This window comes from Chenopodium quinoa, unplaced genomic scaffold (genome assembly GCF_001683475.1).
Source record: "Chenopodium quinoa cultivar QQ74 unplaced genomic scaffold, ASM168347v1, whole genome shotgun sequence".
NCBI classification, from domain to species: Eukaryota; Viridiplantae; Streptophyta; class Magnoliopsida; order Caryophyllales; family Amaranthaceae; genus Chenopodium; species Chenopodium quinoa.
In genome coordinates this window covers 1938575-2002130 of record NW_018744143.1, presented here as the reverse complement: position 1 = coordinate 2002130, position 63556 = coordinate 1938575, and the positions used below count along the sequence as shown (strand labels likewise).

General features: G+C 31.8%; 4 protein-coding genes across 8 annotated transcripts; 2 read left to right on the top strand and 2 right to left on the bottom strand.

Annotated features, from left to right (window-relative positions):
* Positions 1–4942: 4942 nt before the first annotated feature.
* LOC110693235 lies at positions 4943–11619 on the bottom strand. Of its 4 annotated transcripts, none has more exons than XM_021870380.1 (10): positions 10772–11619; positions 10396–10578; positions 10147–10289; positions 9565–9596; positions 9423–9475; positions 9180–9332; positions 8787–9037; positions 6588–8269; positions 5466–6314; positions 4943–5279 (listed from the first exon to the last, which is right to left on the bottom strand). In XM_021870380.1, the coding sequence occupies exons 1-10, from the start codon at positions 10828–10830 to the stop codon at positions 5235–5237; spliced, it is 3450 nt and encodes a 1149-aa protein (XP_021726072.1). In that variant the 5' UTR covers positions 10831–11619; the 3' UTR covers positions 4943–5234. The 4 variants fall into 4 exon arrangements, with proteins under 4 accessions (XP_021726072.1, XP_021726073.1, XP_021726071.1 ...); XM_021870381.1 differs by having other exon boundaries at positions 5748–6314; positions 10772–11617; XM_021870383.1 differs by lacking the exon at positions 4943–5279 and having other exon boundaries at positions 5473–5614; positions 5748–6314; positions 10772–11616.
* Positions 11620–26053: 14434 nt separating this feature from the next.
* Positions 26054–31184, bottom strand: LOC110693304 (beta-glucosidase 16-like). Its single transcript, XM_021870460.1, has 10 exons — positions 31083–31184; positions 30881–30956; positions 30636–30710; positions 29508–29595; positions 29025–29277; positions 28717–28832; positions 28361–28616; positions 27269–27371; positions 26523–26625; positions 26054–26368 (listed from the first exon to the last, which is right to left on the bottom strand). Exons 1-10 carry the CDS (start codon positions 31182–31184, stop codon positions 26173–26175), a joined length of 1368 nt encoding a protein of 455 aa, XP_021726152.1. The 3' UTR covers positions 26054–26172.
* A 4123-nt stretch (positions 31185–35307) lies between these two features.
* On the top strand, positions 35308–39794 carry LOC110693233 (ABC transporter G family member 9-like). 2 transcript variants are annotated; one of them, XM_021870378.1, is made up of 5 exons: positions 35308–35471; positions 35650–35801; positions 37582–38383; positions 38512–38837; positions 38927–39794. In XM_021870378.1, exons 2-5 carry the CDS (start codon positions 35673–35675, stop codon positions 39593–39595), a joined length of 1926 nt encoding a protein of 641 aa, XP_021726070.1. In that variant the 5' UTR covers positions 35308–35471; positions 35650–35672; the 3' UTR covers positions 39596–39794. The 2 variants fall into 2 exon arrangements, with proteins under 2 accessions (XP_021726070.1, XP_021726069.1); XM_021870377.1 differs by having other exon boundaries at positions 35642–35801.
* A 19190-nt stretch (positions 39795–58984) lies between these two features.
* Positions 58985–60864, top strand: LOC110693232 (NAC domain-containing protein 72-like). The gene is made up of 3 exons (XM_021870376.1): positions 58985–59304; positions 59425–59693; positions 59797–60864. Exons 1-3 carry the CDS (start codon positions 59124–59126, stop codon positions 60436–60438), a joined length of 1092 nt encoding a protein of 363 aa, XP_021726068.1. The 5' UTR covers positions 58985–59123; the 3' UTR covers positions 60439–60864.
* Positions 60865–63556: the final 2692 nt, after the last annotated feature.

The window sequence follows — 63556 nt, the reverse complement described above, 5'->3', positions numbered from 1 at the left end:
CCTCTCCTTACTACTAACAATGTGATGGAGGAATTGCATTCAACGCAAGAACCTCCTATCGTCCCACTCAAATCAAATTCGTGCGAAAATTCTCAAATAGTTGAGAAGAACATTTCTCCTGTTGCTCAGCCCGTACGTAGATCTAGTAGACCAACAAAACCACATAAGAGGTTTGTTGAGCTTCTGTTAACGGAAAACTCTGAAATTATGATTTTGGACCGAGAAGAACCTACTAGTTATAAACAAGCCTTGACAAGTCCAGACTCCGAAAAATGGCTGGGAGCCATGAAATCCGAAATGGAATCCATGTCAGAGAACCAAGTATGGAATTTGGTTGATTTGCCAAATGGGGTAACACCTATTGGATGTAAATGGGTTTTCAAATTGAAAACTGACAAGGACGGAAATGTAACCGTTTTCAAAGCACGACTGGTTGCTAAAGGTTTCAAGAAAATCCATGGTATTGACTATGATGAAACCTTTTCACCGGTAGCGATGCTTAAATCCATTCGGATACTTCTAGCGATTGCTGCATTTTATGACTATGAAATTTGGCAAATGGATGTGAAAACCGCCTTCTTGAATGGTTTCTTGGAGGAGGATGTGTACATGACACAACCAGAAGGTTTTGTAGATCCAGAAAATCCTACGAAGGTATGCAAGCTTAAGAAGTCCATTTATGGACTTAAGCAAGCATCTAGGAGTTGGAATCTTCGATTTGATGAGGCAATCAAAAAGTTTGATTTTCTCAGAAGCGAAGAAGAATCTTGTGTTTACAAGAAAGAAAGTGGGAGCAGCATAGTCTTCTTGGTGTTGTATGTGGATGACATACTTCTTATAGGAAATAACATACCAATGCTTGAATCTGTCAAGGAGTGGTTGAAAAGTTGTTTCTCTATGAAAGACCTAGGAGAGGCCGAATACATTCTGGGAATCAAAATCCATAGAGACAGGTCTCGAAGGATGATTGGACTAAGTCAAGAAACTTATATAGATAAGGTTCTTGCAAAGTTCAATACGGAAAACTCTAAAAGAGGATTCATTCCCATGCAACATGGCATATCGCTAAACAAGACTCAGTGTCCAAAGACGCCTGATGAGACTAAGCGAATGAAGAATGTTCCTTATGCATCTGCTATAGGATCAATTATGTATGCTATGATTTGTACAAGGCCAGATGTCTCATATGCCTTGAGCGTATGTAGCAGATTCCAATCAAATCCGGGCGATGCGCACTGGAGTGCAGCTAAGAACATCCTTAAGTACTTAAGAAGGACTAAGGACGGTTTCTTAGTATATGGAGGTGAGAGTGACTTAGTTGTTAAAGGTTACACAGATGCAAGTTTCCAAACCGACAAAGATGATTTCCGATCACAATCTGGTTTCATTTTTTGTCTAAATGGAGGTGCAGTTAGCTGGAAAAGTTCAAAGCAGAGCACTGTAGCAGATTCTACAACAGAAGCTGAATATTTAGCAGCAGTTGAAGCGGCCAAAGAAGCCGTTTGGATTAAGAAATTTCTCATTGAGTTGGGAGTTGTCCCTACCATTGTGAATGGAATTGATTTGTATTGTGATAATAATGGTGCAATTGCTCAGGCAAAAGAACCAAGATCACATCACAAATCTAAGCATGTGGAAAGGAAGTTTCATTTAATCCGAGAAATTGTTGCTAGGAAAGATGTCAGAGTTTGCAAAGTTCATACGGATGAGAATGTTGCTGATCCATTGACTAAACCCCTACCACAGCCAAAGCATGAAAGTCACACTAGAGCTATAGGAATCAAGCATGTTAGTGAATGGCTTTAGATTATGTAATTGATTTTCATAATTATAAAGACATTGAATCATGTAATATTTATGTTTATCAATAAATTATTCTTATTTAATTGTGGTTTAGAATTAAATAAAATGTTCAAAGTAATTGTAATTTTTATAGGTTGTCAAATGCGTGATTTGACAAATGAAACCCTATTAGGAGAACATAAAATTACAACTTACTAGTGTTCCTAGTCTGAGACATTAATGGACATAAATGGCTCAATCAAAAGACTAGTATGTGGATCGATTGATAGCTCAGTTTCATGAGCTATAGGGACATAGAGATGTCTAGTCGATTACATAGATATGCATTGTGATGTGTATGGAACAGACCTAAAATTGAAATAAGATTTCAAACTTATATTTAGTGGATTCCTCATACATGAGAACAACAATCTTCCACGAAATAATTAGTATATCCTTGATGATGTCAAACGCCGTGCCGTAAAAGGAGGTAATAAAGGCAACAATCAGGAATGCTGAAAGTTTAGTGGGAGTATTGGTTGGACAAGAGTGGATAAGTCCTCCTATTTTAAATAGGATTGGTGTCTTGGCCTCTTGAAGAGTTAGAACTGAAAATGCATGGCCGTGCTCAAGTGGATTAAAAGGTTTAATCACTTGTTTCTATAGTTCTTAACTCAGATTTCAAGAAATAATTTGAATCTTAATATGGATGACATAAGATGTTATCATATTATCAAATTGGACATTAAGAGACTTAAGAGAATTCAAGATTGCTCCACTTGTTCTCGGACAAGTGGGAGATTGAAGGAGTGTCCTCGATCAAGTATAGCAATTACTAAATATAATATAGGATTAATTAAGGAGATTATTAATTCGGTTATTTTAGGAATCGTAATGTTTTGCTAGAAACCAACTACGATTTGCAGGCCTATTATTTAGTGGGCTTGCTGCTAATTTAAATCGGATCCTATAAGGTCACGCATAAAAGCACGAGATGAAAAGTACACTAAGCCCAATAAAGGTTAAGTGGACGGTTTTATGAGGAGTCATTAATCAGTTAGGTTTTCTGCTCTAGTAACCTAATAATCTCTATATATTGGGGTTATTATTGTGTATGAGATACACAGATATACAGAGTGAAAAACAACCTAAAATATTTCATATAGAACTGCTTCCCTAAAAGTGAGAAGAGTGAAAAGTATCTTCCTCCTTCTTCCGTACTAACATACGTGGGATTCATCTCGGGTTTTGTGAACCAAGTAGAGAAATCACAATTGAGGTTTTGGATCTTCGAAGGAGGGTAATCTAGGTTTAACGAGGAGTACACGCATCAAAGGTATATCTAACTACTTTATGTGACTCGTATTATTATATGCATGAGATCCTGTTTAAGATGCTAAGAAATTGTTTCTTGAAATTCCGCTAAGTGCATTTATTATAATCCTACACTATACAGGGAAAAATGCAGAGCAACTGCTTACATACTGATCACTGAAGCCAGTGAATGCATCTCCCACAACTTCACCAGCATTACCAGAAACAGGCATTACCTCTGTTTTTGAGTATTTTGTACTCTTGATTGTGATGTTTTTACTCTCATAGTTGTCTCTCCCTCTCCTCCCCCCTTCTCACAGCCTCACTCACTGGCTCTCTTGTTTTCATTCATCAAGGACATGACAACCATGACAGTGGATTTAAAAGAAGCTATTTGGAGTCTGATTTTCGCTGCCTCAAGGTGTGGTGAATTGCCGGAGCTTATCAAACTGAGAAGCCTATTCCAAAATTTGTACGGTAATGAGTTTGATGATAATAATGTAAATTTTTTGCCAACAAACTTTGTGAAGTCAGAGCTGAAGAATGCATTGTCCACTGGTTCAATATCTAATGAAGTGAAGCTTGAATTAATCAAAAAAATTATCAAAGACTATGCTGATATTTATTGTCGTTCGATGAACTGCCAGCAGGTGAGACCGAACTGACACTGAGTTTAATCAATCTGTTGTTCCCTTTCATTTCTTATTCTGTTTCCTGTTGTTACAGGTTTGTGATGTTGTAGATGGAAAACACAACTTTAAGGATAAACAAGCTCTGAATATTGGAAAATCACAAGAGAAGCCCAAGCATACTGAAAGCATGCAAAGTTTACCAGATAGGATGATTCTAGATTCTTTAAAGCCCGACTTGTTAAATGAAAATGACAGGGATTCTGCACTTCAGAAACTCTGTCTCAACGACAAAGAGGTTAGTTTTTGCCCCAAATATCGCTCCTTAACTGCCCTTAATACCCAAAAATAGAAGGAAAAAAAAAATGAAAGAACTATTTTCTACTTCATTAGATGCCATAGAAATTCCATATCATACCAATTTTAATGTTTATTTTTAATCTTGTTCCAGATTTATGATATCCATGAAGAACAGTATGAAGATTTTCGAGAACAGGGTCTGAAAAATGTAAAGGGGTTGTCGAAACTCCCAAAGAAGTCTAATCCTGGTTATATTCCAAAGAAAGCCAGCAATGGAATCCATGAAATGAACTACATTGAGGATGCATCCTCGGGGGGATTATTAGAGAGTACACCCCAAATCCAAGAGAAAGACATTGTCTATTTGGATGATATCAAAGAAAAGACATTGCCTCAGAGTTATTACGACTATGAAGCTGCTAATCTATCTCCAAATCTAAATGGTGTAGGAAAAAGAACAGTTCTTTGCTGTGACATAAATGCTTCTCAGCCACTTCCTCAGGAACCTTCAAAGAAGGAAAGCATCAAGCATAACCTGAAGAAGTCTGCGGGGGATGATAACAAATCAAGAGTACGAACTCAAGCATCGCTACACCAAAGCTATGATGGTAGGATGAAACAAGATATGCAGCAAAGCAAGAAAAGAACAATAAACGGTTTCTTGGAAAAGGAGGGAGGAGATGGAAACAACTTTTTATTAGGTTATGTCCATCCTAGGCTTCCTCACTATGAAGAGCTAGAAGCTAAGTTCAAGCACCAAGAAGCTGGAGTAGGAAAGGGTAGTAAAACTAATTAGCTCAAAAAGTGGTTTTCTTATTAATCTATGGCTTAATATATACTTCACTATATTCATTTCATCCAAGCAATGCTTTCTTAGCCTAGAATAGCATAAAGATAGCAAGGGGAAAAAAGTAGGGGGCGAGAAAACAGGACCATGTATATTCAAAAAAATTGCATTACAGGGGTATATAACCAAGTACATACAGAGATATTAACCCAAAGAATACAAGCCATAAACAAAATTATAAAAAAAATCAAGTTGAATAATGTACTGGATCAAGGAATGATATGCACACACTATAGCCTAAAGGACTTTAAATGGATAACTCACAGCTAGATATAATTCACATGCTCTTGAAACTAAGCAGCAGGCATCAAAAGTTGATTTGTGGAACTGGTGATCCTTGTGCCATATGTATATCGTAGTGGTTAAAATTTGTGCAGCAAGGGACCCTCGCTCCCTTCCGTTATTATCTGCAGTATAAAATGAGAGAACCATCAAAACCGATGTATAAAAATTCTGTGTTTTCTCTACAACTTATTGTGACGCTTTCAGTCTTTCTTTCGACCAAACATGAGAAGCTTCCTGAATCCTTTAGTAGATTTAGGAGAGTTTTCAGCACCATCCCATTTCTTCCTCTGGATGGGATCTATACTCACTTCATTAGTCGGTGGAGGAGTTGATTCTTCAATCTCAGAAATTTCTGTAAAGCCTAAATTAATCCCAGTTTTAGTAGTTTGGTCCTCATCGATCAACGCAGAACCCAGCTGTTTGGGAGGCGACTCTGGCAATGGGTGGATGCTCAATTCTGGACCAGATTTATAATGATCATCAGAAACTTTTTCCTCTTTCGGAAAAGATAGAGATTCTTTAAATATTTTATCATTTTTTTCCTCAAGTAAATCCAAATTTGTGGGATGATCTTCAACAAGGTTGCCTACCTTTTCATCTGAAGTATTGATCTGTTCTACTACATTAACATCCTTATTGATGATTGAAGATGTAACGTGCAGCTCTTTAATGTCTTTTGGATCCTCGGCCTGTACTCCTTGCATAGTTGGCAACTCCATTGTTGGCGTTGAAGCACCAACCTTTTTAGTACCCTTTTCCTCCTTATTGTCTGCAACTGATGAACTTACCCCATTTACATTTTTAATGACAGCTTTCTTCTCCGAAGGCTTGTTCTTTTCTGCATTCACTTTCTTGGCATCTACACTGGCAGTCTTCTGTGATCCAATGTTCACATTAGCACCTTTTACCTTAGCAGCTTCTTTCTTCGGTTGAGTACTTGGGGCTATTGGAGATGTCTTTGCAGCTGCGAGTCGTTCAATGGTAGAACTCCTGAGGATGGGCTTAGGTTTTGACTTATCAGAGCTAACGGTAGATGGAACTGCTTTACTTCCTGTTTGAGGTTTTCTAGATGTTGCAGGGTTACCACCACTTCTTTCAGCAATTCGTTTTTGCCTTCGAATAACTAATTCTTCCATTCTCTTTCTTCTTTCTTCATCCTGTCAAGAGTGATTGTAGAGAAAATAAATCAATGCAAATGGAAATGAATCAACGATGGAAATAAAACGACTTGACAGATAGCTTATACATATGTACCCTAGTTCTGCATTCCCACCCCCCCCCCCCCCACCCCCCCCAAAAAAAAAAAAAAAAAGAAAAAAAGTATCAGGTAGTAACAATGCTCTTTTTAGCAATCAAAGAAATTAGATATTAATATAATTTATAAAATTAAGCTGCCTACTATGAAAGCTCCTTTTAGAAATGATAAATACCTTCTCAAGTTGGGTTTTGGGAATAGATGTTTTACTTCCAAATGTTGACCTTTTAGGCCCTGGTGTAGTATCAGATTTAGTTTTCCTCAACGATCCACCCAAGGTTCTTGATCTAGGGTCCTTCGTGGAAGCTTTCCCACTCTTTTTGTTGTCAGGACCTTTCTCATTAGAAGTCAAGTTTGAGTCTACACACGCATCAACATCTGATTTCTTAGCAGGATCATTCACGGACATGTAATTTTCAAAATCAAGTTCAGGACTCCAAGATGGTTTTATTTGTTCCACCACGGCATCATGATCACGAACCATGTAAATAGCATCCGGTTCATAGAAATTATGTGTTTCAGACTTTTGCTGAGGAGCTGTTGTTCCATTTTTAAAGAGAGTAGTCTCAACAATATCAGAAACAAAGATAATATCAGTCTTCACTTGGGATTCACGGTGGTCATCAGTTAGTCGCCCCTGAATCATGAGAGAATCATCAATAACATCTTTATTTTTCTTCTCGTCCTGATCAGCTGAAGATCTCACATAATCTCCTTCAATAAACCTCGGATGGTTGTTTCCACCCTGATATGCTGCTTCATCTGATTGTTTCCCAACAAACCAATCATCACTAGTTTTGACTATGGAAGAATGGGAAAGATCATCAGACAGTGGCACTCGTGCATAACTTTCTGGGTTTTCACTTCTTTGCGAAAATAGGAATTCCTCAGGTGCGCTACCCCTTTTCATTATTGGGAGGGTACTCTCACTGGGGTCAAAGCCTTGAGCAGAGAATTTACCTGTGTCAGCATCATGTCCTGTACCCTTTCCAGTAACTAGAAAAGCATCAGTAGCAATTGGTTTCTGCTTTGATCTCTCTTCTGCTTCTGGCTTGAATGCAGATGAATTTAGCTCATGGGACCTCTCTGTGGTAAAATATTTCTCTTCAACCAACTCCGAATGTGGCTGAGGATCGTTAGAGTCTGACTCCTCCTCCCTCATTAACAGCTGCTGCAAAGCATCCCAATTTTCATTTCCTTTTTTCCCATTCTTCACTGAAACATCTTCATCTTCCTGGCCAGCGGAACCATTAACAGAGCTAAGGTGCTTGGAACCATTTCGTTTTTTGTGATGGCGAGAGGTTGACTTCTTATGCTTCTCAAAGGACCCAACTGCTTCCTCCAGCTGCTGCTTGAGGGAATCACCATTTATATATTCATCCTCATCAGATGAATTGGTCTCAGAAGATCCATCCTGTTCTCCATCTCTTTTGTTAGTAATATAATTAATATTGCGTATAACAACCTTTCTTGAACCTTTTTTCCCATGCTTTTTCCTATGAGAATGCTCTGACGAAGAGTCTGTCTCAGAACCAGATCCACTGGACTCGGAGTATTCCTCACGATCTTCCTTCTCTGATCCCCGTGCATTAGAGGCTTTTCCCTTCTTTCTGGATGATGATTTGCGATCACGGCGATCATATGATTCATGATTAGCTGAATTATTAACATCAGAAGGCCATGGCATATTTGCAGGGTAATATTGTGGGGGAACCTGCATGCCTGAGTAACCATAGCCTTGATAGGGGGGCATCTGCTGATACATGGGACCCTGAAAGTTACGAAGGTATGGCGGAAATTGTTGTGCCCATGGATGTGGAATTTGTGCTTTTGCATCAGTTGGTTGAGTCTGAGAATCTACATTGTATCATAAGAAAGAATTCAGGAAATAATCCAGAAGATGTTTACATTTTCACAGTGATAACTAAATATTGACGGATTTATCTATGGTCAACCCAATACAAAGGTATGGACCAAGGATAAAACCAAGTATGGAAGACTAATAAAAATGAAAACTGACATCTGACTTGGTATGGAAATCTTTCTAAAATGGCCTATGTGTCTAGCAACATGATTGGAATGGGGAATAAGCTATATATAACCAGTTTTTATATCCATAATATAATTTGCAGCATAAACCACATTAATTAAAATGGTACAGAAAGACCATAAAAAGGTAGTAGAAGAAAGATAAGTGAACCCGGAGATTGATGCAAGCAACAATTTATATGTTCTCATCCGTACTTTTGTCTGTGTTTGTGGAAATTTACTACGTTGGGTATGCAAGTATCAGGTGGGGTGCTATATATGCATATTAAACCGGAGAATATAACATGGAACGTTAGTAGGAGATCGGAAAGTATTTCATACGCACCTTGGTTTGCATCCAAACTTCCATGACTAGTCATAGAATCAGACAGTGACACATCTGTGCTTCCATTCTGCTTCCCCGCAGTCATGAGACCTTGGGAAGGATCATTTTCTTCACCAGCAAGAATAATTCCAGATGTTCCCAAGAATGCCAATTCGGGTTGCACCATAGCCTGCATTGCAGCAATCTCATCCACCCAAAGTCTATCTTCATTTTTCTTCTTACACAGATCCTTGAAATTTATGCAAGCTTCCCTAAATGTGATAACAATGCAGATGTCAGACTTCAGTAAAGCCAAATAGAATACCAAGTTTGTGAGACTAAAATTGAAGTCCGGCTTTTTAGAGGTACGGAAGTTGTGACATTATTTACAGTCCACAGTTTACTTGTAGGTACCTCAAACGTGAAGCTCCAAAAGCATCAGCAAACAAAATGAGGTCATGCAAATTATTTATTTCAAAGCCAGCCGCCAGAGCTCGAGCATAAACCATAGCTTGTTCTTTCCGGAGAACTGCTTTACGAGTTTCCACCACACGCTGCAAACGGGCCCTATAAATTGAAATGCAAAAACAACCAATGACTATCAATGAATTTGTTGACTTCATAAGTTTCATATGACAACACTTGACAATTCCTTACTTGGAATTTTCTTCCTGTCCAAGATCGCTGCTTTCATCCAATTCCCCTTTTGTCTGAAACAGCAATTAAACAAAGAAGCTATCAATAACATTGCAATGAAAATGACAAACAACAGATTAATCTTGCTTTAAGGAATTCCTACCTTAAACGAAGCACCTGAAGCAATAGCATTTCCTGCATGTCAAAATCCAGATTCAAACATTCATCAAACAACTAACAAATTTCTGGTCTTACATTTATAAGATTAAATCTGATATGCTTACGAAATAAAAATCAAGAATTTCAGTTTCCCGGTTTATAAGTTGATCAAAAGATCAAATCAAACATCGTACTTACCATTTCCAACATAATTAATTACAGACATCCGTAGTTGTTAAATATACAATATAAGTACATTACACCAAAGTAGACAAAAGCAAGAAAAGAAAAAGATCCCAAAAATATACAAATAGTACTATAACTACTATACTATTACCAAAAGAAGGAAATCATTACAATCAATCAAATACCATTAACAAAAAAATTAATGGTTTAATTGAAATGATGATTACTCTCCACTTTACCCACCTCACCCAATACATATAATAAAGTTCATTGCATCATAAATCTAGATTAACAAAATCCAGTCAAACTAATCTCCAACACAAATAATTACCAAATCAAAAAAACAATTCAATAATCCAACAAATCCAATCAAAGAACAAAACAATTCTCCCTCCATTACCATCATTATCAGTTACAACACCACCATCAACAACCGCATTCGACGCCTCGTATGATTTAATCGAATTCTCCAACTGCGAAATCTCTCTCTCAATCGTCACAAACCGTTCTAGAACCTCCGGCGTACTTACAAATCTCACAAACCTAATTTAACCAAATCAAATCAAATCATTACACATAATCATCAATTAAACAACTAAAAAATTACATAATATTCCTAAATTCAATAATTAAAAATAAAATCAAGTACCTGAGTACAGTTCCTTTAGTAAACCAGTGAGAATTGACTGAAGAAGAAGGCGGACGAAGTGTAACAGAATAACCACCTTTAGAAATCTGATCTTTAGCAGATCGTAAATGCGCAATGAACGGCGCTAGTAGTCCGTACGCTAGCTTTTCATTCGATTTCCCAGCAAAAATTACCAGTTCACACCTATGTCAAGTCAAATATGATTAAAATTCTCACATATTAACTACCTTTGTTTCAAACTATTCAAATTATTTGCAACGATTTGACATAAAGCGGAGTAGAAAATCAAATCGTTACAAATAATATGAAACGGAGGTAGTATAAATAGTTTGATTATGAATTTTTATTTTTTTTGTGTGTGTGCTGTGATTCAAACCTGGTACGAGTAGGAGTGAGCTGGAACAAGACGTAATCGAGACGAGTAGTAGACTCCATTGATGATGAACGAAGAAGTTAGAGGAAGTACAAGTAATTGTGATGAATAAAAGTATAGAGAAGAAGAAGGGTGGAGGTTGGTTAATGGTGTAACAGAGACATTCTTGAGAAAGTACAGAGAAGAGAGAAAAATAAATGCTAGTGTATAATGGTAAAATTTGTTGAATTTTGCTTGATTTTAATTTTTATTTGTTTATGTTCACATGGAGTGATCAGAGAAGGGGAGGAGAGAGAAAATGGACAGCAAGAGGTGATGAAGAAGAGCACATGGATTGAGGGGGAAGAAGGATGTATTCCAAAAAGATAGACATTTCTTTTTCAGGATTTTTTTATTTTTTATTTTTACGGGGAAAAATGTGGGGCCCGAGTTTTTTTTAGCTTGGTAAATTGGAAATAAATGCCGACAGCCGGCGGACGTCCCGGTAGTTAAGTGCCGTTGTTGTATCGAATTACTACGTACTTCGTATTACAATTTTACAGATGAGGTGAATTTACTGAATTGTATGACAGAGATTCGAGGAGGAACAAATTTAGTATGCAATATTTTCTTGTTTTTATTTGAAAAATAAATAAATATAAATAAATGGGTAGAATTTGTTTGGGAAATAATTATTTCTTGGGTAATCAACTCCATAAGCCTAATTCTTATGTTTAATTTCTTTTTTTTTTTTAATCCGTAGATAGATTATTTACTAGGTTAATATAATAAGCAACGTTTGGACTAGTGGTTAAAATCTTTGTGAAAGGCTTTGATCGGCAAAGTTGGATAATTTAACTGTTTACGTAGAGTCGTTATTTTGTTTGCCTGAAAGCATAATATCATTATGCTTTTGATTGGTTTTTTCATTGTACATTTATTATACTCACTTTGTATAGTTACACGTACTTAGTACATTATAGGTCCATATATGTTTCTTCTTTTTATGGATGATTTACAAAAATATAGCTTTTAAAAAACTTATTTACGATTTTGCGTTGGAATGAAACTTATTTACGAAAATACAGTCCACGTAGGCTCGGTAATACATTTGGAGTAATTTTTTCTTTAAAGACAAACCGCTACCTTAAGTAGCGGTTACAGACTGTAACCGCTACTTAAGGTAGCGGTTTGTCTTTAGTACTCCAAATAAAGATACGAAGTAGCAATTTATAAAGGGTAAAACCGCTACCTCAAGTAGCGATTTTAGTACATAAACCGCTACTTGAGATAGCGGTTTTACTCTGAAAAATAAAAAAATAAAAATAAAAAACTTATCCGAGCCTACGTGGACAGTAGTTCCGTAACTAATTTTCATTACGACGCAAAAGTGTAAATAAGTTTTAAAGTATATAGTCTTTCATTCTTTTAAGAGTATGATGTATATCATATTTTACGTATGCATAACTATAATCTTAATGAATGTTTTAAATAAGTTCGGGATTCTCGGGTATTTTTTGTGTGTATAAATTTGAGTTATAATTTGAAGGAAGCTTAATCATATGAATTTTAGGGAGGCCAAAAAAATGTGATTGGACAATAGCAATCCTAATTTAAATCGTTTTGGCAACTTGTACTTATTAATTTTGTCAAAGAGTCCATTCAACAGAAAGTTTAACCTGATGGTTGAACCCACGATCGATTTATATACTCTATCACGCCCCCTTAGATGAGAGTCCTTTAGGCTTAAAATGTAGATGCAACATGGGCCCTCGCATATGGTCATACCCAGCACGAAATATTGAAAGTGGAGGGTGGATGAGATTTGAACGCGCAACATTTGTGTCACATTGTACTGGCTCCTAGGGGTGTTTGCGACTTCGCGGTGCGGTTTGAATCCTAAACCGCAAAAAATTTGCGGTTTGTATTTTTTTCAAATCGCACCTCAAAATGCGGTTGGCGCGGTGCGGTTTACGGTTTAACCGTATTTTTAAAAAATTATAATTATTTTTTGTTAATTAAACAAAACTTTTATTTTATTTTGAGATTATTAATTTATAATTCAAATATTAAACTCTTATTTTAACCTTTAATTAGCTAATAGTCAAAGATTAGCTCATATATTTTACTTCTTTTATATATTTTTTTAATAAAAATATAGTATAAAAATTGCAAAATACATTAAAATGCGGTTTGCGGTGCGGTTTGGTCTAAATTATTTTAGAAACCGCACCGCAATTTTCAAACCGCAAAATTGTGGTTTGGTTTGTGGTGTAGTGCGGTCTAACCCGCACTCTGAACAGCCCTACTGGCTCCTAATATTGTGTAATGTTAAAGGATCAATTCAACCAAAAACTTAAGTTGATGTTAAATTTCAGGAATATGTTTTATACTTTATCACATCCCCTCACACGAGAGTCTGTTGGGCGTAAAACATGGATACATGGGCCCTCTTCATACCCAACGCTTAATATTCCACTTAAAAATGGAGGGTACGTGGATGAGATTTGAAGCCATGATAATTATGTTACGTTAGCTCCGATACTATGTTATAGGACCAATTTAACCAAAAGTTTAAGTTGTTGATTGAAGCCTAAGATCGATTTATATACTCTATCAAAATTTTCCGCTATAATAAGTAGTATTATAATTCCAATGCATTATGTGTCGATTTAAAGGAGTCGGTAACTAAAGTCTAGTTTACGGTATAATAGCAATTGGTATCTTACAATTCCAATGAAAATTTACAAAATTCAACAAATTTTAATGAGCGATCAGATGAAGTAGCTTTAGTCTTGATTTTTAAGTATTATTAAGTATTAATTTGTATGAGTATTATATACTAAGTACAATATTTTTTACACAATTTTATACTTAGGTCCCATTTGTTTTTGTAATATATTTTTATAAAAAATGATTTTCTCGTTTGTCTGTGGAAAACAATTTTTTGAATGGTGAGAAACATTTTTCTTTTTAGTTTCTTCTCATCCATGCTCATATTTTTACTCTTATTTTAAATTTCTTTATAACTTTTCTTGTAAGGAATCAAATAAAAGAAAACTGATTTGCAATTGTGGTTTCCTTGAAAATATGTTTTCCATGAAACTTAATTTTTCATTGAAAATGTTTTACATCAAAAACAAACGAGGTCTTAGCTTATACAAGTTTTTCTTGGATCACAAAAACTAATATATATACTTTATATAAATTTTTATTATTCGTAATTTTTTTTACTTAACTTATTGATTGTATGATATGCGGTATGACCATATGACAAAAGAATTAAATTTGTGGACCATCGGGAATAACATAATAAGATAAATTGAGTAGTGAGAATACACTAATAATGAAATTAAGTAAAGGATTAGGTGAGTTGAGAAGTCTTATCGATTTTAAGTAGCACCAATAATACTAATTACTAATTTAATCAAAATTAAAGGGAGGCTTATAGTTGAAGAGAATATGAAGAAAAAAAATGGAGGGTGGCCTTCTTTCCACTCTATCTTAGAATTCAGCTGGAGAGTGATGTTGTTGGGTGTGGGGTTTAGAGTGAGCAGAAGGGCAAAGAATATGACGCCTAAAAAAGGTGCCTTTAAAGTTGAATATATCTCACAATTTGACAATCTCTCACATTATTAGATACTTCTTAACATGTATATATAGTTTTTCTACTTTTTTTTTTATTTCCTTTTTCATATTATTATTATATGACCTTGTTGTTGTTTATAAGGAACTAGTACAATGATTGTTTAACAAACAACTCTTACTATTTGATTGTATTTAACTAATTGTTGGTGTTAGATGATTCAATTACTTGATTGTACTAACAAACTAAATTGTTTGTTTGGTTCGGGTTTTGAGTTCAATTGATTGAAGTTATATCTGATCAATTAAGGATATATATATCTCTTTTGTTTTTAATGTACGTAGTTTGGTTCATTCAAATTATTTCAAGTTTTTATTGTCAATTTTTATAATATCCTTTCAAAATTAATCATATTAGTTATTGACTCTATGCAATTATCAAATAATATTTAATTTATAGTTGACGAAATGGTTGGTCATTGAATGTTAAGCTAGAGAAATTCTCTATCTCTAGCTTGAGTTATTGATGACTCTAATTAATAATATTTGTTAGTGTTTTATTGTGCCTAGATGATATTATACTTAATATGTACTAACAAAGAATTCGATCAATTCTTACCAACAAAACGGTTGGTATTGATGAAGAAGTATATTAAAGAGAAATTTTTTATATTTTTAAATTATGAAATTAAAGATAGTGATAAGTAAACACAAATGATCTTTATCTAATCTAATACTAATTTCCTTAAAAAAAAAAGGAAATATAAGCTTAAAATAATTGAATTGAACAGTCTTAATCTTGCTAAAATAGTATTTACACTTTACATAGAGTAGTTACTTATATTAATTATTATTATTATTATTATTATTATTATTATTATTATTATTATTATTACTACTACTACTACTACTACTACTACTACTACCACCACCTCCGTTCCTGAAAGTTTGAGTCATTTACTATTCATCTGGTCAAAATAAAATAACTTTGACCACATATTATGATTTATACAATAGAAATAAATTAGTATGAGGGGTCTTATTAGATTCCCCTTATTATAAAATTTTCAAATATCAAATTTTTATAATTTTCACTAATACATAGCCGAAGATATTCATGGTAAAAAATGTTCATTGGAGACCGTACAAATGCAAAGTGAGTCGAACTTTCAGGAACGAAGGGAGTATTATTATTATTATTATTATTATTATTATTATTATTATTATTATTATTATTATTATTATTATATGAAACTTATGCTATGCACGGTTTGTTTGTATTTTTTTAAATAAATATTTTTTGTATTTACGTGATAAAATTTGTTAATTTATTTGTTGTATGTAGTATATCATTTAATATTTTTATTTTAAAATAAAGTGTGAATTTCTTCTCATTCGTTATATATTTAGATAAAATTCTTAATTTCAAAATATAATATTTTATATTTAATTAATTTAAACTTTAAAATTTTATTTGCCAATTTTGCTTATGTGGCATTTGAATTATTTAATTCTAAAGGAAATTACAAATCTCTTATATAATTAGTTATAACTAAATTTATTATCTTACACGGTGCGTTCAGAAATTTTAATTCTACGTTGATAAATTTTGGGTTTGGCTTGAATGTTAAATACGACCCATAATTCCTTTGATAATGCAGAATATTAAGACATATGATATCATATTGCTTATTTATATAATAGTGTGTTTTTTGTAATCCAGTTTTATTTGTAAATAAATATCTATATTATTATTATTGACTTGGAATTCTTTTTATTGAATTTAAATTACTTTTACTGAACTGAAAGCATTTTTACCATTATTCACTATTATTTTTTAAAATAAATAAATAAATTAATTATATATATATATAAAGGGGAGTTTTTTCCCGAGATTTTAGAGCGCCACGTAGGATTTTAATTTTAAAAAAATTATTAGAGCGCTACATAGAATTAGTATTTTTAAAACGTTACAATAGAATTATGCCACGTAAGATAAGTTTTTTTTAAAAGCGCTACGTAGGATTTTAATAAAAAAAAGCGCCACGTAGGATTAATATTTTAAAACGCTACAATACGATTATGCCACGTAAGACAAGTTTTTTTTAAAACGCTACGTAGGATTATAATAATAAATTAAAAATTTATCAGAGCGACACATAAGATTATTATTATTATTAAAAAATTATCATGAATAAAATTAAATAATTTATTTGGGTGATTAGTGGAACCATTATGATAAAATTTTACAAAAATTAAATAAAGGAGAGTTTTTCAAGATATTTTAGAGCATCGCATAGAAATATATTATATTTTAACCAATGAAAAAAAATTGCAATTTATTTTAGATCTAAAATTTACATAAATCTAATATATAAAAATAAAGTAGGCATTTTTCGAGAGCATTCGGAGCGCCACGTAAGAAATATACTTATTTCGACCAATAAGAAGAAAGATTGTATTTTATTTTTGAATTAAAAAATTATGTCACCACCTAGATAAAAGTAACGAATTAGATTTGATATATCTAAAATTTTAATGCCACATAGATTATAATCCACGAATTAAATTATTTTAATGAAAAAAATAAAGTAAAAATATAGGAAAAGATAAATTTATTAATTCAATATTACGAGTATAAGAAATCCAAAAAAAAAATATACTAAGAAATATTTAAATGATAAACGCTTATAATAAAGTTTGATATCTATCATTATAAGATAAATTTTGATAGTATTTATGATTTGAAATACAAATTGTTCGTTAATTATAATTAAATTAAAATTTGTGATACCTACCATTATAAATTTGACACATCATACGACACGAACAAAATTTCGTATCATTAAAAAACCCCATCAAGCGAATTTTGTGTTAATAATTTTGTGTTAATTTTTGGTCATCAATGGCCGGGTAATTTTTAGCTTAATTTTTAAAATCCTATGTTTAAATTAGTATTTCTAATTATTACTTACATTGTATTAATTTGGGATACTCAACGATTATATGTTTATGTTTTATTTACTAAATGTTTTTTTACATGCAGAGCTACACACATCATACGATACAAATAAAATTTCGTATCAATACAAAACCCCATCAAGTTAATTTTGTGTTAGTAATTTTGTGTTAGTTTTAGGTTATTAATGTCTAGGTAATTTTTAAAATCTTATGTTTAAATTTATATTTGTAATTATTAGTTACATTGTATTTATTTAGGATACTTAACGTTTATTTGTTTATGTAATGGCATACAATTAGATGTTGTATAATTAATGTATGGATGGCTTTGGTTATTTTTGGAGATGATGAAAAAATTCCAATGCATAGATTTGATTTTATATCGCAACAATTTTTCATTTATTGGTAAATATATTGATTTATTTTATATAAATGTAAAGATTTAGTTTATATCAATTTCAGTTTGGCTAACATTTCACGGTTCAATTTATCCATTGATGTAGTGGGTTGGTCGTGGACGAGGTTGGGGATTCTATCGAAATAAAAGATATGGTAAAACAATGAATAATGATTTAGGATTTAAATTATTAAAAATTTATCATTTCACATTAAAGATTTTATATAACGGAAATAATATCATATTTACAATTTATTTATATTTAATAAATTCATTATAAATTATAGTAAAAAAAAAAATTAAACTTTTGTAATTTTGTCTGAAATTATTAAATACAATAAACCAAATAATTAAAAATCTTAGATGAAAAACCCGTGCATCGCACACGGGCTTCCATCTACTTATAACAATAAAATAAGCACATTTTCCGTGTGGCTGGTCATATCGTGTGGCCGGTTGAGATATACCAAAACATTAACCGGGTAACCCTTCACTATCCGAGTAACCCCTGATCAATTGAATATCCCTTGACCAACTGAGTAACCCCTGACCAAATAATCTTGAGCACACGATGTGACCAGGTACATATGAAACTTTGTGAAATAAAATAAAAAATTCAAGTATTATGAAAACGAATATCATAAAGTTTAGGAGATAAATATATATTTAGTAGAATATTTTATTTGAAAAAATTCAAACAAACCGTGCATCGCACGGGCTTCATCTAGTATCTTATAAATGGATCTTATTTTAAAAAAACTTTTTAAAACGAATTTTATGATGGAAAAAGAACCAAGTTATAGGATATTTATTAAAAGTTATGGTTAATTTTGTATACATGAAATATTAGAAGTATATCGACAATAAAACTCTATACAACAATTTTATCTTAAAAAATCTATCTAAAATTTGTTTACTTAGCATTATAATATGTGTCACAATAATACATATCGATATTAAACCTCTATACAACTTTTTTTTTTTTATCTTTTAATATATTTATCTAAACTTAATACCTATTTATCTCTTACGTGGCACGACACTTGGCGAAGAACTGAAATGTCAAGTGTTCAATATCTCGTAACGTGCCTGCGAGACCGGCTTTATATATTAGTGATATAATATAATATGATCAGGGGCAGACCCACCTTTAGTCATAGTGGGTCCGGTGACACAATATTTTTTTTTAAAAATAAAATATCAAAGAGACCCCTTATTATAGATAGGCGGTCTCTTTGATGCTGCTATTGGTAACAACAAACAACATCAAAGAGACCTCTTATTAAGGTAGGCGATCTCTTTAATGCTGCTATTGCTACTTAAATATTAAAGAGACCTGTTATTTATATAAGAGGTCTCTTTGATGCTGCTATTGCATTTCGCAATTTTTTTGCGCTACTTTCTTATTTCATTAAAGCGACCAGTTATATTTAATAACTGGTCTCTTAAGTTATCTCACTTTTTTTGTATAATTTTTTAATAATTTTTTTCCCTTTTTATATCTTATATTTGTACAACCGATTTTAATATTTCTCCATAAAGCTTATCAATTAACTAAAAAATCATAAAGTTAATTCAACATAATAATTTTATTATACCATTTGTTTATAACATGTTATTTGTAGTATTTTCGACTTGTAAAATTGAATTCTTAAGTATTGTATTTGGTTGTGGTATGTATTTTTGTGTCCTATTTTTGGATTGAAATCAATTTGGTGAAATATATATATATATATATATATATATATATATATATATATATATATATATATATATATATACATAAATATAATTTTTGGATTGAAATTAATTATGAACAAGACATGGAAAAAAAAAATTGTACTTTCACAAATGATCAATAATTGATGGTGACACACTATCTCGGAAATCTTGGATCCGCCACTAGGGGTGTACACCGGTCCAAAACTGGACCGGACCTGTTTGGACCGGGGACCTGAATTGGGTAATTATGAGGACCGGGGACCGGACCTGTTTGGTTCCGGGCCAGACCTGAAAAATCAGGTCCGGTCCGGGTTTGGACCTGAATGGACCTGTTTTGTGTCTTTTTCGTTTTTTTTTTAATACAAAACCTGTTGGACCTGCATATGGACCTGCATATGGACCTGTTTTGTGATTTTTAGACCTGTTGCATAATTTAATAATTACATACAAACCAAAATTATCAATTACAAAACTACATAAAGTCTATAAAGTCCCGATTCTCAAACACCAAAAATACAAATGAGTCCACCGAAAATACAAATAAGTCCACGAAAACTCAGTTTCAATTTTTCAGAGTTTGGTTTTCTTTTTTTTTTTTTTTTTTTTTTAATTACGATTTTCCCGGGTTTCAGGTCCGGACCTGAAAACCCCGGGTTTGGACCGGGTCCGGACCGGGACCGGGAACCTGGATTTTTAAGAACCGGGACCGGACCTGAATCAACAGGTCCGGGTCAGGTCCGGTCCGGTTCAGGTCGGTTCAGGTTCGGTTTCAGGTCCGGGCCAATTTTTGTACACCCCTATCCGCCACTGAATATGATGATTACTAACGTAGATTTAAACCAATGATCCAAAGAGTTTTACAACAAAAAGGGCGGATATTATCAAACTCTAAAAGTCCAACTTATGGTGGTAACCAGATTTTATCACAGATCACAATTACAATGGTTGACGAGCAATGTTTGATTGAGTCATTTTAGATTTATTTAAAAAAATACAAAAATAGAAAGAATATCCTAGGAATGTAAATCATTTTCCACCTTCAAACATGTGAGAATGTGGGACTATTAAATTAATATGTACCACATGGGTGCAGGAATTTATATGAGACGTTTTTGAGTAATTTTTAGCCTACTTCATACTCCTACTTTAAGATTCAATATTTGGATCGATCATTGGATGCATACCAACGAGGGTCCATATTCTTAATAGGGTGATTGTTTTAATTTTCTTCTAAACTTTATTAATTTTCCTTATTAGGTACTCCGGTAGTACGTATTAATTTCAAAACTTGGATGTAAGGATTTATTAAGGAATTAACTCAATGAAGCTATCAGAAGAGCATCATAACAATAATGTAGGAATTCTTCTATATCATCAGTAGAGATTATAAGATCACGACTGATCCTGTCAAAACAATTACTTACAAGACCAAGAACATCATAACAACGATGTAATCGAAGTGTCATTTTCCCGTACGCCTTTACTAAAGAGCCTAGAATTGGTTTCACCTCTTGAACTCTATGTAGAAATTTGACTTTTTTGAAATTATGGAAAAAATATTTCCATATATACTGTTCCCTCTGTTTTTAAATACTTGTTCTATTTCTCCATGCACGGAGTTTTAAGAGAAATTAGATAAAGTAATAAAATATGGAGGTAGTGGGGTTAGTGGAAGAATAAAAAATGGTAAAAAGCAAAAGTAGTTGAGATAATTGGAGGAGAGAGAATATAAAATGAATAAAATATGGTTGATGTTGGGTCCACTAGGTGAGAGAAATGAATTAAATATTATAAAAGCTTTCCAAATAAAGAAATGGAATAAGTATTTAAAACGGCCGAAAATAGAAAGTGAAGCAAGTATTTAAAAACGGAGGGAGTAGTATATAAATATTTCATGGTCAATTTTTTCTAATTATCTTACATTGCAAATGATACTGCATTCTCAAAATCCGATTAAAGGAATTGCAACACAGATTGAGTAATTATAATTAAAGAAGATTAACGTTGATCACAACACAGAATATAACATGTACGAAGTAGCACTCAATTAACAATGTTTACACTCATTGCTTTGTATTACATTATAATTTATAAATGGTACTAGCTTCGGGCTTTTCATAATTAATAAGAAAAACTAGGCATTAAATTTATTTGTATTTATATTTTCGACGTAAAAGAGTTGTGAATTCAGGGAGTAAAATAGTCGCAATAATTAAAAATTCAAATTAATATAATCGCAAATAAAGTCACCACTTGAAGTGTTTTCTCTTGGATGCTTACCCGATAGATATTGGAGTTAGGTTTAACTAAGCAATTACAATCACCACACTATTCCTCGTGATACCGTAGTGTACATATTTCTACTAGAAAATACTTTTTAGCACGAAAGTTTAAATCACTTGCTTGCCCCATAAGTTCATGATTCACATGATCTTGTTTAAGATAGCCCTAAAATATTCGACCTACTCTTTATCTGGCTTGGAAGTTGGAATCCATTATATATCTAATCATATAATATACCTGCCGTTTATCTTACTAACTTGGGAAAATACGCATGATTATTCCACTTTTTGCTTACAATTAGTACGTTTTAAGCTAGTAACGTTATCCTTTCGTTTGGTGGTTGTAGTGTATTAATGATTTGTGACTTTTTGATCAAATAGTTTTTAAAGCACAATCTTGAGGGACTGTGTTGTATATCGGGATGTTTAAGTTGTTAGTTTATAGTAGTATAATACAACTTGAATCGATCACTCAGTATGAATGACAATCTAAATCAAATCATACTCCGTATTTAAAATTCGGCTAAAAATGAAATCAACCTAACTAAAATCCAAATGATATTCGAAATAAGATGATGTGAACTAAACATGATCCAACCTAAACGAACTCAACTTAAAATTGATATAACTTGAATGCAAATTCAATAGATCGATAGGACTTGATCATCTTATGCGTATATATGTAACTGATCGAACTGAAAATCTCTTTACCTTATTAACATACATGATCATGACCTGACCTAAAATAACCAAAAGCCTCCTCACTTAAAGAAGACTCAATTTAACCCAAACCCAAACCAAAAATTTAAGTTACTTATAATAAATTTCATATACTAGGTCAAATTCAAATAAGTCCAATATTCTATGCACTACTTAGGATAAGAAATGCTAAAATTAAACTAAAGATCGCCATATTTGGTTTTGCATACTAGTTTCATTAAGAAGATATTGACGGCTGTAAAGCTTACAAATTAAAGTTACAATGAGATAGTGAAAAAACATCATTGAATCAGTTGAGTTGTTCCTTTAATATAATTTTGCATCATAATGATGTTTATTTAACGGATCACTGAACAAAGTACAACATACAAACTTTAGGTTGAAGAAGATCAACTTTCTCCATCTATCCTATTATAATTAAGCTTTCATTGATCCATTCTTTCAGCAACAGTAAGTCAGTAATCCCTATCAGACCATCCCCATCAAGAGTTAAGGTATGTAATTAATACGAGTATATGGATTATTATCAAGTTGCATTGTGTCACACAAAAGGATAATAGAAAATTATGTACTAAATCTATTCTTCCTGTTCTCTTATATTATATATACTTCCTCTGTCTTTATATTTTTGCCCCATGGTATATTTTTGTCTGGTCAGAACATTAAAAACTTAGACAATTAATCCTCTCTAATTTATTAGTAATAATATATCTTTTTGTTATATTAGATTCGTTTCAATGTCTAGTTTAATTTAAGATAGAATGTCAATTTATGTTAATATATTTACCCTTATATTTATACAATTAAAACTCTTTATGTTTTAAGATTTATCTTGCAGGTCATGCATACATAGTCAAATAATGGAGCAAAAAAAAATGAGATACAGAGATCAGAGTATGTATTCTCTTAGATTCAAATCTTGCCCTTTTAAACTAAGAGAGTGACTTTAAACTTCCATCATGATCGCTCTCTCAGTGTCGTGACATTAGCCTCGAAGGGCAATTAAATTTATTCTCTCTCTTTATCCTATATGAGGTTTAAAAGGGCAAGTTTTTCCGCTCTCTACAATTGAAATCAAATAATACTTGTAATTTTTTTCGCCCGAATAAATCAAACAAGACATTATTCTCCTTGTCCTATATAAATAAAACAACTTAGACGTGAAGAAATCTACCCATTGAATAGATGCAATTTTTTTTTCCAATAACGTAGTGGTCGTGTATCATTAGCATACCAACTTTTCCAAATTCAAAACCTTTCATGTTTCATCCAACAAATCAGTGATTTTCTTCTAAAAAAACTACATTATGCACGTGTTCTTAATAGTAATAAAACCTACAACAATAGAAAATTAATGAAAATTAAGTATCACCATACATATGAATTAAGATATATGTGGATCTACCATAATTATGTTTAGCTAGACAAGTATGTTTATTAGTAGTTGCATTAGCTGGATATCTATATGACTTGGTCTTCATATCAAACAGTATTAGCAAAATATAATTATAATTACTCCGTAGTACCTAGTCATCATGAAATGACCAAACAACCACCTTTGTGTCTTAGTAATATACAGCAACATTCCTGGCTCCACATATCTGCACTTAGCTGCACCTGAGATCTCTATACTACCTTTTTTCCACTCAAATATTAATAATTTATAATTAATCAATTTATTAATTAGGTGTAAATTAAATAGACATTTTACATATTTGTTTTCTATCTTTTGTCTTCACTTTATTATGGAGTATTCTTGATTAATTATTAAATTATTGATGATTTTATGATATAGAATAACAACCACCACCATCATCTCATTAGCAAAAGGCCAAATTATCTCTTTCACACAAATGTAAAAGTTATTAAAGTTGATATGGCTTATTGGTCCTTCTTTTAATTATTCTATGCATGAATAAAAGTGACCACATTATATTGCCTTTTGATTGCACTATTGAAGAAGTTTAGGATTTAACTTTCTTTATCTTTACCTATATAAAAAAAATCCTTTTTGTCCATACGATTTGTGTAAGCTTTTGTTTCACAAGTTATTCTCCTTCCATTACTTCCCTTTAATGGATCACACATAAAACACCATCATGCTACCTATTCTTACCTTTATTTTTTGTTCAAAGAATTAATAATAATTAAAATCATAAAGTGAAAGCATGAAAATTGGTCGATTAATAAACTTAAATTGTTAATTAGTGTGTGTAGATATCAGATACTAATGGTTCATTTGTTATACGATGGAACTTAATTAATTCTTATGATAGAGTTGATTAAGGTGTTGTACTGTTTTGGTTCAAATCTTGAATTCTTGGATCAACTTGGGTAGATAAAAATAAATCCTATTCACAACCTTACTTTAGCAAGAAAAAATATAAAATGTAACCACGCTAATGCACTAGATATATCAAGCTTGTAAAGTAATATAATGTGTTAATTTAATCTGAAAGGTCAATGGATTTTTTTATTTTTTTTAATAACAATTAGAGTATATGCAATTTGGGATGGATTAAAGATTTAAAGGGATTTGGTTAAAAGCTTGATATTAACATTACTAGCTAATTATCACCATGGAGTATAATGAATTCAACGAATAATCAAAACTAGTCATTTAAAACGACTAAAATCTAAGGTCGTCTAGGTAATGAAGCTAGGTTAAGGTTCAAGGTTCTCTTCGTTCAATTCGATAACAAATTAAGTAAGATCCAATGTTTTAATTTGAATTCATGTCGAGTCTATATATATATATATATATATATATATATATATATATATATATATATATATATATATATATATATATATATATTTATATATATATATGTTGGAGTTTAAATCAAGTCAAAAAGCTATTCACAAAAAAAAAAAAAAAAAAAAAAAATTCAAGTAAAAAAGAGGTCAAATTGAATTTGGGTCAGGCTAATCAAGAATATATGTCATTTTGTATTAGGCTTACATCAAATTCAAGTCTTTCTTTGATTATGCACTGGTTTAGTTTGGGTTCTAATTAACATCCTATATATGATCCGTTTGATTTGGGAGTTGTTTGGTATCATATCTTTGAAATCGAGTGTGGACGATTTCAGGTTGGTGAGATCAAGTCGATTTTAAATAGTTAAGTACAAAATAGTTACACATTAATGGACGTCTTTTTGAATGAATTGTCACTCTTAGAGTGAATACTACTTGTAGTATTTTGTATAATACAAAGTATTTATTTATTAATTTAATTTAAGCAAAATTGGCCTCAACAACCTAAATTATAGCTTGTGTGCATCCAACACCCCAAATGTTCACCAGTAATAGGCACACCACTGATTATTAATTAAGGTGCAACAATTGTCATATATACTTCTTAATTATAAAAAAATGTCTTAATTTGATTACCCAAAAATACTCAATAATTTAATAACATATATTAGACTTCAATCAATAGTTGGTGGTGTACCTGCTAGGCTGCTAGTACTCAAAGTTCGGGGTGTTGGGTGTAATTGAGCTATAGTTCGAGGTGGTGTACCTATTTATTCTATAGTAGTGCACTATAGCTCTGGTCCACCCAACACCCCGAACCTTGAAATAGAATCCTTGTGTCCTAATAAATTGGACTCTCAATCTTAATGATGCATAAAACAAGACAATTTGTGTTTATAAATGTATATATAATTAACATAATGAACAGAATTTGCCAATGACACCTTATAATCAAGTTATCATTTTCCTAGGTATGTGCAAGAAACAATAATAGGGTGCTAAAATGTACTAATAGTTGATGATTTTTCACCATTTGCAATGAAATCTTTAAACCACTCGGCGGAAAGTCTGGGCGTCCGTTTCATGGTGTTCCGATCCACATAAAAGAGCCCAAAGGTGATGTTATAACCTTGTATCCATTCAAAATTGTCCATAAAACTCCATGCAAAATACCCTTTTACTTTAGCTCCTTTCCTACCATTTTGTACCAACAAAAAGCGTGCTCAAATTAATACAATCACTCAAATTAGTACTATGAGAAAGTGGGGCATCCTTTTAAATCTGACAGATAATGATGTATTAGTAATTCAATCATTTGATAATATCAAAGAGAATGTTGAGTTCTGACCTCATAGCCTTGGACATAGCTGCGAGATATGTTTGATGGAATTTAATCCTTGTAAAATCTTGTAGCAACTCTGTTCCTTCTTGGTAATTTGGTGGGCAGTACCCTGAATATTACACCGGATAAAATGAAATTAAATTAATGCACTTTTTATTACAAACATTAGCAAAGAATTGTCAATATTAACCAATGTTAAAAGCCAATATATATGCCTTAAAATTTCAATACAGCTGTTGTAATACTTGTGAATCATAGCTAGCTTGGCTAACTAACTAGTATGGTTCGGAGTATGTATAACTAACTTGGCTCATTAGCATCGTTATTGAATCATATTAAATCAATGAGTATGTTTTCTTATAGATTGATTTTGCTTAATCTTTCTTGCATTTGTCATAACTATTCAAATATGCTACATTTATTATTGTCGAAGGCTTATGAAACAAAACATGGATATAAATTTTCTAAGGCTATGTTTGGTTCATCTAATTTTGTCTGAATTTCTTTTATATGAAATTATTTTATATATATACAAAAATGAATTTATACGGAGTATTATCAAGAATTATCTACAAAATATATTTATACTAGAATAAGATAAGATAAATACGGAGTAAGAATAAAACAAAACATAGACGCTAAGTTTAGTTAAATTTTAGAATGAAAATTTGATTATAAAAATTAGAGCACCTTTGATAAATCAAATAAATCAAAATTGATAAGGAAATTGATAATAATAGTGAATTACTTACCATTTTCCGTAATATAAATATTGGTATTTGGATATCTCAAACTCAAACGATTCAGAAGCTTCTCCATTCCATAAGGTACTATGCGAAACCCAAAAACGCCCATCTGATAACATATTTAAAGAGTATATTTAGTAGTGTTGATCTGAGTTGAATTCTATTATCACTAATTTATACAAAGTCTTAGAAGCGGATAATCTATTCGATGGGTAAACCAATTGTTTTCCCCATACTTAGCTTTTGTTGCCAAACATAACCAATCGAAAATGAATTGAATCTCAAAACAAACACCTTATTGTAGGCACCATTATTTTTTTCTCACAATATAATTAGACTGAATTCACTTAGATTATAATTTGTTTGACTTCTATCATCTAAGCTAATTTTAACTTAATTATATGAATTTATTAAAATGATTTTTAATTATATTGAAACTTGTTTTCTCTAAAATTATCTAAACCTATTTTATTTTAATCTATACTTCCTCCGTTCTAGTAATATTGCAACAATTGGACTTTTGCACTATTCATCATGCTTGTTTGACCACAAATTATGATTTATGCGTAAAGTAAAATATAGTCATGTGGGGATCTTGTTAGATTCGTCTCGTAAAATACTTTCACAATATCAACTTTTTATAATTTTTACTCTTATACAATTATAGATATTTAACATATAAAATGTGCTTTGGAATGCGTAATTTCATCCTTGTTGCAACATTTGTGGAATAGAGAAAGTATAAACTTAAATTTTTTGAAAACAAATTTTTTTAAAAAAAAGTATAATGGCAAGGGGTCTTAATTTCTCCTAAACAATGACAAAATAGCAGTAACACTTTGTTTGGATAAGAGAAAAATAAAGAGGAGGGATGGAAGTAATATATAGGAGGGAAAGGGAGGGGAATAATTTAATCGAAGTTCCTTTATTCAAACTTAGAGAGATTTGGAGGGAAAATAGAGCTTCAACCTCCCCTTTAGTTTTCTCTGAATTATTTCACTCTCCTTCCTCATCGTTCCCTCGGTCCCCTTCCTTTCTCTATTTTGTTATCCAAACAAACTGTAAAAGTTGGATTGTAAAGGAGAGGGTAAATATTACCTCGTCTCCAATCGGAATACCATTTCGAGCTATCGCCCTGCCAGCAAAACCCTTGATAGAGCGATTGTCCTCTGAGGTGCAATCGTTGGAATTGAGACAGTCAATTGCATAAAAGGTGGAGTAATGATTTATGCCTATGAAATCAACACTTCCTTTCAATAACTCTACTTCTTCTTTACTAAACTTTGGTAAGTCCTTTCCAAGATATTTGCGCATTAAGGCAGGATAATTTCCAAATATTAAGGGATCAAATATCCTGCAAATTAAATCAATGTGTAAAAAAGCATGGACGCATTTGATTAACAAATTAACGTTAATCAAGCTTATTAATTTCATATATATATCATCATACATACCAGTGGATATTGAAAGCATAAGATCTTTCTACAGCTTGGTAGCTAAAGTCATCATTCGTGTATGGTTCATAATGGAAGGCATTCGCCGTTAAACCGACGATTCCACCTTGCTTAGGCTACAAGAAGGAAGCCATGGCAAAATGACATTAGTTATGGTTTTAATTGAAAAACTAGTACATCATTTGGGTATGTGCAACTTTAGTAATTATTCTGTATGCCCGATAATAATTTACGTATCTAGAGGTCACAGCTGTACATTGACAAGTATGTCGATCAAAATGATACATTTGTTTTTAAGATTAGCATACCTGAAAATGGTCTCGGTATAGTTTAACGGCCTTAGCATGTGCAATCAACATATTGTGAGCAGCAATTAAAGGTTCGACGTCTGAATTACCAGCAGAACAGTTACCAAAAGGAAGTGAACAACGCCTTGGCGGAAATGTTCCTCTCATATAAGCGAATTGAGTGAATACATTAGGCTCATTTATAGTCATCCAATTCTTCACTCTATCACCGAACTTCTCAAAACATAACTTTGCAAAATAAACATAATCTTCCCTACACAACGTATGTCGTCAAAATTAAACTTATGTGTTACATTCTGCAAATGAAAGTAACAAATAGAAAAACATAGATCGGACTAAATTAGTCTCATCAAGAGAACTCAAAAAGGACGTGTAAATGCAAGTGTGTAAGTATTATATATGTGTCCCACATTGAAAGATATAAAGTAATAAAGTGAGGTTTTAGGGTGAAACCTCCTTATATTAATATTTATTGTGACTTACTGCATGTGAGGACTGAGCCAGCCTCCATATCTATTCTCAAGTTCTTGTGGCATATCGAAGTGGTGTATTGTCACAAATGGCTCGATTCCTGCACATATAATTACATATTACTGGCTAAGATACATTTAACCTAGAATTTAGCCGGCCAGGAACAAGTTTTGAATCAAAAAAGAAATTTTTGCGGTGTGAGAGGTTTAACTAAGATACATTTATTCGATCACAAAACTTAATATTGCAAATGATGTTGATGAAATTTGATCTTGTTGACAAAATGTGATCTTAAATCTTATTTACTACCCTCCAAGACTGATCAATTCATCTACTTGGAAACCATTGTTTGATATACTTCAAAAAACAGGGATTTGATCATGCGACCAAATTGCAAGAATGTCACTTTAAAATTGCTTAACCACTCACTATCTATCATATTCATGGCTTTATATGCACCTCCTAATTTACAGTGAATTATGGTGGTAGATAAGTCATTTCTATTCCCATGTTTCACGATTATATCAACTTCTTTTTTCAACCATTTCATGTTAACCAAACAACATGCCAAGCATGTAGTTCTTAAGAATTACTCCATATCACCTTTTCTTCTATTTGCCTCCAACTATGAATAAACATTTGGAAACGGAAAATAATTTAAGAATAACTAAAGATTGGATTAATTTGGAGTCTACAATAATGATAGTTCTCTTTGTGACACTTACACGGCCTGTTATAATATTGATTTAAGGTGCGTTCACTTCACTTAAATTTGACTTATCTTACTTATGTAGGTACGTTATTTGAACTACACTTAGTTTATCTCAACAAATTTGAACTTAATGTGTATATAGTAGTTGTATGTGAACTTACATACAGTAAAAATATATTAAGGTGAAGAGAACAAATTTTTAAAATATGGTCATATAGTTTAGATTATTATATAAAAGAGAGCTAATGATAGACTAAGTTAAAATATTTCTAATCTGATTCAATCTGGACCGACCTCTAGGTGTACCTAGCTTTCAGGCTTGGACAATAATTTTTGAACAGCCCTACATACCACATTGCCACCCCCTAAAGAAGCACAACTTGTACAAAAATATTCTAAGATAAGGTTTAATCAACAAATAGTCATACCTTTTAGCAGCAAATTGTCAATAATTTTGTTGTAGAATATGACCCCACTTGGATTGATCTCACCAAACCTTCCCCCTGTACTACGTGAAAAGTCGTCTTCAGATATAAGGATAATGGCAAAGTATTAAAAATATATACGTAATTTAAATTAGACAACTAATATATCATTCAACTAAATCAATAAATAAAATAAACTACTCATATGAATATGAAACATGATCATATCTATAAATCGTGTTACGTACTTGGTAGGATTCTGGTCCATGAGATTGATAGTCGATAAGCATGTACTCCAAGATACTCTAATTTATCAATATCTTCCTGTCAAAATGTGACATTTTGTAACATATTTAAGTATAATAAATTTTTTGCATTGAATCATATATAGTTATATACTCCCTTCAACTCTAAAAAAGTTCTTTAAATTTTAACAATAAAAAAAATAACCATGTAATGATGGTAATGATCATCGGCTATATCTCCGTTTTCTCCTCTCCCAGTGTTCCCTGCAAGATAGTATCTTTTTAATAAGTATTCATTTATATACATTATAACAAAAAAAAGTTCTAAAAATACATATTTATCAATATTATAAGATTTTACATAATGATATTTTTTTCTTATACTTAACATATTGTGGCAAGTATCTCAAGATGGAAGAAGCAAAAAGTTTAAAACCATTATCTATGCAGAGTAAGTATTACCTCCGTTTCATACTATGTGCAACATTTACTAAAACTAATTGTTACACATGAGCAACAAATATTTTATTTCATTTTTAGGTTGTCATTTCTCTCCATTTCTCTCCTCATCACATGCATCACTATTTTTCTCTCTCCATTTAACACTCACAAACATATTTTGATTACTGATATAAAATAGAGGGAGTATTTATCATTTCTGAGTCTGTTGTCAGGTGTTTGATCTCATGCATCAAGCATTTGAACGTAGTTTAAACTTCAATGTGCTCTCTACATCCTGAATTAATAACCATCCTATTTACTTTATTAGATCATTTCAATTAACCCGATTATTTAAATGGCCATTCTAACCCTTTTTTTTTTTTTTTTTTTTTACAACAAAATTAGCTTAAGTTATGGCATGCTTGAGTACGTGCAGCCAACAATACAACCTTACGTAGGCGCTGCCCACGCCATGAACTATAAGGTCAGGTGCATGAAATGACGCATAAATAGCGCTACAGATGCAATAATATACAAGACTATGTTCTCTAATCTATTTTGATACTTTGAAATTATACTAATATTAAGAAATCGACATTATAGCAAAAAAAGTAATGCTATTATGCTAAGGCTGCATATAAGTATAAAACTAGTGAGTAGCCGGGCGTTGCCCCAGGTTGCTACTGTTGTAGACGTGCAAACGATAAATTTTATTAAACGCTTTTCAAAATTGAAATTGTCGTTGTCAAATCAAAATTGAGTTATTATTTTAGTATTTTTTTTTAATATTTTTTTTTTTATAAATTGAATCTTGTAGTTTGCATTTATATAATTTTCTTACATATTAATAACATAATTGATAAATGGCTTAGATGGTTTAATAGTCATCTTTGTTATAAAAGGTTGAGGGTTCTAATGAAATGTTTAAAAGGTGACGTGAAGCAATACATAAAAAGGGGACTACGTGGCACATCGACGTTTTTAGAAACGCCTTTTAATATATTAGTATAGATGTTATAAATTTTAAGATATTATTACAGAAACAGTGTAAATTGGTATAATTAATACTATCTTTATCCTTTTTCTTTTTTTTTTTTTTTTTTTTTGCCATATTTGACTTTTTACAGTCTCCTAGGTGCATTTTAAAACGTACTACCTCCATTAATTATTATGTGCAACAAAGGATTATTTTATATCTCACAAATAATACCCCTTTGTTGAACATAATAGTTAACGGAGGTAGTATATAACTCCAATTTTATATGCGTAAAAATTATTAAAACATGATATTAATAAAATAGATAACGAGACGAATCCAACAAGACCCCACTTGACTATATTATCTCATATACATTAATGAGAATACACTGTCAAAGTTTTAAAAGTATGACTCAATTATTTGCAATGGGGCAAAAAAAATAGGGACATATTACTCCCTCTATTTCATAATAATCGCAACATTTTGACCGGGACATATGCCAATGCACAACTTTGACCATCAATATATGTAAGTGCATATTATTAAAAAGTATTAAAGGTTAATATTATGAAAATATACTTAAATACTAATCCAAAAATATTTTACAAGGCAATATTATTAATTTCGATTATGAGAGGTGAACTTTAAATTTACCTATAATATAAATAAAAAAAATATAAAAGTGCATAAAAAAATTCCTCAGTGTCTCCTCTATCAGATTTTTCCAGTTCCACCATTGCAGGTTGGACAAACGATCCTCCCAAAAGTTTTTCGAATTCAGCCTCAGCCTTAGCCTTTGAGCTTCTTCCTTGCTAAGTCACGTGCAAGAACAGCTGTGAGCATTTAACCAGCAATAGTGAAAATGAAAGAGCAACTGACAACAAGTCTGATATCCATGGAGCATAGCACCAGTGAGTTGTCTTGCTAGCAAAAGTTCCAAAAAGGGAGAACACAATTCACCATTGTTTTATATAGACCATGCTACAACAAAAGAAAACATGACAATTTCAAGATTAAGTCAGCTATACATTGTAGAGTAACAAACAATTCAGTAAATTTTAAGAACAACAGAGATGGTGAACAGGTGGAATTTTCTACTTCAATGGACATGGTGGACAGAGGTGGAGAAGAGAGGGAAAGTTGAAAAATGCTCAAGAGTTATAGCGACGCAGAGATGGAGAGGATAGAGAAAGCTCAACACTCATTACATCTGTACATGTGTGGAAGGACATAAATGTAAGAAATTACATATGAGGTAAGAACGTAAACAAACATTTTGAAGGGCATATAAGTCCGTACACTATTCATAAACGCAATCTCCTAATTATTATAAGGTAGGGAAACATAATTTAAAAGCAGCGAAATTGAGACTATCACAATAAATGATGTTTTGTTATACTCCCTCCATTTCATAATAATCGCAACACTTTCATTTTATGTATGTTTCATAATAATAGCAACACCTCCACATTTGGAAAAGATTCACTATTATTTTATAATTTCTCTCTCCCACTATTCTCATTATCACAAATACGAAGTACTTTATTATTTATTTCTCCAACCGAATCCACTTAAACACTTTTTTAATATTTCTCTTTCCTACTAAATTTGTGCATACCTTAGTGTTGCAATTATTACGAAACAGAGAAAATATTGTTTTTTTTTTTTTTAATTTCCATAAATATTGCAAGTACCGAGTATCCCATAGTAAGAGTGTAATGGTAATCCTATAGTATTGCAAAAGATTTTGACAAAATCATAATACTATTTCCTGAAATCATGGTAAATTTTAGCAATTATGCCAAAAAAAAATAAAAAAAAAACTAAAAATAAAAATTCAAATGGGTAATTTGTAAGCAAATTGGGCCAACCCAACATATACTTTTATCGTTGGTTGTACCCTAACACACAAACACACTCTCTCATCTCACAATCTCAGTTAGGCCTTTTGACTACTTTTCTCACCTACTCACTCCCAATACCTTTTTTTTTTTTTTTTTTTGAACAACACTCCCAATATTTGTTTAATGATAATTTGGTGCTTTTAATCAGCCTTTTGCATTTTCTCATCCCTTCATTAATATTGAGATACTATGGTAAGTTATCGCTAATTGATCAAGTATTTAGCTAATTACTTGAATTTTTATACTTGTTTTACTTCTAAATATTATTAAGCACTTCACACTATAAAGATTATCTAAGATATTGTGTTAAACTTTTTTTTTATTAACAAAACAATATATTTACAATATAATGATTTTGAAATAAATATACTCCTTTTATTCTTGGTATCATTTGGAATCTTGAGGAATTTTAATACGTTAGGTTAAAAGTAAATTGAACAAAAAAAACAAAGAGTACTCGGTATACATGCTTGTATTATGATATACGTATATACGTGAGAGCCTGTACACCTGGGTGTACCGTACACTCGGGGTTATTTGCTCATTAATTTTTACTCATTTAATAAATAAGCAAGTATTTTTGCTCAATTATTAAACGATCAAAAATTAATGAGTAAATAACCCCGAATGTACCGTATACCCGGGTATATATCACAACTTCTATATATACGTATCAGCTTTGTACTAAATGATTTAATCATATCCCTACGATTATGATACTATATTTCTATATCCTATATGATTTTAGGATTTGAAACTTTTTGGTTATATATACTCTATCAGCTTTCATGGGAAGAGTTTCTAATAAAACTACATTTACATTAGATTGTAAAAAAATTGACACACACTCGTACTAATAAGCCTAACACACCCATATGTGCAAATAAATTGACCTTATTATCCAGCCACACCAAACTGTATTCAATATTTATAGGGAAGTTAGACATTGAGTAAGAACACGAAATTTTGTTCTATTTTATAATTTTCTTATTAAAATACGAAGTATAAGTCGTTTTTTTTTAAAAAAAAAAAAAATTTAAAAGACTTTTTTTATTGCTTTTCAACTACAAAATTACAAAACTCTTTTTCCTTAATGATGTTGTTGTGTTGCCGACCCCTCATCTCATGGAATCAAAAGTTACACATATTAATTCAACACTTCTACCAGAATTGATAGGAGATATTTCCGGAGATTTCTAAACAACTTTATTTTTTAAAAAAAATTACTTTTGAATTTTAATCTTCTTTTAAAAAGAAAAAAGATAGAAAGGTGAGTACTTCTTTCATATACTGAATTTTATCTTTTTATATCTCTTATATTCCTCTTCATATATCTTGCATGTAAAGCTAAACAACTTATTAAATTGTAAAATTTAATAAGTTTGTTATATTGTTACACATAAATATACCCTAATTTTGATTATTTTATTAATATTTTAGTTATATAGGTTTAGATCTTAAAAGAACTTTAATGCGAGAAGAAAGATATATGGATGCGGAAGAAGTGCAAATGGAGGATTTAGAAGCTCAACAAAAGAAGACAATGGAATCTGATCGAACCAAAATTCAGAAAAAGGCTAAGCAACCCGTTACATTGAAGGTATTTTTTCTATTTATTTTGTTTATAGATCTTTATTCATTAATCTTTAATGTAATGTTGTTGCATGAAGTACCACTTTACATGTAGTTATACTCCATATCTTGGATTCAAGAATTTTATAGGACTTAGTCGGAGTATAATATATTCTTGGTGGAATTTATTGAATTTGTGAATGAATTAAACTCCTTGCTAGGTTTAAGATGCAATCTGCATGTATGTCGAATTTGAAGTTGAATGTGTATGAGAACAAAAAAAAAAAAAAAAAAAAAAAAAAAAAAAAAAAAAAAATCAACATCACAAACTGGAAAATCTTAATCTGATTTTTTAAGAAAATTTCCTAAGATGAATGTGATTTCTTAATTTTATTTATTTATTTTTCTTTTTTCTTTTGGTGTAGTGAATGTGATTTGATGCATAGTCAATTTTTCTTTATTAATGGTCTACGCACTTTTAGGTTTATTAAAGTGACGCATAATTAATACTCATAATCCTATAAAATGTGTGTTCGCAATTTTTAATAGAAAAAGGCCGTACTCCATGAATTAATACTCTAAAAATGATTTTTTTTTCATAATAAATAAACAAAAGTGTAATTAGTATAGTGTAAATTCTTACTCGTAGTATGTGTTGGATATAATTGAGTTATTTGACTCAGAATTTGGTGTATCCCTAATTTCGTTATTTTTCTTCTTACAATCTTAAGACATACAAGTACTTGTTTAAATAAAAATTTGCATAATCCCTTCTCATCAATCAACAACCAATTTACTATACGTCTATTGTCTATACCAACATAAACCATGGAATATAATTCGTAGGTACTAAGTAGAAAGTTATTTTTTTGTTCTTCTAGGGTAAGAAAGTGCAATAATTTTTGTCTATTATATAAAATTAATAGATTGAGTGAGCACTGGGGTGAAGTAAGTAAAAAGTAAACCTAAGGTTTCTGATAGAATAAGCACTTTAAATAATATATCGATTGAGGAACATAATAATTAAACGGATATAGTATACAAATAAATATTTTTTGATAAGGAAATACTATACAAATATTGCACACTTATATACGTCATATCTCATAAAGTGCGTATGTAAGCTCATGTAACTATGTATAACTAACACATGTATTTTCCATATTATGTGAATTCAATTAAAATTACTCGGAAACTAAGTCAATACCTTAAGCAAAACTCTCCTTGTCATTAACAATATAACTTGTAGTTTTGTTGCTGAAATTATCTGAAAATGAGGTTTTATTAACTTGTGAGTGAGGATTATCTTACTTAAAAGAAAAGTAAATGTCATTAATCATGCATTAAGAAAAATAGATGACCGAGCTAATATAATTAAACTTATATACTTCATCTTCTCTAATTTTAGTGAACTATAACCGATCAAGAGGATCCAAAAAAAACTTATAATGTCATCATCAAGTGATGTCATATTCAAATTTAGCTCATTTCTAGAGTCATCATGATATATGATGTTACTTTGTCTAAACAAGAACAAGACACATAATTAGATGCATGCATCTATGTCTTGTTGATGCTCCTTTGCATCTACAATGATTTATACGGCCAAGTGAAGTACATTTAAAGAATTGCATGATAAAAAATTTAGTTATCAATGTAGTGATACATTACTATTCATGATCACGTAACGTAACTTGTTTTAAAAGCGTACTTTTGTATTATATGTAAAATAAAAAATACATTTATCGTGAATTTGTATCATATGAAATGAACGATTTTATATATAAAAAAAAAATTCTCATTTGCAGTTTAAGGATGTGGTGTACAAGGTGAAATTTCAAATACCGAGCAATAAAAAGGTTAAAAACACTACAGATTCACCATTGCGAGAGCGGATCATACTAAATGGGATTTCGGGTGTGGTAAAGCCCGGCGAAATGCTAGCAATGCTCGGTCCTTCAGGAAGTGGTAAAACCACCCTTTTAACGGCCTTAGGTGGTCGACTAGGCGGCCACCTCAAAGGAACCATTACATACAACGGGAAGCCATTCTCGAACCAAATGAAACGAAACACCGGTTTTGTGACACAAGATGATGTGCTCTATGCTCATTTAACTGTCACGGAAACACTAGTATACACTGCACTATTAAGACTACCAAACACATTTACCAAAGAACAAAAGATTGGTGTAGCTGAGGATGTTATGCTCCAAATGGGCCTAACTAGGTGCAAGAATAGTATTATTGGGGGCCCGTTTATGAGGGGCATTTCTGGTGGTGAGAGGAAGAGGGTTAGTATTGGGCAAGAGATGTTGATTGACCCGAGCCTTTTGTTCCTCGACGAGCCTACATCGGGCTTGGATTCAACTACGGCCCAACGAATCGTGTCTACGTTGTGGGACCTAGCACAAGGAGGGAGGACAGTTGTGATGACTATACATCAACCTTCAAGTAGGTTGTTCTACATGTTTCATAAGGTCTTATTGTTGTCTGAAGGTAACTCTTTGTATTATGGTAGTGGTTCTGATGTTATGGACTACTTTCAAAGTGTTGGGTACGTCCCCAAAGTTCCGATGAATCCGGCTGATTTTCTCCTAGACCTCGCAAATGGTACGTTTCCAATGCTCGACTTATTTATAACACGTACATACGTACATAAAAGTTTATTTGTTTCCCTAGTGAAACTGTTAGGCAATTAGCGGGACTCTTTAAATTTAACCTTGGTGCGTGAATCACAGGGGTTTCACCGGATGAGTCAGAAGATCAAGTCATGGTAAAAGAAAGGCTAATTGTGGCATCCAAGAACCATATAGCAACCAAATTGAAAGCAGAATTGCAAGAAGAAGACGGTGTGGTTGCTGATCATAATAAGAATGAGTCTAATACGAACGTTGGGAAGTGGCCAACTACTTGGTGGCAACAATTCACCGTACTTCTTCAAAGGGGTATGAAAGAGCGAAAGCACGAATTTTTCGACGTCCTTAAGATCACACAAGTCATTGTTGTAGCTTTCCTAGTAGGACTTTTATGGTGGCAGTCCAAGATCACACACTTACAGGACCAGGTAACATGATTAATTACTTCGTATATATCTTCACTTATTGGTTCATGAACATAAATTATATGACAATGATATGGAATTTTATTTTACAGATTGGACTTCTATATTTCTCAACCGGATTTTGGGGGTTCTTCCCATTATTTCAAGCCATCTTCGCATTCCCACCAGAACGTATGGTACTCGCAAAGGAACGATCATCAGGAATGTACAGACTATCATCTTATTTCGTAGCACGAATGGTTAGTGATCTACCAATGGAGCTCATACTACCCACAATATACATCGCCATAACTTATTTTATGGGAGGACTCAAGTATAAGGCCACATGTTTCCTCTACTACTTGTTCTCTCTTCTCTTAAGCATCATGGTTTCGCAAGGCCTAGGCCTTGCGTTAGGAGCACTTGTCATGGACCTTAAGGCCGCGACCACTTTAGGGTCAGTGCTCATGCTTACATTTCTCCTAGCAGGCGGCTTCTACGTTCAACACATCCCTGCCTTTATTAAATGGATTAGGTACTTATCGATTATGAACTACAATTACAAGCTGCTGCTCGGGTCGCAGTATAAGCCAGGGGAGACTTATCCATGTGGTGAAGGTAAATTGTGCTTGGTGGAAGATTTTCCTTCTGTTAAATCAGTAGGACTTAGAGGGCAGCTTGTTTCGGCGGTTGTTTTGATCGTAATGTTTGTTGTGTATAGGGTCATTGCTTATGTTGCACTTATGCGTATTGGTGTAACGCGAAAGATTAAGAAAGCCTAAATATTGTATGCTTAGCATTCTATTAGTGATTTTGGTAGTATTTGGATCTATACTCTTCAACAATAATGTTTGCAAGATTTTATACAATGTATTATAGTAGCTCTTACTGAAAAACAAACATTTTGTTATATTGTTGTTGTCCTTGTTGATATTTAGACTAGTTTGATGAAGAACAAATAGTCTGACCTTTTTGTATATCGTAGTTTTATCCAAAAGAAATTGGGCTTTTCGTTGCGGTAATTGGGCTTTTTAGTTGCGTTAATTGGGCTTTGATTCGATACAAGCTCCCCAATTCCTATCATCCATAGCCCATGTCAGTCTTTTTTTTTTTTTAACCCCCTTGATAGACCTAAAAACAATTTGAAAAAGTTAGCCATGACCAACTCAAAATAATTGAGAATTCTCAAAGGTGTACATAACCGGATACCCAACCTGATGACAACTTTGAAAAGCCAGCCATGACTTAGGTCGAGTTGTAGGGTGTTGGATATTTTGCTCAAACTTGTTATTTAAACCATATAAAATCTTACATATATTCAGGTGTACCTAAGTATATCGTAAAATTTTAAATATTATGTTGGAGGACTTCTCAACCAAAAACTTAATTATACCGATGGTTGAAACCCAAAAATATGTTTTATACTCTATCAGGCCCCTTACTTAAGAGATCGTTGGTTTTGAAATGTGGATGCAACATGGACTCTCCTCATATCCAACACTTACTATTTCACTTGAACGTGGGGGTAGAGATGATATTTGAATACGTGACATTTGTATCACGCTGGTTCTGATATTATGTTAGAGGACCATATCAATTTGGTTGAGTTGGTTGGTTAACATATCAAACAAGCAACAAATTATTCTTGATATGACTTTTGAAATCAAGCGACAGGTTGAGATACTTTTACCTACATGCATAATAGATATGATCAAGAAAGCAGCAGAAACAGTATGCTGTAACTCTAAATTTTACGGTTGATCCTATGATAGTTTGTTAAATGGGTTGTTACCAACTTGCCACTCTTGCCGAAAATAATTATTCCATAACCATATTAAACGTGTTTAGTTGGCATCTACTCTACAGGGAACAAAGGAACAAGCTGTTACAAACATTTTGAGATCCAATAAATTAATAACAGATAATTATAAGAATCACACGCTTAAAAAAACAAGAAACTCACCAATTTCATATAAAATTAGCCTTTTACAAAAATGTAATACGGAAAGATAATTGTTCAAGAAAGTTAAACTATGAAAACAATGATCAAGGTATTATTTTAAGAATTAAATATTGTACGTAGTACATACTTGGTAAGTCATATATTGGAGCCACTAATGGATGTAAAAAGATACTCCTCTATTTTATAATGTTAGTCTCATATGAAATCAATCACATAAAATAAGAAAAGAAGAATATTTGAAATCTAACATTAAAGTATAAAATAATTCATAATTAATTTACCTTTTTTTTTTTCAAGTCATAATGCATAATTTAAGGTAGACATTTCTTTACTTAGAGTCATGTCATCAATCTACAACCATTTAATTCCAAAAAAATTAAGTTAAATAGTGGAATATATTCAATATGAGTAGATCTTTTTAAAACGCCCAATAAAGTAAATGGGACTAATATTATGAAACGAAGGGAGTAATGAAATCAACAACAAGAAAACAAATATTTTACGAAATTTTTTTATTGCACTTGAGTATAAGATTATTGGCTACTTTAAATAGCCAACATAACAATTACAACTACAATTACAAATATTTAGGCCCCGTTCACTTCACCTTATTTTTGCTAAATTTAAATTATTTTTATTGAACTGAAATTATTTTTGCTGAACTTAAATTATTTTTACAATTATAATAAACTGAAATTATTTTTGCTGAATTAAAATTATTTTTTTTACAGATTTTCTATTATATTTCTTCTTTATAGTTACTGAATTTTACTGAACTGAACTTATTTTTACTGAACTGAAATTATTTTTATTGAGCTAAACTTATTTTTATTAAACTGAAATTATTTTTTTTAATATTATTTTTTTAAGGTGAAGTGAACAGAGTCTAATACGGAATATCAAATTTTGAAATAAATTATGTATATAAGTTTATAACAATTATACTCTCCGTTCATAATAAGCACAATCGTTAAAGTTTTTCATTTATCTTATATTAAGTTGATCTCATATTTTTTATTTATTAAAAAGCAAGTGTTATCAAGTATAATAAAGTTGGATTACTTTCATTGTACTTCTTTCATTTTGCTGAGCTCTACTCAATTATTGTAGCAATAAAAATTTAGAAAAAGCGAAAATTGGGATCATGTATATGACTACTTTTGTTTTAAAGAGGATAGAGATATAGAGAGTTCGGAATTTATTTAATATAGTTGAGCCCTCCAAAGTGGGGTTGTAGTTGATAGAAAAAAATAAAATTGCTACGGAATATTAAAAAAAAACAAAAAAAAAGTAAAAGTAAGTAGAATTTAAAAAAACGGATGAAAACGGAAAGTGAGTAGAACTTTAGAATGGATGAATATATTTTTTTTTTTTTGAACAGGGAATGTACTTGGTATTTCAAGATTATGAAACCCTTTTTTTCTTAGATCCTTTATCTAACCACAAACTTTTGACACGCCATTAGTCGGCTATGACAAGAATTTATGGGTATAGATGCTATCCTCACACTTACATCTTGGTTTATTTGTACCAACTCATACGCCATCCTTAATAAGATTTTCAACTAAATTCTGAATTTCTAGTTTCATTTACTTCAAATTAGTAGTGTAATCACAATTTGTTTGCAATCTCTATAATCTCATGTTATGTCATTTCACATCTTGGACATTGGATTTGGATACCTAGCTTGATCTAATGTGTACATTATTTCTTTGACTAGGATCTGATCATCTCAAATTTAATTTCAAACTTGTTAATAAATTAAACTTGGGGTACTCAAAAAGTGAGCGAAAGATTAGTCTAAAATATTGCCGTTTACAACTTTTCGTAATTATAATTAAGTTGTGACATTTTTTTAGTCAACATAAACGATTTGTAAGAAGAGTATAACTACATACAAGTAAACTTACGCTTTCATCCATCTTTAATTTCTATCTACATACAAACTCCGATAGGATATCATCCTAAATCGAAACATGTCCCTTATCCTTACCAAAGTGATGGATATCATATGTCATCGAAGCGTTTTATCTCTATCTCAAATAAGCCAATCTCCAATAATATAGATATGTATGTGATTACCAAAGATGTTGGGCAGATAATGGAAAACGGAAAGCCATCCTTAACCAACCAATTGAAAAAGGGGGATTAATTAGATAAGTGCTAACTAAAGTAAGTACTATTATTCCATACAAAGACCAACCAATAATGTCGGCTTTGTGAATTGAATCAATTCAAACTATATATAATACTCAAGTTTAAGTACTTCATAAATAATTTAATTAGGTAGAACTACTTTAATTAATCAATTAATTAACTAAGTCAAGAAAATGTTGATTTTGTGTACGTTAATTAAGCTAGTCTAGCTTTATTTTTCTTTAAGCATTTAAAAGGCATTGGTCATTTGCCTAAAATTTTCCACTTTTAAACTGTAAATCCGCGTGCAATTGTGTACTATGTTCATTCGCATATTATAGCCCACAACATGGATTGGGACCAATTATATTAATTAATTCAAAGATTATGTACAAGCAACCCATTTTATGAATGAATTCACACTTAGTGTTGGAAGTTTGCCTAGTCTAGTGGACTAGTGGAGTGACAAACTAAGCATAATTTTCAATTTAATATTATTAAATTTGCATTCATCTATAAAATTTATTCTATAATGTAGGAACTCAATAATTTATTTCCGTTATTTATTGAGAAAGAAACTTTAATTTCCAATAAAAAACTAGCAACAATAATAAAAGTTACAGAGTACAAAGATAGCACACACATGCGATAGATGGGATCAATTTTCCCATGTAGAAGAAATAAAGAAAATATGAAAGGTGTAAATTAAAATTACTGGGCTAATTATTGCCAATTGATTTTAAGATGAAATTTTATTTGACTTATAATACGTAAGTGATCAAACATTTAATGTTCCTCTCATCCTCTGACATGATCTTATATGTGAATTGTGAACCAATGAAGATTTTTCAAAATAAATATATATACCTTAAATATTACATAGAATTTCAGCTCAATGTGAAACTATTTGCTGAAATAGTTGGAAAAGGCATATAACTCTTAGATTGATTATTACTCGTACAAGTCGTCTCTTAATTAGTAAGACCAAAATATTTATTAATGATTGATTTGTTAGAAATAAACGACGTAGATTTTTAAGGAGAAAATCAATACTAAACAATGATTTATAAATCTGTAGGGTTGGTAATACTTTAGTTGTAATTATTCAATAACGAATAATCATATAACTTTTATGACAGTTTCTTTCTCAATTTATTGCATTTAAGACATTTTATCATGTATCTCTTAATCAGTCATGAATGTTGCCAACCTAATGATCGATAATTATGACAATAGTATCATACAATTGATACGCTACCAATTGGTTGATTAATTAGCTAAAAGAATTATAGGTATGCATGGTGTGTGCATTCATAATCCAGATGTATATATAACAACAATCTTTGAAGCTAGAAACAGTTGCAATTAGGCCACTTCTTTTAATATCGTTATTATCGTCCATCAGTATGTTTTTTTTCAAAAGATTTGGTGCATCTCCTGGCCTCGTCTATTTGAATGTAACTAGTGATGATATTTTTGGTCAACAACAAAACACTCGTGAATATCAATAGTTTTATTGCCGTCACATTTAAGAGCCCTTGCTTATTAGAACCCACATGCTATGCTGGCCTATATACAACGATGCAAACATTTTTGAAAATGATGCTAAACAATAATAATTTGTTATAATTATTGCTCTGTATTATTATTATTGATAGAATATGTAAATTAATCTAGGCTTTAACTATCAGGTTAACCTTTTGGTTGAGTTAATCCTCTAACATGATATTAAGAGGTAGCATAACACAAAAATCGTTTTCGATCACATGGAAGCATAGGTTATATGAAAAAGATCAAGTGATGAATTGAAGTGACAAATGTAGAGTATGATGTATAACAGGTACAATACTCGTAAAAAGCACGTGAAAGGGGTGTGTAACAGTCCAAGTTGTTAAAGTAGTGACAAAATAATGCAAGCTGGTAATTACTCAGAGTAACTTAATAATTAAGTGAAGTGGCCTGGAAAATATGAATCTGCATAAAGTGTCCGAAATTACAGTAAGCTAAAGCCGACCAAATCTCTTGAAAACTACGGAGTTATATTATTATTTCATTACAGTATAAATATGCACGAGGGCAAATAAGAAAATCAGAAAAGAAAAATCATACAGTATACTTCTTCATTCAAAGCTCAAGTGAGTCAAGTCATATATGTACAGTTGATTGATCCTTGAATTGGACTTTTTTTTTTTTTTTTTTTTTTTTTGAATTACGGCTGTCAAATGTCAATTTTCAGCCGGATTTTATATCCTATTTAATGTTTTATGCGATCGTTAATTACAGAGTACGAAATATTGAGTATGTGGTAATAAAAATAAAGTTTGATAGAAATTATGAATAATACAACCGTTTAATAGATAACACAAACTATTTTAATATTTAAGGTTTTGTTGAATTCATCACAATTTTATTTTTATAATTTATACTGAAAATTAGATAATACACCCGGGTGCACCATACTCATGGTGCACCCGGGTAAACAAAAAAAGGCGGAAAGAACATATAGTGTTTGATAAAGAACATACCTATGTTTGACAAAGAACATACCTTTAATATGTTATTTGAGTGTGATCAGTGTGTTCTTTGAGTAAAATTATATGTTCTTTACATTATAACTTATGTTATTTAACATATGTTGATAAACATATTTTTTTTGGGTTTAATAATAGAAAGTATGTTCTTTGAATTTGGCGTGTATGTTCTTTAAGGTCGTAGTGACGCCCAAATTCTATTTTTTATTATCATGTCATATTTAAATTACTTTTATTATCGCACATTCTTTGAGTTTGATTAGTGTGTTATTTAGGTATTAACTATATGTACTTTACAATATAAATTATGTTCTTTTTAACATTTGGTATTTTGAAATTTGATATTGAAATCTTAAATTATTTTTAATTGAAAATAATGTTAGAGTAAAAAAAACTAAATTATTATGGGAAGTTGAATTTTTTTTTGGAGAGATAGAAAACTATTTTTTGGGGAAATGATATCTTTGGTAAGGATTTTTTAAGAGGTGATCAACATTGGCATGACTCACATCCCGACCCGATCCGGCCCGAAATAGGGTGGGTTTGGGCAAACCTAAAAATGCATTTTTAGTTAAAACTCGATCCGGGTTCAAAAAAAAGCCCGAAAACCCGCTACTTTTCTACGGGTTTGAGCACGAGAAATTATGATATGGCCCGACCCTACTCGATTATTTATCACTTCTAAATTTTTCCCGTTAATAATGTGTAATTTTTCAGAAAATTTTATCAAGCTTTTATCTCGTTCTTTTTATTATATCTTTATGTTCTTTGGTAATGCATGTTTTTGTCAAATACAACCATGTTCTTTGTCAAATACATGTATGTTCTTTATGAAACACAGGATGTTCTTTCCGCCTTTTTTTTATTTATCCGGGTGTATGATGAGCACTGTACACCCGTGTGTATAAACCACAGATTAAATTTATACAAGTATTAACTTATTAATGCATAATACATTCCCCGCATCGATCGATCTCGAGCTAGGGGTGAGCAAAGACCCAGGGTACCCGGTACCGGACCCGGAACCGGTTAGGATCCGCCGGGTCCGGACCCGGAACTGGTCCCACCGGTTCCGGGACCGGGTCCAAAATGTCGGACCCGGTTGTAACCGGTTCCGGGACCGGGTCCTAAAATTTCGGACCCGGTACCCACTGGGTACCCGGTTTAAACCAATTCCAGTTCCGGGTACCCGGTCCCGGATCCAGACAATCCGGGTACCCGGAACCGGTACTGATTTAGTTATAAAAAATTATTTTTTTTTAAAAAACCCAACAATCCACAGTCCAATACAACATTAGGCCCATTTCATCCAACTCATTTCTGCTAGGGTTTCTGTCAGCCACTAAGCCTCCTCATTTCATTGAATTCATTTTTGCTAGGGTTTTGTTCTTCTCTGTTCATTCTCAATCTTCTCTGTTCTCCTCTGAAAATCTCATCTTGTCTTCTTTCGTTCTCATCAATTCACTGATTCTCGGTCTTCTTTCGTAAGTATTTTTCTCTTGGTACTCAAAATCTCATCCTCTCTTTCGTTCTCATCAAGCCACCGAACGACTGTCTCTTTCGTAAGTATTTTTCTCACTTTGTTTGCTTTTTGTTTCATCTTGCATATGTAGATCTCTGGTACTGTTTATTACTGCTTGCATTTTCTTTGGAGATAGTTAGAGTGTTTATGTTAATTTTAATTTTTATTTTCTTCAATTTCTGAGGGTGTTACGAGTGTTTAATATGCTGAAATCAATGAATTGGTACAAATTGACTGCACTTATAGTCTTTTTCTGCAATTTCTGGGTGTTTGAATAGATTCTTATTGAGTATTAATTGGTGGGTACCATTTTTAGTTGCTGTACATGTTTAGTTCAGTCATTGCTTTTATAGAAGTTGTTGTTTGGCTGTTAACATTGTGGTGTTGATCTCAGTAAATGAGGTGGGTACACTGGGGTTTCGTTTTAATGATGTTATGTTTGCTGCTTGCATTCTCCCTGATAGAGTTAAAAACATTGGAAGAAACAGAGTCAATAACTCAATGTTCTATCTTTTGGCTTTTACCACTTGCGATGGATTAGTGGAAAAATTTCTTTAGAGGAGATATTTCCCAAAGTTCAAAAATTTTTTGTTGAATTTTTTTCCTGACTGAATGATTAAATAAAAAAATCATACTACACTACACTACAATCCCATCTTCTGATCACATTCACCTTGCATCTTTGCAATAGTGTTTTTTTTTTTTTTTTTTTAATCTAGTTATCATGATATTGGTTTACCTTGTTTTTTTCAGATTTTCAGATCTATTTCTTGTTTTATTGAGCTGGTCTTTTCTGAAATTTGTAGTTGTGGAGAAAGATGTAGATGGTGATGCATGTGCAGGAACTACAGTTGGATTTCTATGTAGAATTCTGCTTGTTTAAAAGGTTTTTATAGAGGAGAAAGTGTTTCAACAACTAAAGGAACCTTCTTTTCATAAGATTAATTACCATTTTTTCTTTATTAAGTTCCAATTCCTTTTTGTATTCTTCATGAAGATGATGTACTAGGATCTGTGCATATTGTCTCTCCTTTCTTTCTTTGTGTTTATGTGAGTGAGACAATATCAGTTCTGACTGTTGTATGTATTTGTGTAATGCATATAATCACTCTCACTTTGTGTAATGTTTATGTCTTATTAAAGTTTAATTTGTTCCTATTTCAGAACTATGAGCAATACCGACAATTCGTCAGTCCCTATGGATGATGAAAGTGAGGTTGGAAACGAGAATGCAACAACCAAATCAACCAAGGTTGGTGACAAGAGGAAGTCTGAATACTGGAACCATTTTTGGGATTTTAGAGATCCAGTAACCAAAAAAATTGTTCAAGTCAAATGCAAATATTGTGAGAAAATGCTAACAGGTAATACTAATAATGGAACTTCTTCATTAAAGAAACACCTTGGTGCATGTTCAAAATACCCTCCAAATGTAGACAAAAAGCAAAAACTCATTTCTGTTTACAAGTCTCCTGAATCTGATGCTACTATAGTCTCTAATTGGAAATTTGATGAAACTGCTTGTAGACTTGGTTTGGCAAGAATGGTTATTGTTGATGAACAACCATTTTCTATTGTTGAGCGTGAAGGTTTTAGGTATTTTTGTAGTGTTGCTGTACCTCAATTTCATATACCTTCACGTTTTACAGTTGCAAGAGATGTGAAGAATATATTTGTTTGTGAAAGTGGAAAATTAAAGAAATTAATTGGGTGTTTGAAATCGAGAGTGTCACTAACAACTGATTGTTGGACCTCCATTCAAAATTTTAATTATCTTTGTTTGACTGCTCATTTTATTGATGATAATTGGAAGTTGCATAAAAGAATTTTAAATTTTCAATTAATGGATAGTCATAAAGGTAAGGAAATTGGAAAAGTTGTGGAGGCATGTATTCTTAAATGGGAGATTGAGGATCGATTGTTTTCTTTAACTGTTGATAATGCTAGTTCAAATGATGTGGCGGTTGGATATTTGAAAACACATTTTCATGATAAACTTGTTTTGGAGGGTTCATTTTTTCATATGAGATGTGCTTGTCATGTTCTAAATTTGATTGTGAAAGATGGTTTATCTAGTGTGAAGTCTTCGATTGCTCGAATTCGTGCTGCTGTTAGATATGTGAGGAGTTCACCTTCTAGAGCTAAATTGTTTGCACACTCTTCTATGTTGGTTAAAGTTTCTTGTAAAGGTTCAGTTTGTCTTGATGTGGCAACTAGATGGAATTCTACCTTTCTCATGCTTGAAACCGCATTGAAATTTGAAAAAGCTTTTAATAGGTTTGCGGAAGATGATCCTGATTTTAGTAGGGAACTCAAGGATGGAGTACCTACACAAGAAGATTGGGTAAATGCTAAAGTGTTGTCTTTGTGTTTGAAATTATTTTATGAGTCTACAAAGAAAATGTCGGGTAGTTTATATGTTACTACAAACTTGTATTTTCACGAGGTTTTGGAGGTGTTAAGTTGTTTGATAGAATGGGAAAACTCTACAAATATGGATATTCGTATTATGGGTAGACAAATGAGGGAAAAGTTTGATAAGTATTATGGGGATCTCGGTAAAACTAATATCATGATGTTAGTTGCGGTTGTTTTAGATCCTCGATATAAGCTTAGGTTTTTGAAGTATTCTTTTAAAAAACTTTATCCTAACGACTTTGCCAAAGTCGATGTTATTTGTGACAATTTGTATGACAATGTTCAGAAGTTATTTAACCATTATGATGCTATTATTGCTTCTTCCTCTTCCAAGAATAATCGTAATATTAATGTTGCCAATGTGGATAATGGTTCTGAAAACTTGAGCTCTTCAAATAGTGAGCAAATGAAAAAGTTTTATGATGATTTTGATGAGGAAGAAAGTGATTTTATTGTTGAAAAAAGTGAATTGGATTATTATCTTGAAGAAGCTCGGGAGAGAAGGGTTGAAGGGGAAATGTTTGATATTTTGGGTTGGTGGAAAGAAAAAAGTGACAAATACAAAGTATTGTCAACATTGGCTAAGGACATTTTGGCTATACCAATTTCTACGGTTTCTAGTGAATCCGCATTTAGTACATCGGGTCGCATACTTGATCAATTTCGTAGTAGTTTGGGGCCAAATATGGTGGAAGCTTTAGTTTGTACTCAAGATTGGTTAAGGGCGTCAAATGTATGCATTGATATTGAGCGCTTCCTTGAGGATGTTCAAAAATATGAAGAAGGTAATACACTAATACTTCTATTATTTTGTATATTTATCTATTTTATTTCTCTAAGTTTATTACTTATATTGTTTACTGTTTTTTTTAGAATTGGATGGTAGTGACACTGGCATCACACAAGTTAATGAATTTGTTGGAAATAATTGATGTGACAAAGGTTTGTATAATTGTATTCTTAATTATATTGTATGAAAAGATATCAAATGACAAATATTCTAAGGACATTTTGGCTTTTGTTTATAGGGAATTTGTGCTTCCTTGTTGGCTGCTGCCTCTTTGCTTTGTTGTCTGCTGTATGCTGTCTTTCTCCGTTGCTTAGATGGTTGCTGACTTGCTGCTGGTCTTGTTGCTGGCTGATGGTGTGCTCAGCTGCTGCCTGCTGATGGTGTGCTCAGCTGCTGCCTGTTGCTGCCCTTCCTTTTCTTCCCTTTTTTTTTCTGAACTTTTATTTAAGTAGTTGTTTTGGTTATGTTTGGATGTTTGGACTTTGCAGCATTGTTGAAGTTTGTTGTACTGATATTTTAGGTTGTTGAATTGGTACTTTTTGGCTTATTAGTTTGTAATATTTGTATTTTGAAATATTTGTATTTTGCTAGCCTCCAAAACTAATTTAGGGATATTATTATGTTAATATAACTAGCCTGCAAAATTCCATTATATATAATAATATATTATATAACAATTATAAAGAAAAAAACAGTATTTTACTACGTTGAATAATACCGGGTACCCGGTTTTGGAACCGGTTCCTACCGGGTCCGGGACCAGTTCCAAAAAATTTGGATCCGGTATTAACCGGTTCCGGGACCAGTTCCAATTCTTGGGACCCGGTTATAACCGGTTCCGGATCCGGGTATTACAAATATGACCGGGTACCCGGTCTTGCTCACCCCTATCTCGAGCTGTACCATTTTCATTTATAGTTGTTTTATTTAATTACGTTATTTCATAGTTTTGTTTTTTTTTTTAAAAAAAAAAAGAAAATTATATTTACCCCTGTAACCTTGATACTTTTATTGGTCTTTTATGACAACGTGGATTTTATTCGAGTAAATTTAAGTTTATAACATTGATAAACAAAGGAAGTTTATCAAGGGGTAAAATGGTACAATTATGTGTGCATTGAGGGGTATATGTGTAATTTAATTTAGACAATTTAACTAATGGCGTTAACTTTCCCTTCGATGTTAACAATGAGAAACCAGAAACCCACCTAGCTTTATCATCTCTCTTTGTTGGCCCATCCACCGACGGCGACAAGTCATTTGAGTCGTCACTCGAAGGAGCAGGTGGCAAGTTGATGGAGAAATCATCACTTGAAGTCTCGAAGGAGCAAACAACAAGTTACTCACTTCAAATCTTGAAGGAGCAAACAACAAGTTAATCTAGTGCGCACCATGCTAGGCTTGCGGCTGGTGCTTGCCTTGCGACAGCCCATGCTAGCCTAGCCCTCGCATGGCTAGGCCAATGCGAGGCTAGGGCTATGCACTTTGACTTATTTATTGTTGATTGACTTATTTGTACGTCTCGTTAATTCCTAAAATTTAACTCGACGTTTGACATTCGGCTTCGACGCTCTAAGCTCAGAATCCGACGTCGGAGCACATATCCTCTTGTACATAACAAGACCTTCGGCTTAATTTGTCGCCTTAGTTCGGTTGCACGCTTGGGTATGACCCGTTGGGTTCAGTTAAAAGGAAAGTTGTAAAATTAATATAATTAATCTCACTGATCGGAGATGTCCTCTAGCCCGACTTTCCGATCACTTAATTTCACTGAATAATTAACTCCGTAATTAATTCTGAACCTTGTATCGGAATAATACACTTGTTCGAAGGACACCATTACTTTCAAGAGGTATTGTACTAATTTATGTTGCACCTCCTTGCTTCAATGGAGAAAGCTCTTAACTCTGTCAATTTTCGTCCGTCATTGCCAATTGTCCAAGTGGGTTAGAATTTTTTTTTTATTGTACAGCGCAGAAACCAAGGCTTTTTATTTACAAAAATGTCATTTGATAAACATCTCATGTTTATCAATGTGATAAACCTGTGCTTCCTCATTTTATTCATTGATTGAAAAAAAATACACTTTATTCATCGTTTAATTTATTATCTTCTACTCCCTCCGTTCCTTTTTATTGGTTAAGTATTGACTTGCACATTTGTCAATACACTTGTTTGACCATTAATATCTTTCATTGCATATATGTAAAAATTATAGTGATTGAATAGTAATAAAGTACTCGCTAAGACAAATCAAACAATACCCTGTATGACTATATTATGTTATATATATTATAAACAAATTACGGGATTCTCTCATTTGATGAATAGTGTCAAAAATCAAAACTTAACTAATAATAAGGAACAGAGGGAGTACCTCACTTAATTAAACAATACACGAATATCTCATAATCTCTGTCAGTCTCCTCTTACATATTAAACAAAAGTACCACAAGATGGTCTGGGTGAACAGTACGTGAACTGCTGAACTCCCAATTAATTTCTCCTTTGCTTATGTTGATTGTTACAATAGTATAATTAAGTATGTACTCGTTTGATTGCCATGATAAATTACAAAATTTGGAAAATAAAGGATGTTGCTTACCTAGGTACTTTGTAAATGAAACTATATCCAATAATCTTCAACCAAACAACATTTCTCACTTCCTATGAATGAATATATACAATGTAAATTAATTAAATATTTCTTCATATTAAATTTTGCTTTCAATGTTCAACTAATTAAATTCATTCAACAAAGGCTGATAAGGATTTTAATTAAAAAGTTAAAGAAGTGCGTGCTTTAGAGATCCCACAAAAGTCAAGTGTGTAGACTATTAGGAATGGTGGGACACTCTTAATGCGATAGATTTTGAGTTTAATATTTTCATTTCTCATAACCTAATGATTTTGAGTTTGAGCTTTTAATTTCTTATAAGCATTAATGAATTAATAGATCGATTTTGAGTATGAACATATTTTCTTCTATAGATTAATTAATTTATTTTTCCATTAATTTCTTATAAACATTAATGAATTAATACATGCACTTTATTATTATCATTTTTATGAATGATCATGGGACTAACTTTATTGGCTTTCAACCCCTACTTTAAAATCATGACTCCTCTACTATATATAACTTGTTTAATTGTTTATATTATTATTATCTTAAGAAAACATTTGCTTAAAGGTTGTGGCATGATAATGTAAAAACTAACATGACAATGAAGAATCGCTATATTATTTTAACACAATGAAACCTTAGTCACCTTTTATGTTATCCAAATTATGCAGAAAAAATAGGTAAAATACACTTGTTATACATTCAATTATTAAATTAGATCGAGATTAGGTAGTCAAATCTTAGTATGTCTTTCTTTTCAGTCTAAGATCTACTATTATGTAACGTAAAGATGTCAATTAGCAGTGTGAGATAAGTCAGGAAAAAAAGAGTCATACAACATGTTAAGTTACGATCAACAAACTACAGGGTCAATATACTCTATTAGCTAATTTAGATGATCGAGCTTCAAATCACATAGTACTTTGCTAATAATATGAGTACGTGTGGATATAATTAAGTTTATGTATGGTACTAATAGTGGACACACACCAGCCTGCTCAACAACTCCATAGTTGAACATGCAAAAAGCTAATAAATGTGCGTAAGTATTTACGTCTGAAGTGACATCATAGTACAAATGCACACGAACGGAAAAAGATTAAAGGAGAGAGAAAAAAATGTAGATTTCTTATCTTAACTAAGAAATACAGCTATTGGATGAGAACAAGTTGATTTTGTCAATAAAAATAGTAAAGATTGAGGTTCGTTTAACTCATAATTTGACCAAAGAATAAATACTTCACCTACACATTTTACTTTCGTGCATAAATCCATAATATTCTTGGATTTTGACATATATAAGACATGGAACTCGGACTTTATTTTTTATAATAAGGTTTTCTACACTCAAGCTATGATTTCTTGCATATTATTGGTCCACTTAACAGCTCTTCATTATACCACACAAATGTTTTTTCTTACAGATGTTACTTTGACCCACCAAACTATTCCAATTATAGGTGTCCCTATAAATCTCTTGAATGTGAGTCCTCACATGTGGCTTTTCTTGATTAAGACATTCTATGTTTAAAACTAATCCGTTAAGCATTTTGAAGCCACTTATCACATAAAAAGTTAGTCGCAGATTCCTTTAATTCTAATCTAAACAGTAAATGTTAAAAAATGGAACAAACTTTATTAGGAAACGAAAGTAGTACTATTAATACATTGGAGTACCATGTAGTAAACACAAATTGAGGCTGATGATCATCATCACTAGTATCAAGATTATGTACCCATCACCTAAAATTAAGCCACGCCTGCAAAATACCGATATATATCTACTATTATAGATCAATCTATGTACACGAAGGTAGGAATCTAATACGGAGTACAATATAATATGTTGTACTGTAAAATCATATTACCAATGAATTTTATTTAAATATTTTCATAATAATATTGATGGTCGAAATAGGAAAAATGATATCAACGTGACCGTCCAAGAAATAAATGGGCGTAAAGATAGTCGTGTGATAGCATGTGAGTAAGGACCCTCCGCAAGATGCTATGCATGGCTGAATATTATTCAGTGCCTGCGTAGTCAAATCAAGAGACAGATTGGCGGCGAATAAAAATTGTGATTTTAGTGAACTTTTTCCGTGAGGTTGAGGTTGAGGTTGCATTGTGACTTGTGTGGAACTGCTCAAATGGATAAAGTTAGGGGGAGATAGATTAGGGAAATTCTCCAACCTAAAAGCTATTATGAATTCTTATGTCAAAAAAGATGAGTAATTCCCTCTTATTTTAGGTAGTAGTACATGCATTATTATGAAGTTCAAGTTAGGCTCGTCTATCTTGACTGGACGAGTTTAATTACCCCATTTCTCTCGCTTCTCTTGATAAATCAAGAAAACTTGAGTTAACAGTAATATATTGTTTATAAATAAGATATTTATCAAGTAAATAAGCATTCGAACGTAAGTTTGTTGAATTAATTCTAAGAACTTTTTATTGTGGAAAGTGAAAATCAAATAGGCAACAAAAAATGCTCTCTTAAAAGTTAAGTACATGCAATGCAAATATGCTACTAGTTCATTTCAAATTAATACAAAATTCTTTCCATTTTATAAAGTATAGAATATTACACTTTTAAAGTTGTAAAATTGATCATGTCATTATATGTGTACTAGGCTATCTATGAATAAGAAACCATAGGTAGGATCACAAGGTTGTAGGATCCAATTAAACTAAAAGCATATACCAATTATTATGCCTTAGTCGAGTGTAATGAATTGCATTTCATAATCACAAGGTTGTAGGATCGAATTTCACCAAGTTATGGGCTCTTTAGAAGTGAAACCAATCTCCTTAAATTTATTTAATGTACAAATTGTTTGTTAAATTAGTTTCCTAATTAATTTCTAAGGGGTTGTTTGATCAAATTGTATTTTACTAAAAAGTCGGTTGTGAATTCAAATTCCACAAATTCAATTTCTATTTTCTTTGATCCACCTTGTTATATTCCAATCTATTGTAAATAAGAAATTTTCTTAAATAAAACAAAGGAGTACTACATAATGACAATCTAAATCGATTTTACATCTCAATTCGGAAAAGTATGCATCTTATACTCTTCTCAGAGGAAAGGTTTACCAATATTTTTTCTCGATCTACACATAATTCATGTATTCCCTTGATTTGTTTCATGCTGATTAAATGCATCCATCATTTGACTTTAACATTGATCACATGTTTGAGCTCATTTTCACCGTAGCTTTTAATAACACATAAAAGTGAATGTATATAAGATGTTTAATACTTGTATTTACTTTAATGATATTTTCAACCTATCAACTTTTCATAATTTTCATCAGTACGTAGAGAATTATAGATTCGACTCATAGAATTTGTGGACAAATCTACCGATTTAAAGTGTTGCATTTAACCAAATACGTAAGTATTAGTAACGTCAAAAGTGCGAAGCAATTTCCATTATATTTCCTAAAATTGGAGTCAATAGTTTAAACAAAAATTCCACGAACAAGTGCAAAATAGGGAAGATCTGATACACGGTGGATCAGGTCCGCATGACAACAAAAAACGACAAAACAAGAACCGTCCAACCCATGTAAAAATCAATCCCTAGTTCGATATCTCAACACGTGGCATTACAATATTAAAAAGATAGCAATCATATAAACAACAAAACAAGGAAAATGACGCCCATATTTTGGATCATACTTCCTCTTTATAGTCTACACATACCACGTATATACATTGATATTTATATTAAAGTGACGTCTTCCCATCCTCAATCAACATAGAACTGTCCAGGCTTTGGACTTTTGACCTCATTTAACTTGTTTAAAAATAATATAATTAATAATATACGCCACCTTATGGGATACGTATATATACTCGTATTAGAAGTTAAGCTAACACATCGAGTATTATCTCTGTTTCTTTTTGAAATTATCGTGTCTAATTGTGACCATTTGTCAATGTACGTCATTGATTATCAATTTGTCTAGTTACGTATTAGCAAAGTTCATAAAAAATGTCGTGATAATTTCAATAGCAAGAACTCACAGGACCATTTTTCTTTTTGTAATATGAGAATAGGAACATAAACAAAAGAAACTTATATGCATTTGAAATTTCCATTTTGAAAAATATTTCCTAATGATCTGTCTTTTTCAATTTTTCCTACTTTTACAAGAAAAAATTTGTATAAAGCAAACATTTCAAGTATTAAAACGACATAATATTCTAATTAAACACATGTAATATTGTCAAATATTTAAAAATTAATAATATAAAAAAAATATTTAATATTTATATATAGCAAAAATCCGAAAAAGCACATTTATAAAATATCATAATAGAAAGGGCAAATATCGGTTTGATGCTACACTTGGATAGGTTGTACTCTCACCAGCTCAAAGAAGTTAAAGAGTGAAAGAAACCACTTACAAAAAAAAACGTTTCTCCTTTAAGTCTTTAACGAAAAAGCCAACTTCTTTTTTCTTCCATGCTTTCAATTTTTCTTCCCGGCCCTAACGTGTCCTCATCCATTCATCCTACTTTTTTCCACTATTACACTTGTACCATACGTCCATACCCATTTTTTTGGCACATAATTTTTATTTACTTATTTGATACACTTTTTTTTTTTTTTTTTTTTCTTTCTAAAATTTACGTTTAAGTTAACAATTCCTAGTGGTGTTATAATGTCTTATTAATGTCGTTACTGTTATATTTTGTTGATCAAAAACTAATTTTTTCACATTTGTAATGACAATTTAAGCTAGTAAGGATGTTTAAGCCCCAAAAAATGATAATAGAAAACAATAAATATCTAATAATATAAGTATTTTGTCGACAAAAGAAGAGGTGATGGTTAGGGAATCATTAAGATATTTTCAAATTCAATGTATGGTAGATATACTTTTAGAAAGTGAGAGTACAACGTAAATACCTTACCCAACTTTTTTGGGTTTGTTTGATGATTTGACCATAAATAATATGGAGTATTAATAATCCATTAACAAGAATTATTGAATTGTGATATTTTAATTTGAAAGTATGCTTAAATTAGCTTCTTTTCAAAAAAAAAAATAAAAATAAATTGAAAGTATACTTTGATTAATCTTATAATAATAAGATACTTCCTCATTTGTAGTCCTGTCCCAAATTAATTACAATATTTGATTTTATAAGGTGACTATTATTATATTTCATTTTGTATAGGGTATGACATATAATTTGTAAATATTTGACATGTTGAAAATAAATAAAAATACAAATTTGACAAAATTTCATTTGATGAGGTTTACATTATATACTTAGTATTAGTTTAGAATTACCGTTTAAGTTTACTAAATTTTAACTTTGAAATGTCCTTTGCTGCAATCATATTAAATTAGGATACTGATTTTTTCATTAAGTTAGTTAAAAATAAAATAATGAAATAAATAGTGTTTCATATCAATATGATAAATATACTATATTAGCTTTGTTCAGCAAAATGTATGTAGATGTATGAGTACCTATTAACCGTAGGATTAACTCTTAGCCGGAATAGTCAAGTAATGAAATATGTCAATTATTTTAAAACAGAAAAAAAGTAATGTTTTGACTTAGTCAAATCCTTAAAAACTACAACCATGCCCTTACTAAAATTAGCAACCTTTATAACTATCAAAAACCTATTAAAAAGAATACTCCCATAATTCACTTTAGCATTTACCGCATATACTACAACAAATGTGCGTCTAATCTCCTGAAATGACAGCAGTAATTAATCATTTCGCCTAATAATAACCGCAAATAACTCCAAAATTAACAACCTAACGCAGTCATTTAAAGCAGCACACGTGTAAGCACGTGTCCAAGTATTATTTCCCCTAAGTTTACCGACGTGGATTACTGCACACACACATGAAAAATACCCCGCCCACCTCTTCCCTAAATCCTTCTAGAACATCTCCCCATTTTTACCGACACGTGTCCTTCTTTTAATACTAGTGACTCAACTCTATTCTCTGCTACTTTTTTCGTGAAGCGAAGATAAGGTCGGCCATCTCCCCCGAATACATGATACGTGTCACTCTCTCACCGGTTCACCATTTTTACTCTTTTGTGACCCCACTTTAAGCGGTAAGACAAGGACATTCCGTACTTATCCCGAAAAAAATAATGTTACATATAATTCCCCTTTTATTTTTGTATAAATATGGACCTCCCTCCTTCTGTATCTCGAAAATTGGCAGTTGAAATATTCAAATATTATTCTACTCCCAAATAAACAAAAAAAAAAAAAAATTTGTAGAATTAACTAATTGCGAATTTGTGATAAGATTTGATTGATTATTTTATAAAATGGGAGTTCAAGAGAAAGATCCTTTGGCTCAATTGAGTTTACCACCGGGATTTCGGTTTTATCCTACTGATGAAGAACTTTTGGTTCAATATTTGTGTAGAAAGGTTGCTGGTCATCAATTTTCTCTTCAAATTATAGCCGAAATCGATCTGTATAAGTTCGATCCCTGGATTTTACCTAGTAAGTCTTCTACTGAGATCGTCGATAGTTCCCTTTGGTGTTACATTTTTTAATGTTGTTGTTTTGTACAAAATCGTCAAATTTTGTTTATTAACGTGATAATTTGTGATTTTTGTATAGGTAAGGCGATGTTTGGAGAAAAAGAATGGTATTTCTTTAGTCCAAGAGATCGGAAATACCCAAACGGGTCACGGCCCAATAGAGTAGCGGGTTCCGGGTATTGGAAGGCTACCGGAACCGATAAGATAATAACTACACAAGGGAGAAAGGTCGGAATTAAAAAGGCGCTCGTGTTTTATGTTGGTAAAGCCCCTAAGGGTACCAAGACCAATTGGATCATGCACGAGTATCGTCTTACCGAGAACACCCGTAAATCCGGCAGTTCTAAGGTTTGTTAGCGTGACTAAGTCCGTTGTATACAGTTCTAAGGTTATGATCGGTTTATTTAAAAGAAATTAATTTAGCTAACGCGTTTGATATTTTTGTTATCAGCTGGACGACTGGGTGTTATGTCGTATCTACAAGAAAAATTCGAGTGCGGCAAAGCCTACAATAAGCAAGGAAACAAGCACAACAGGTGAAACATCTTCATCGTCATCATCACATCTTGATGACGTACTAGAATCTTTACCGGAAATTGATGACCGTTCATTCGTTTTGCCACGTATGAACTCTTTGAAGAATAATAACAATGTTGCCCAACAACACCAGCACCAGCAGCAACAACAACAACAGCAAAATGACAAGTTTAACCTTCAGCAACTCGGGTCAGGTAGTTTTGATTGGGCCGTACTTGCCGGGTTAACCGCGGCACCTGAATTCGCCTTTACCGGGTCAGCCCAATCTCAATCGGGGCAGGTAAACAACATTAGTAATAATGGAAATGATGTGTTTGTCCCTTCGTTACCACCCTTGTCACAAGTGGAGTCACCCGTGGAGAACAAAATACGTACCTCCGGGTTAGTCGATGAGGAGGTCCAAAGTGGAATTACATCAAACCAAAGGTTCAGCACGGGGTATTTCAATCACAACATAAACTTGTTTAATCAAAACCACAACAACAACTCGGTCGATTTGTTCGGGTTGAGTCATTCAAGTCAGTTATCCGGATTCGGATACGGATACAGACAGTAAACTCGACATTAAAACATTTTTGTGTAGTGAAACAATTGGGGACAAAAGAAATTAGAGGGTTATTAGTTGTAAATATCTCTCATTCGTTGGGCTAATTTTTGGGGAGATAGAATCATAGAAGTGAAGGAAAAAGTAAAAGAATTTTAGTCTATGAATAAATTATTATTATTATTATTATTGTTATTATTATTATTTTGTTTTAGGGGGTGTAACGGAAAGGTAAAAGGATGATGGTTGAGTTTGTCAATTTTTTTGTCTAGTTTGGTAAAAGGGAAAGAAGGGTATAAGGTTCAATGCACAATGTGATGGAATGGAAAATGTAATGCCAAAATTGAGGCGCCGAACTTCTTTATCTAGTTCGAATAGTTGCACATAAGACATTGATTTATTTCGAATATGATAAAGAAATATTATTTTATTGGCTTATGTTATGTAGTGCAATGTATGGAATTATTAAAATACTTTAATTGTTCAAATTCATGGAAAAACTGATATGGCATTTTTGATGTTCGTTCCATGTTTTGTACTCTTTTGTATCTAATTATGTTACTCCCTCCGCCCACGGTTATCTGCAACAATTGCTCAAAATGGATGCTTCTATTATCTGCAATAATTTTTTTTCTTTCCTTTTTTGGTAATATTTAACTATTAATTACCCACTATTTGGTTAGTGATCCCCTCCACCACCTATTACTCACTACCTAAAACTCACTACAAATATTTGTGTTCACACTACAAATACCAAATATACCCTTATTTTTCAACACTTAAATGTTTAGTTTATATATATATCATCATATGGGTAATTTTATATTTTTACCTTTCTCTCTCATTAATTATAACCACCAAAACTCAATTAACACTCCCCTAAAAGTTTTTTCTAGGATTCCGAAAATATGTCCTTTGTTGCACATAACCGTGGGCGGAGGGAGTAGATGTTTTGTACTCTTTTGTATCTTATTATGTTAGAATAGAAAGTTTTAGATTACTTTAATTTATTAATTTGAATATAAGTAAATGTTACCTACGTTAAAATAGAAGGTTTATGGCTTCAAACTAAAGATCTTGATTCAAGTCATAACGCCCATCAATATTCTTATTAAAGTAAATAAAGAAAAAAAATTTCCTAAGAACCACATCCGAAGAATACATGATATATAAATGTACTTATGTGTGATTTATTACAGTCGTAATATAGGTAATAATATGCTTTCATATATGTCAATTCAAGGCCATTTTCAAGACATATTTGGATTGATGAATATGCACAACAGATTGTGGCACATTGGCAACTAAGGTTGACGGCTGAAAAGGATTTTGAATGTGCACTTGACTAGCTTCCAAGTGTCTTTTGAATTACTTTCACGTCTTATGTTAATGAATAACTACCTCAAAATTGTTACTTTGTATTGCTTAATGATTAAGTGTTTGAATCAAGCGGTCAGAGAGATTTTCAACTTGTAATTAATTAGAGTTATTGGGTTCAAGCATATATAGAAACTCAATAACATATGTTATGAGAGATTTCCTCCAATTGAGTCCTAAACTAACTCAAATTTAAATTAATCAGAATCTATAAAGTAAGCTTTGAACACCTAATTCCATGCGATGTAACCTCCAAATATATATAAACCGTCAAATCAATAGGCATACACGTACCACCATAATAATGAATTAAACCCTAATCTCTTATTTTAGTGTCTTAACTTATGGATCGGAAAATTGAATTTGCATTAAACTATCATACATTTATACCACTTGGAGACGTTGAAAACTCACAAATATGTGAGGTTTGGAATGAATGTAAGTGTCCCACCATAATTAGGATACATAATTAATATTACGAGTATATGAGTAATATAGAGTATTAAAAAGCACCGATACACGAATAACAATACTAACTTTACTTTTGTAGTCTTGTAGATTAATACTCGTTTCATAATGTTAGTCCTATTTACGTATATCGATGCAATTCTTTGATTGCAAATATCTTTAATCTCATACTAGCAAAAATTATAAACATTAGATATTAATAAAGTACTCATCGAGACGAATAAAACTAGATCTCATATGACTATATTTATTACTCCGTATTATATAGAGAGAAATTTAGAAGATTCCCTCTAATTTTTAAGAGTTAAAACATTCTAAATGAGACTAACATTATAAAACGGAGGGAGTACTTTTATTAGAAGATCACCAGAACAAAATTAATATCCACTCAAATAATGAACAGAGTACTAAGCTATTAGAAGATCAAGAAATAGTGCTTGTATATATATATATAAATAAATAAATAAATTATGCACCTAAAATCTTTCTCATCCTTCTCATTTTAAGGAACTTCTCATTTGACCGATATATATATATATCGGAAAGTGTCAAACATTGGGAACTACACGGGAAAGAGTTAAGAACAGGAACAAGGAAAAGTAAAAACCACTTAAATGGAAAAACCGATTGTTATGGTGAGAAGCGTGAGAAATTAAGGTACATTAAGCTCTTGTAGTAGGTACATCAAATTATAGTTATAGGTACATCAAGTTATAACATGATACAAAAAAAAAAAAACAAAAACTGAAATAATAAAAAAGGATACAAAAAAAAGGGAAAAAAAAAGAAAAAACAAAAAGCCATGATGAACATGACTTTTGTTCATCCCCTTTCCCAAACGCTAATCTCTGTAACATAAACAATAAAAATGGAGCACATCTTCTGCGTTGTTACTTCTGCCAAATATCATCATCAAATCCATATCTCTTTCCTCAACTCCAACCCAATCAAAAATTAATTAGCTATCATAAATAAATTCATAGAAAAAAATGCAAAATTGAAAAACAGAAATTTCAAGTTTAGATTTTCAGCAATCGGCACATTGTGCGATAATTGATTTCCATACAATTAATTTCTACTATTATTTTTCTCAAATGTGTACCCAGATTAATCCATATGTGGGCAGCTAGCGTGATTTTTCTCTCTCCTCTCAATGCGTGTAACAGCTTGAAAATGATCGGTGTTTGTGGCAATATTTGTCGGATTCGTCAGACAAATGTCTACCACGAGATTTATTTTCCTCTACTCAGTTTTCTTATTAAAAAAATTCTTATATTTACCTTTT

Coding starts and splice junctions, on each gene's coding strand:
- LOC110693235 (XM_021870379.1), bottom strand. CDS start 10,830: ATGGAGTCTACTACTCGTCTCGATTACGTCTTGTTCCAGCTCACTCCT. Junction 9,597..10,146: donor TGTTGTAACTGATAATGATG/GTAATGGAGGGA, acceptor TTTGACATGCAG/GAAATGCTATTGCTTCAGGT. Junction 9,476..9,564: donor CTTCAGGTGCTTCGTTTAAG/GTAGGAATTCCT, acceptor TTGCTGTTTCAG/ACAAAAGGGGAATTGGATGA.
- LOC110693304 (XM_021870460.1), bottom strand. CDS start 31,184: ATGTATATAAATGAATACTTATTAAAAAGATACTATCTTGCAGGGAAC. Junction 29,596..30,635: donor TGACAATTTGCTGCTAAAAG/GTATGACTATTT, acceptor TTATATGTGCAG/GAATCGAGCCATTTGTGACA. Junction 28,833..29,024: donor TATACCGAGACCATTTTCAG/GTATGCTAATCT, acceptor TCCTTCTTGTAG/CCTAAGCAAGGTGGAATCGT.
- LOC110693233 (XM_021870378.1), top strand. CDS start 35,673: ATGCGAGAAGAAAGATATATGGATGCGGAAGAAGTGCAAATGGAGGAT. Junction 35,802..37,581: donor AGCAACCCGTTACATTGAAG/GTATTTTTTCTA, acceptor TCTCATTTGCAG/TTTAAGGATGTGGTGTACAA. Junction 38,838..38,926: donor TCACACACTTACAGGACCAG/GTAACATGATTA, acceptor TTTATTTTACAG/ATTGGACTTCTATATTTCTC.
- LOC110693232 (XM_021870376.1), top strand. CDS start 59,124: ATGGGAGTTCAAGAGAAAGATCCTTTGGCTCAATTGAGTTTACCACCG. Junction 59,305..59,424: donor CGATCCCTGGATTTTACCTA/GTAAGTCTTCTA, acceptor ATTTTTGTATAG/GTAAGGCGATGTTTGGAGAA. Junction 59,694..59,796: donor GTAAATCCGGCAGTTCTAAG/GTTTGTTAGCGT, acceptor TTTTGTTATCAG/CTGGACGACTGGGTGTTATG.